Source organism: Lygodium microphyllum, chromosome 18, assembly GCF_053477565.2.
Source record: "Lygodium microphyllum isolate KBCC chromosome 18, Lygodium_microphyllum_v1.1.10, whole genome shotgun sequence".
Lineage (NCBI taxonomy): Eukaryota > Viridiplantae > Streptophyta > Polypodiopsida > Schizaeales > Lygodiaceae > Lygodium > Lygodium microphyllum.
In genome coordinates, this window is record NC_141152.1 from 70,261,138 (window position 1) to 70,333,226 (window position 72,089).

A 72,089-nucleotide genomic window follows, 5' to 3' on the forward strand; every position below is an offset into this window, starting at 1 on the left:
TCCCACACTTCTCAAAGGGAGTTCTTACACATAGATTGGTGTAACACCTCGTAAGCATAAACAAAAGGAGGCACCCCTCGACTAAATGCCATGGTCCCACTGCAGCTCTCCTACACCTCAAGGATTGGCCCCTCGATGCACCGCTAATACAAATAACACATGCGTCACAAACTCCACTCTTATTTTAAAATGTTCAAGGAGATTAGATATTTTCTCACTTAACAATTTCCCAAGGAACTTGAACGCCTAAACCTATAGCTTAGGTATCTCACAACTCAGTGTGGGTCATATGTATAAGAAAAAAATTGCAATGCATCCAGGAATTACACCATGTGATATGTGCAATGCAAATGTGAATGCCATAGTGCTCAAACAATTCATGATTCATAAATCAGCATTGCGAAGTACAACAAACATTTGTTTCCATGATTTTAGCCTAATGTCATGCCGCGTCGCTAAGGGTCAGCACCGAGCGTTCTCGTGCTACTCAATCCCTTTTAACTTAATTTATAAACATCTTATATGATATGCACAAACAAATAGATCAAAATTTCAAATATTCTCAACAACTAATCAGCATCAAAACCTCTCTTCCTCCCTACAGTTTAGGTTATGCATCGTTGATAGGTGTAAATAGTGAAATTTTTATGTGTTTTTCTTGTAAAAATGAGATTTTTTTTTAAACATGAAGACAAGACTGAACTGAGACTTATCCCTCATGCCCTAGCCATGCCATACATTCACGAACATAAAGTATATTTTTCCTTAATTTTTAGCACAAAAAGCTAAATTTTCCTATTTTTTCACTATTGTTCTTCATTTATTTAGATAAAAATTTTAATATTTTGGATTTATGATTTGAGACTGATCCCAATCATTGAGAATTGATTTTATATTTATTTCTAATTCATATGAACCCCAAAATCACAACAAAACTCTCAAAATGTATCATTTTCATGAAAACCACATAATTGTAGATTTTGTGTGTTTTGATATAAATTGTTAAGTAACTTTTTTTTCTAGTTTTCTTCAAGATTTTGGTGTGTTTTTTTCTTCCTCAATCTCTAAAAATTGTCGAACCTTCATGTTCCACTTCCATCAGCTTTAAATTCCCATATAGAATTTGCATTAATCAGCTCCTTTTTGGCACTTCACAGGTCCTTAAAAGCTGCTCTCAAGAGGTAATATATATGTAGATATACTCTATAATAGAATTGATTTGCTAAGTGAGAAAATATGCATATTGCAAAGGTGGCTCATACATTGGTGTTAGAAAGGAACTTACCACATTCCTATTGAGTTGAAGCAATTGCTACCGATGTATATATAAACAAAATACCCATTGCTATTGTACATGGTATAACACACGAAGAGAAGTTTACAAGTAGAAAGCCAAATCTATCCCATTTGAAAGAATTTAGACATATTTCTTATGTGGATATTTCTAAATAGCTACATAGTAAATTGGATCCAAAGTAGAAAAATATGTATTTTGGGATATTCTATTGAGGAGAAGGGATATAGATATTATAACCTTGTTGCATCTCAGCTAAGAGTTAGCATGGATGTTGTCTTTAATTATATGAGTACTTGGTATAGTAATATGCAAAATGCAGTTAAGGCTGATAAGCATGAGAGTGTAGTTGTGTAGAAAATAGATCAACAGTCATCACACACATTGATTGGACTACAAGATTCTCCTAGTCATGGTTCCATTGATAAATCTTCGAGTGATAGGTTGAGGTCACATGTTTCTCCACCAAGTATATCACAGATGTCAAAAAAAGGTAAAGAGAAAGTTAGAGACTCGCCTATTATGATAGATGTATCATTAGGTTTTTCTCATCTTGATGTTGATTTAGATGGCTTTGAGCAAAGCTTGGATGAGGAGTTTGGGATTTCTTCTATTAAAACACCTAGTGTATGGAAGGCACAAAAGGATGTTAAAGCACCCGGTATAGTGATCCACATCCATGCAGGTCAAGTAGTAGAGTAAGAAAGCCAATGTAGCAATTGATACATAATAACTATGTAGCTCATCATTATGCATACATGGCTAAGATTGTATAGCATGTGAAACCCACTTGTTTTGAGGATACATTGGTGGATAATGAGTATTGGGATCATGTTATAGATGAAGAAATGGTTGTACTTAAGAATAGCGACACATGATAGTTGGTGCATTTACTTGAAAGCAATAAAACTATTAACGGGATTACAAGGTCAAAGATAGATTTATTAAGCACTATATGGCACAATTGGTTACCAAAGGGTATACATAGATTCATGGTATTAGTTATGAGGAGACGTTTGCTCCAATGGCTAAAATGGCCACTGTAAGAGTTATCATAGCATAGCTACATCAAAAGGTTGGCTCATACATCAAATAGATATTAAGAATATCTTTTTGTAAGTGGAGTTGTAGGAGGAAGTTTATGTGGAGCAGCCACTTGGTTATGTGGATGAGAGTTATCCAGATTATATATGTAGGCTTCGTGTAAGGCCTTGTATGGACTAAAGCAAGCACCTAGGGCATAACATGACAATATTGCAAAATATATTATTAGCAATGGATCTCGTAGAGCATAGGTTGATCACACTCTATATCTACAAAAGTTATGCACATATTGTGGTCATTATTTCATATATATGGATAATTTTATCATTGTGAATGATAGTCAGATAGACATTGACCATGTGAAGGGTCTCCTCAAGATTGAATTTGAGATGAAGGATTTGGGAGAATTGCACTATTTTCTTAGCATAGAGATAATCAAGACTCTAGAGAATATATAATTACCATAGGGACAGTATGCGTTGGATATGTTAAAGAAGTATGATATGGCTAATTGCAAGACCATTTCTATACCTTTGGATGTTAATGCTAAGCTTAGTGTACATGAGGATGACTTGATTGGTGATGTTACTATATATCAAAAGATTATGGACAGCCTTATTTATCTGACGATCACTAGGCCAAACCTAAACTATACAATTGGTTTGGAGAGTCAGTTTATGTAGCTTCCATGGAAACAACATTTAGATGCAATGCAGCACACATTGAGCCATGTCAAGTCCACATTGGATTATGCCTTATTCTATGGTTCAAGCATACCATTGGACTTGCATGGTTACACAAATGTAGATTAGGTTGGTGAAATTTCAAATAGAAGGTCTACTAGCGGTTTTATGTTTTCCTTTGGCAATGTTGTTGTTACTTGGAGCAATAAGAAATAGTCAACAATCACCTTATCTAGTTTAGAGGCAAAATACAAAGGTGCTATAATTGTAGCATGTGAGGTATTTTGGCTATGGAAGCTACTTGGTGATTTAGGGATATACGTGGACAAGAAGATTATCATTTTACTGTGATAACCTTAATAGCATTCAATTGGCTAGGAACCCAATGTATCATGCACAAACCAAACATATATAGATCCATTACCATTTCATTCAAGGGTGGGTTTTTGTAGGTGATATTGACTTGGTTTATGTTGGTATAAAGATTCAAGTTGGTGACATTTTCACCAAGGCCTTCCGAGATGAGAAGCTTTAACACTTTAAGACTGCTTGGATTTCACAAGCTCCCATTGAGCTATAGGGGCAGTCTTGAGATATAAAGCTCTACATGAGTTGGCATTCACTATGTGCCTTGGTGATGTGGTAGGATATTTCTCGTTGGCATGTTAGGTGATTGATATGTAGATATGCTAGTGATTCTATAACTAGACTACACTCACATAATCCACCCTTAGTTATGGGACCTTCATTGTGCCACCTCTTCTTTCCTTAGTGGGTGTCCACACTCAAATGACTAATATGCATAGATTGTGGTATTTTTCATATTAGTTCTCTATTCTATTGTAGACTTAGTTTTTTCGTGAGGAAGAAGAAAAAAGAAGATCAAGAAGATTTCAACCTTATCTTTTTATGTCCTCAAGTCTTCATTGCTTTTGTATGTGTACTCTTGGTTTCTTCACCTCTCTCCCTTTGTTTGTTTTCAATCAGTTGTTGAAGCGTTTGGGGTTGAAAGTCTATCGGGGTGGTAAGAGATAGCAAGATGAAGGGAGATTCAAGCTGAGGAGTAGACAGAAGAGAAGGGGTTCAAAGAAATAGAAGATATAGAAAAATGCTCACAGAAAGAAATAGAAGATGTAGAAGAATACTCACAAAGGTGAAGCCTGTCAATTTATTTTTGCATTATGAGAAGATAAATCTCTTGTAGATAAAAACATGCATAAAATAATACCTTCCTCTATGCTGTTCAGATTGCCAATCTGATGCTTCCATTGGCTCCGAAGGGGGGTTAAAGTTTCAGCCCACCTGGCCAGAATACTCCCATGTCACTCATTCTTCTTCTCCATGTTCGAAATGCCTGAAAACTACGATCACACGTCATGCTATCATGCCACTACACGGACACAATATGAAAAACTTTGGAGTGCATCATCATCCAATCGATTTTCTTATTGATCAAGAGAGTCAATTGTCATCTGAGTCATTAGTGCTAGTGTGAGTGGCATGGATGGTCCAAAAATACTAGATTTTTGGACAATTTTAGCCTATTTTTGATAAGTTGGATTATTTATTGTAAATATCTTAAAAATCTAGGAAAGCTTCTAGATTAGGGTGGCATGCAAAAAGCAAGTTGCTTTTTCAGTCAATTTTGGGATTTTTCATGAAAAATGAAAGATGGGCAATATCACGCACGTTGCGATTGCAATGGACAGGCAAAAAACAACACTTTGAACTGAGAGAGGAAGAAGGAGTGATCTGAGAGATTCTGGACCAGGTGTTCAAGTGTCCTGCAGTTTTACCCCCCTTTGGAGCCAATGGAGCCATCAGATTTGGGTTCCAAGCAACAAAGAAGAAGCTATTGTTTTGATGCATATTTTTGGTCTACAAAGGAGCTCCAGGAGATCTAATGCTTGGAGATTGCTTTTGAGTAGTGACAGACAAGGGATTTCAGGTTCTATCAATACATATTGATTCAATTCATTATGCTTTGTCTTTATCACATTTACCTCTTGTCTATTCTTTTTATTCTCTTCCATCTCCTATCTCTACTTCCTTCTATCTCTGATCCCCAGTGGATACAATCTTTTGACTAAAACCCGTCTGACATTGGTAAACCCAATGTGAAAGGTCGTCAGAAGGAAAGACAAGATGGGAGAACCTTTGAGCACAATTTCTAATGATGATTTGTAGCAGTTGGTGCAAAATATGAATATGCTTATGCAAGTACAACAACAACAACAGGTGATGTAGGCTTCTGCTCAAATAGAAAGTGTTGTGATGAATGCTTTGCAAGCAGTTGAGTGTGAGATGAAGTTGTTTAATGGCAAGAATGTATCTGTATATGTACATACCTATGCTCAAAAGATGGAATTCTTTGGAGTGTCTCAACTTACATGGAGCCAATATTTTGTTCGGATCACTGTATATGAACTAAAAGAGCGAATTACTAAATTGTATATGCAGGATATTGACTAGGTAGCTTTCAAGGAGACACTTAGGGAAGAATTTTACATTGAAGATACCAATTTGATTACATGCAAGACTTTTCAGGAATGGGTTATACAACCCAATAAGGGTCTTGTGGCTACAAAATTGTTAAGAGAATTTGAAAGTTGATCTGAGCAGTTGGATCTCGCAGAACATCAAGCTCTTGCAAGTCAAAAAATTGAATTTTTTCTACAAGCAGTAGATCCTGAGCTTCAAGAGAAGCTTGATGATTTGCTAGAAGATCAGACTACAAAGACAGGTCTTAAAATAGAGTGGAGGTATGCCAAGGAAGCTGTTACTGCACTTGTGAAAAAGCATAGAAGAAGAGAAAGATTGCATGTCTCTAGCTTGCCCACTGTTACAAGAAAAACAGTTGATGTATCCAGTAAGCCACCCATTTATGTGCCTAACCCTATGGCTGTACCTGTTATTTTTTCCACTGTTAGGGAAGATGTATTAGATGAAGTGGTCAAAGGCATGCGGAATCTTCAATTGAAGGTTGCAAAACTTGATGAAAAAGGACAATAGGAAAGGGAACGGGCAGCAGTCCCTAAGCTAAGAAAAAGAAGTATATGGTGTGATAGTTTGCAGCATGAGAGAAAGGATTATGTTGCTTATCAGGAGGCCTTGGCACGACAACTCATCTTTTGAAAAAATGGCAAGATCCATGCACAAGAAACGGGATTGCCTCTTTCTTTGAATTTTGGAAAGGGAGGTATGCAAAAGTTGTTGGAAGACTTGGTTGTTCAAAATGCTTATGCGGCTATACATGCTTCTATTTTTTGTCTACAGTTGGATAAAGTGCATGTCCAAGTGATGGTTGGTCCAAAGGCTGCAATATGGACACATGTTTTGCATGCAGGTGAAAAGAAAAAAGTTACTAATAGTGAAATGTCTCATGCAGGGCAAGACATTCGTGGCATAACTGGATAGGAATCACCAATAGATGCATATTAAATGTATGCATATTTAGCGAAGGCACAAAACACAGATATACTTGTGAAAGAGAAATGAAAACGAGATGAAAATAATGTTGGGGGTAAAGGCGCCTCCGCCGTGCCGCCCCGTGTATTACTACACTGACAGTACCCGCCACTGCACACTGCAGGTGGCGGGCGCCCGTCACGTCACTTTATTCTTTATTCTTTTAGTGACAGTTTGAATAAAGGAAGGCCCGGTCACACATTGTGACTGTTGGAGTTCCCATTTCTTGTCTCTCTCTTTCTTGCTCTTGCTCTCCCGCCATAGCTCGCGTGCAAGCTTCGATCCTTCTCACCTTTCAACTGGTATCAGAGCTTGGCATTCTCTTGCTCGAGCTCGACTCGGTGCTTCCCGACCTTCGCATCGACTCGCTTCACGCATTGGGTCTCCATCCCGGCAGCCATAGCCGACCTCTTGAGCTCCCGACTCTCCCCGGCTTCCCGAGCTCCATCCTGGCCTTCTTGAGCTTCATCAAGGCCTTGCCCTTGAGGTATTGCTTCAGCATTTGCAGGCATTTGAGTGTATTCTCAGATTGAAACAGGGCAGGAACAAAGGGCAGCCACTCTTCTTGAGCTCCATAGCTCATATCTTCCCTCCCCTTTGCATTGGGCCTTCATGGCTTGGTATGTGCCTACCTTGGGCCATCATTGAGCCCCCCATTACCCCCTTTTCAGCCCATTTGGAGCAACAGCAAGTTCAGCACCAACAGGGCAGATTGCATCATTTTTTCCAGGCTGTGAGCACTCATCTACTTCAGCTCCACACTTGGCCATTGCTTCTTGCTCTCTACCTTGATCAAGAGGGCTATAGACTTCATGTTTGATGTCATTCAAGCTTTGGGTATTGGTCTTGATCTTTCGGGGCTGATTTCTTCAGATTTGGGACTGTCATAAACTGTCATAACAGGCTGAAAACAGGGCAGCACCATTGGCATTAGCATTTGTTGCTTATACTCCATTCCGGTTGTGCTATTTGATGCCCGTATGCGGTCTACATGATGCCTAGTGCCTTAGGAATGTATGCACATGATTATGCCATGATTTTTGGCTTGAAATATTGGCTGATTTGGGACTGTTATTTACTGTTATACAGTGCTGGAAACAGGGCAGCCACACTTGGCATTGGCATTTAATGCTTATACTCTACTCCGGTTACCTTGTTTGATGCCCGTATGCGGTCTACTTCCTACCCGGATGTATTGGGGATGTATGCATTTGGTTTGACCATGATTTTGGCTTGAATTTGGGGCTGAAATCTACTGTTTAGAACAGTAAATACATGCTGGAATAACAGTGGGCTGAACGTACTTTACATGCTTTGGCACTTACCTACCGATACCGGATGTATGCTTTGAGCTTTGGCATGATATCTCTGACATTTGGGGACGACTTGGAGCATATGTATGAGATTATGGGATGCTTTTGAGCTTCGCATTAGCTCCGTCTTCACTGGCATTTGGACCGACTCGGCATGCTCGTGGACCGCCTATGCCTCATGTCTCTGCTTGACAGTTAGGCTTTTGCATTACATGCTTTGGTTCGTGACATATGCTATTTGGTTCGTGTATGCCATACCGACATTTGGAGCTTGGATTTGGATGTATTTGAGCATTCCCGGCTTACTTGATCACTGATCTTGGTTGCTATTTGGATGTCATTGAGTTGACCGAGAGCTTATTTGGGCTTATGTATTGCTTCGTGGTTAATACGACCGGTGCTTCATGTATGTCATGCTCTCTCGGATGCGCTTGATGCATTGACAGGGTCACTTATCACTGGTGCTTTCTCTTGGGTTGTTTGAGCTTCTGAGCTCGCTTTGTACGCCTTTTGTGCCAGTGGGAGCATTTTACATGCTTTCTTGACCTTTGACAGTTGCATGCTATTGGAGCACTTACATGTATTTGAAGCAGTTTATGTCTTGAGCAGCTACATACACATTGAGACTTTGGGATCATACTCCGATCTTTATGGATATACATTGATGTACTCTTGGTTCACAGGATGCTTATGAGCTGAGTCTCATATTTGGATCTTTCTCTTTGAGCAGATACCTATTTGTGTCAGGTTTTGGCAGTTACAGGAACACTTTGCCTAGAGTGTCTGGGGGTGTGCCTTTCACTGGCAGATGTTATTTTGACATGCTTGGTGTTGAGCTCATGTTCTTTTCACTGTCATTGGCCTTGCTTATGTCCGTTTCATGCCGGCTTTGGACCTAGCATTGTTTGCTTGACATTGGATCCTATTTTGGGACAGTTTGCTCTCTAGACTGCATACCTGCAATTTATTACAGCAAGCAGTTATTGGTGGACTGAGGTGTACTTTTCATGCTGAAATATCCTGATTTGGTGTACCGCACCTAGTACTAAGTGGGCAGCAACTTTTGGCACACTTTGCTCACCCTTTGGACCCCGTTTTGGTCATTTTTGGGCAGTTTCTGTAGTAAAACAGCAAGCAGTTTTGGACTGTTTGGGCATTTCCAGCCTGCATAATGGCGTCATCTTCACATGATAGTGCCATCTTTAACATTACAAAGTTGGATGGTACCAACTACTCTTACTGGAAGAGTCAAATATGGCAGGTTTTGGTGCAGAAATCTCAGATTAAGCCACTTCGGTTGAGTGGGGAGCAGCCTGAAACTATGGACATTGACGACTGGCTTGAACTTGATGAGCTATGCAAGTCCACGGTTGTATTGTCTCTCACTGAACAGGTACATTATAATGTATTTGAGGAAGCACAGAGTGCATGGGATCTATGGAATAACATCAAGAATCTTTATGATAAGAAAAGTCCGGCGAGTCAGATGTACTGGTTGAAGCAGCTTATGGATCTGCGCATGAAGGATAATGCGACTATGTCTGCTCACTTGAGCCAGTTCCATGCTATACTGAAGAACCTGACTTCGCAGGATATCACCTTTGGAGAGGAAGTAACTCCTCTTTTCTTGCTTGGAACTCTGAATGAGTCATGGGATGTATTCCGCACTGCTCTTTGTGCCTCTAGTGCTATTCTAAAATTGGCAGATGTTGAGAGTGCTCTTCTTCAGGAAGAGGTGAATCGCAAAAACTTGGATGCCTCTCGTGGTAGTCATGCTTTGACAGTTAGAGGCAGGAATGACAGGTATGACCGTGGTAATGGCCGAGGCCGTGACTCGCAGAAGGGTCGGTCTAAATCTCGTGGTGGCAAGTCGCGTAGTAAGTCGCGTGGACGCAATGCAAATGTCACTTGTCATCATTGTGGGAAAAAGGGCCATATTAGACCACAGTGTCATGAGTTGCGCAATGAGAAGCGCAAGGATAAGGGGAAAGATAAAGTGCAGGAGAAGTCCTCTGATCGCAGCATAGTACCTGCGAAGTCCAACGTCAAGATTGAGGAAATTAATGTCACGCAGACTGAAGAGTCCGATGGTGGTGATGAGTTTATACTTGCAGCTAGTTCTTCTGATGCTTCACACTTGACTGAGACACCTAGTATGTATGCACAGTGCTGGTTATTGGATTCAGGTGCGTCCTTCCATGTGACGCCTTACCGTGAGTGGTTTCACTCTTACCGTACTGTATCTGGATCAGTCAAACTTGGAGATGACAGGTCTCTTGATATTGTGGGCTGTGGAGATATTCAGTTGCAGTTTTCCACTGGCAGTTCCTTTTTGCTCAGGGATGTACGTCATGTACCTGCGCTTACGCGTAGTCTTATGTCTGCAGGACAGTTGGATGATGCAGGATTTCATGTCTGTTTTGGGGATTCTACCTGGAAGATTACCAAAGGCAGACTTGTGCTTGCTAGAGGCGCCAAGGCTAGCAGCCTCTATCCTCTTGTTGTATCTGGGTCTTCTGTAGACCATGTTTTGGCAGTGGGCTCTATCCCACATGTATCACTTTGGCATGCCCGTTTGGGGCATATGTCTTTGAAAGGAATGAAAATGTTATCTGGTTTGCAGTATCTTCCGCCTTTGGATTATGCATGTTTTGACTCGTGTGATCATTGTCTTTATGGTAAGCAGAATAGGTCTACGCATAAGAAATCGGGTAGGCCACGCATGAGTGAGCCCTTGGCATTGGTGCATTCCGATGTTTGTGGGCCTATGCCTTGCATGTCTATGGGTGGCGCGAAGTACTTCGTTACCTTCATTGATGATTTTTCTAGGAAAGTGTGGGCTTATCCCATAAAGCAGAAGTCCGATGTCTTGGCAGTTTTTCAGAGATGGCTTGCTCTTGTTGAGAACCAGACTGGGTATAGGCTGAAATGCCTTAAGACAGATAATGGGGGAGAATATGTCTCGCATGCTTTTGAGCAGTTTTGTGATGACAGGGGTATTAAGCGTCAGTTGACCGCCCCTTACACCCCACCCCAGAATGGTTTGGCTGAGCGCATGAACAGGACTATTCAGGAGCGTGTGCGCTCTATGCTTGGCCATGCAGGCCTACCCCCGAGTTTTTGGGCTGAGGCAGTTAGTACGTCAGTGCATGTCATAAACCGATCGCCTTCCATGGATTGGATTTCCAGGTTGCAGAGGAAGTTTGGGCTGGTAAGCCACCCTCTTATGCGCATCTCCGTGTCTTTGGATGTGAGGCATTCTGCCATGTGCCCAAGGACAAGAGGAGTAAATTGGATCCAAAGAGCATTAAATGCATATTCCTTGGCTATGGTGAGTCAGGAGAGATGGGCTATCGCCTATAGGATCCGCAGGCGCGGAAAATAGTACGCAGCCATGATGTCGTCTTCCATGAAGACAAGATGCACAGGCAGCCTGAGAAGGTGGTTGAGATCCGCAGAGTGATCTTTCAGGAGGAGCCTAAAGCTCCAGCACAGCCAGTAGTACAGCCTGCAGCAGTTCCTCCACAGGGCCAGGATGTTGGACAGGTAGTTAGACAGGCAGCAGAGCCTGCGGTGAGACGGTCTGCTAGAGATAGACGTCCACCTGACAGATTTCAGCCCTCTATGCATTATGTTTTGGTTACAGATGCAGGAGAGCCTTTCACTTATGATGAGGCTATGCGCAGGGGTGACAGTCACTCCTGGGAGAGGGCTATGCAGTCTGAGATAGACTCCCTGCATAAGAATGAGACTTGGGATTTGGTTGCCTTGCCTAAGGGCAAGAAGGCTTTGCCATGCAAGTGGGTGTACAAGCTGAAAAGTACCCCTGGACACCCCAAGCCGGCATACAAGGCTAGATTGGTAGCAAAGGGTTTTAAGCAGGAACATGGTGTGGACTTTGATGAGGTCTTCTCTCCTGTGGTTAAGATGACCACCCTGCGCTTAGTCTTGGCTTTGGTTGCACAGCTTGACTTAGATCTATATCAGATGGATGTCAAGACGGCTTTTCTACATGGGGACTTGCATGATGAGATCTATATGGATCAGCCTAAGGGCTTTGCAGAACCTGGCAGGGAGCACCTAGTGTGCAAGTTGAAGAAGAGCTTGTATGGCTTGAAGCAGGCACCTAGGGAATGGTATCATAAGTTTGATGCCTTTATGCAGTCACAGGGCTACAGCAGGAGTGCTATGGATCCGTGTCTTTACACGAAGAAAGCCCGTGATGGCAGTTTGCTTATCTTGGTACTCTATGTTGATGATATGCTGATAGTAGGGAAAGCTCATGATGAGCTAGATGCTCTTAAATCTCAGCTAAAGAAGAGCTTTGAGATGAAGGATTTGGGACAGGCCTCACATATACTTGGGATGCGCATTAAGCGCGATAGGCATCAGGGACTTTTGTATCTCTCACAGCGGGAGTACATTCATAAAGTCCTTGAGCGCTTCCGCATGCAGGACGTAAAGCCTATTGGCTGTCCATTACCTTCTTATGTGAAGGTATCACAGGCCGATTGTCCGCAGACAGATGAGCAGAGGGCCGAGATGGCCAAGATCCCTTATGCATCAGCCGTGGGCAGTTTGATGTATGCCATGATAGCCACTTGTCCAGATATTGCACATGCAGTTGGTGTTGTGGCACGCTATATGGCTACACCTGGCAGCAGACATTGGGATGCCGTGAAGGGTATCATGAGGTACCTGAAGGGCACAGCAGATATGTGTATTTTCTATGGCAGCCAGGATACAGGGGTCGTGGGGTACACTGACTCCGATTATGCAGGACATGCAGATAGTAGGAAGTCCACTTCTGGCTATGTATTCACCTATGCTGGAGGGGCTATCTCTTGGATGTCCAGGGTTCAGAAGTGTACGGCTTTGTCTACCACTGAGGCCGAGTATGTTGCAGCCACTGAGGCTTGCAAGGAGGCCATATGGTTAGGCCGTCTAGTTGCTGACCTTGGGATTGATGCTACACCTACACTGCATTCGGATTCTATGAGTGCCATTCAGTTGGCTAAGAATCCGGTCTTCCATGCGAAGATGAAACACATTGAGGTGAGGTATCACTTCATACGTGGTGTCGTGGAGGACAGGTCTGTCGACCTTGTCAAGATCTCCACTGACGAGAATCCTGCAGATTTGCTCACGAAGAGCCTCACTACTGAGCGCTTTTCCTTCCTCAGGAGGTTGATGGGCGTTGGATGAGATGTCACCTTTCCTCACCTATGTACATTTGTACTGTCTTTTCTTTTTCTTTTCTCTCTCACTAGGGCAGATTCGCCTTTAAGTGGGAGGTTGTTGGGGGTAAAGGCGCCTCCGCCGTGCCGCCCCGTGTATTACTACACTGACAGTACCCGCCACTGCACACTGCAGGTGGCGGGCGCCCGTCACGTCACTTTATTCTTTATTCTTTTAGTGACAGTTTGAATAAAGGAAGGCCCGGTCACACATTGTGACTGTTGGAGTTCCCATTTCTTGTCTCTCTCTTTCTTGCTCTTGCTCTCCCGCCATAGCTCGCGTGTAAGCTTCGATCCTTCTCACCTTTCAAATAATGCAAGGACATCTATAAGAGTGACAAGAAGAAGTGTGGATCATCCTAAAGCTATGAATCAGCCACCTCCTGAGCATGCTATGGAAGAGGTCAGTCAGGAGCAAAACAAGATAGCAAAAAAGAGGATAAAAAGAAGGGCAAGCAGCTAGGATATAAGTTGCAGTCTAACATTGAGACAACCACAAATCTTAAGAAGGTTCTTGAAGAACATATCTTAAACAATCGAGTGGAATTCACATTGGGAGAGGTGCTTGGCATTGCCAATCGAGAATTCCATGATGAGATCATTGACATAATTAAGAGGAAGCGTCAATTTCCTAGTGATACCACTAGTGCATTGCTGCAATTTGAAAAGGAAACTAGTTTGTTGGGTATTCGGGCTGAATATGAGTATAAAGTAAGTACTAGATTATCTATATATGATGCTACTAGTCAGTGGACAACATGTGGAAAAGAGAAGAAAGTGGCTGAAAATGCATTGCCTTGTAGCAATATGCAGGGTGGAGTAAGGCAGATGCAATAATATTAGGAAGAGATTCTAGGATTTATTCCTCCAGGTCATTACACAAGAAATCATTAGGCCATGGCTACCAATGAAACGATAGTGAAAATAGGGGAACGTGAAACTCCTTGTGTTGCTTTACTTGACCATGGGTCTGAGATTAATGTCATTGAGCATGGATTATATGAAAATGGTGCATGGCCTGTGGACATTGATTATGGTTGGTGTATGAGGGCTACAAATAATTATTTGGGAGAGCCCTATGCTACATGTCCAAATGTAAAAGCGACGATTGGTGATGTACAAGAAGAGCAACACTTCTTTGTGCAAGATATTTTCTCATATGCAATGATTTTGCGGCAGCCCTATACTACAGGAGTGTGTATGGAAACAAAGGTGCTTGATGATGATTTTGCTTATGCAAGAGTTAGAAGCAAGGATGGGAGGAAAGCAATCCAATTTCTTATTGTTTGTGTTAATCATCCTAGAAACTGGGATACACTTTGAGAGTCTCCTTTGGCTCCAAATACAAGGGAATTCAAAGACTTGGATTTTCATTAAGCATTATTGTAATGCGGGGCTATAGTAGTGCTATTCAGAGGATGCACTCATCTCTTGATGGAATGAAGCATGTATTTACTATTGGTTATTCTCAGTTTACAGCAAACAGTTCATGTTGGTTTAAGCCTATGGAAGCTACATGCAAAGTTGAACGCATATCTATGAAATGGGCTACTAAGGAATTGAGAGCATTGGGACTGTTAGTTGAAAATGAAGGCATTTCACGCATCTTTTATGGGTTGAATATTAACAACACTATGGCTAAAATTTCAGCAACTATACATGTAGAAAATGATATTGAAAACAAAGTGTTATCAGTATGTTATTTGGACATGTGTAATGTTATAGCATTGTTTGCTCGGCACGAAGGATTACCATGGGCTAAAACGCTTATGGAGACAAAGTATAAGACATCCGACAAAATGGTGAAATCAATTGCTTTGCCACTTCCACCAGAAAGTGAGGGTTTGTATGAAGAGTGTCAAGGTAGCCAACAAGCTTATGAGATCAATATTAATGACACTATGGCTAAAATTTCACCAACTATACATGTAGAAAATGAGGTTGAAAATAGAGTGTTATCAGTATGTTCTTTGGACATGTATAATGTTATAGCATTGTTTGCTCGGCAGGACGGATCACCATAGGCTAAAACACTTGTGGAGAAAAAGTATAAGACATCCAATAAAATGGTGAAACCAATTGCTTTGCCACTTCCACCAGAAAGTGAGGGTTTGTATGAAAAGTGTCAAGGCAGCCAACAAGCTTATGGGATCCTAAAGATATAGGTCATCAGTTTAGATCGAAAACATTATAGGAATTGAAAGTTGGTGCAGAAGGGTTTCTTTTGCTTGTTGAAAGAGGCTATTTTATGCAGATGTTGGCTAGGCATGGAAAGGCATTTGCATTTCATCCAATTGAAATAGGTTGTGTGGATCCAAATGTTGTTTCTCCTATGGTAATATTTATTGTGCCACATGTAGGCCTATTCTAGTGCCTGAAGTTTAATTTCCAAAGCTAATGGATTTGCTAAATGAAAAGATTCGCATGAAGGTCTTGGATCCCTCTTCAGCCCCATACTCAAATCGTTGGTTTACTACACCCAAAAAGAATGGAACATTGAGATTTATTCAAGACATGCAACCGGTCAATAAAAGGACCATAAGAAATGTGGGTGCATGTCCTGTGGTTGATGAATTTGTAGAGGCTTTTGCATGCAAAGTGATCTATTCTTTGGGTGATCGTTAGTTGGGGTATGATCAATTTCAGCTTGCAGTTGAAAGCACGAATATCACAACCATGAAGACTCCCTTAGGGTTAGTACGAATGTGTACTCTTTCACAGGGTGCAACAAGCTCAGTGGCACACATGACAAATACTATAAATAGGGTACTCAAGGATTTTATACCACAATTGACAATGCCCTTCTTGGAAGATGATCCAATCAAAGGGTGTGCAGTGGATGAAAAATATGAAGAAATGGATGTAGACAATTTGTTGCAGACCATATTGTGGATTGTGAGAGGATTTTGACGCATCTAAAAGAGGTGCATTTAACTCTTTCTGGACAAAAGTCTGTCTTTGGAGTTGAAGAGGTTTGGATTGTTGAGCATATGTGTGGGCCCTATGGGCAAAGACCATCACCAGCAAAATAGATGGGATTGATAGAATGCAAGATGTATACACGAATGTATTAGAGGTGCATAGATTCTTGGGTGCATGTGTGTTCTATTTGATTTGGATCCCTCACTTTGCACATGTAGCTGATGCTCTATATTAGCCCTTGAGGAAAGGTGAAAGGTTTCACTGGGAAAGGAAGAATCAGAAAGCAATGAAGAAATTGAAGCAGCTCTTGAAATCTGCTCCCACATTGAGAAAGCCTGATTATGCACATGGAAAGCCTATAATTATTACTATTGATATAAGCTCAATCGGGATCGGATGGTGTTAACCTCAATTCGAGATGGCGAAAATATGAAGCAAAGAGCGAAAAAATGACAAAAAAAGAGCAGAGGCGGCCCCTAAAGTTTAAGCTAAGGCAAAAAGTGCAATTTTAAATGGAAGGTGCCTCTAAAAACGCTAAAAACTCTTGTAAAAGAGTGCAAGGCTCCCTTCTATGCTATTTGTAAAAGAATAGATGGGTATAGGCTTAAGGCATGAGACAAGAAGAGGAAAATTGAAAAAAGGACCTTGCCACAACGGTCGGTCATGTAAAAAGGGATGGGTGCCCATGGGATTTTAGGGTTTTGTATATAAAGTTCAAAAAGTGAATGGAAGCTCATTCTTTGGTGTGTGGCTAACAAGAGTCCTCTCTTTTTCTCTTCGGGTTGCTTGTGTGTGTGCTTTGGAGAGGGAGTGTGAGGGAGTGAGGGTGTGGGAGTGAGAGATCAATAGGGTGCTTGCTTGTGTGTGTGCTTTGGAGAGAGGGAATGTGAGGGAGTGAGTGTGTGGGAGTTTGAGATCAATAGGGTGAAGCTCTCCACCATCTCCTCTTCTCTTTTTCTTTTCTCGCGCATGCACAGCTATGATGGATGGAGGTCGATGGAAGAGGCTTGAGGATGCTTGAGCCTAGGATCATGGAGACACTGGTGTGTGTGCGGGCAGAGGCAACTCACTTCGGCATTTAGGTAAGCTCACTATACTCATAGGTTCGAAGGCGTGTCGGCTAGGTGAGGGATAGCCAGTAGAGGATACATTTTGGTTCCGTTGCCGAGACTAACGAATTCAAGCTTGAGCACTTGCGTGCCTCATATTGAGCATCGAAGTAAGAGATTCATCCCCGAAATAGAGCTTGAGATAGGTAGGAAATTTGGGTTTTTTAATCTTCGATACAAGTATTTGGTTATTTTGGTTTTTTGATGATTGGAAAAGTATGGGAAATCATTTCAGTTATTTTCTTTCGATTCGTGTTGCATGAAGCTTATGTTAGGATTAAGAAATCAGATTGGAAAAGCGTAGAATTTACTAAAGTAAAACAAGTCAAAACAAGGCACAAATTGTGGTGGTAAATGGGGAGAAATAGTGTTTAAAATGATTAATATTGGCAAGTGAGTGATTGGGGATACCAAGACCTTGCCCAAGAAAGGGTTTAAGAATTTCAAGAAGGGTAATAGGGTAGTGATCCTGCTGGGTGCCAAATGTAAGGGCAAGCAAGTGAACCCATTGAGGGACCTGCCACAGTCAAGGAGGTGAACCTGGCCTAGGAAGGGGAGACATCTCAACCTATCTTTATTACTGATGACTTGATGGAGAAAGAGGAGACAAGTCTCGTTGCTCTCTAGTGAGAGTATATAGATGTATTCGCTTGGTCCTTAGAAGAGCTTAAGGGGGTAGATCCGAGCGTAGTGACTCATAGCATACCCATGATGCTAGATGCAACGTCGGTCAACTAATGACCATATCCTATGAATCCAAAACATGCTCATGCAGTCAAGGAAGAGATTGACAAGCTGATGAGAGCGGGATTTATCTACAAAATTGAGCACTCTGACTAGGTGTCACCCATAGTCATTGTAATGAAGAAAAACAGAAAGATTAGAGTGTTTGTATGAGGAATTATTCGAATGCATAATTATGGATGATAACGCATAATTATCAATGGATTGAAGAATGTCAACACACATATGAGGAATTATTTGAATTTTAAATTATGTTGAATTATGGATTGAAGAATTCCAACGTGCATATGAGGAATTGAAAAGGACTCTGACCACAGCACCGATTCTACAAGCCCCAGATTGGACCATTACCTTCCATGTGTATATTGATGCTTTGAAATTCACTACGGGGGCAGTGTTGTGCCAACTTGGCGAACACAATATTGACTATCCAATGAGCTTTGCTAGCCGATAACTCACTGAGACCAATATAAACTACTCAACGACAGAAAGAGAAGGTTCGACCATGGTATTTGACGTAAAGAAATTTCAATATTATTTATTAGCCATGCCTTTCACTTTCCTTGTGGACCATCAAGCCTTGCTATATTTAGTAAATAAACCTTGTGCTACAAGATGCATAGCTTGATGGCTCCTTTTCCTTTTAGAAATTGACTTCTCTGTGGTTGTACGAAAAGGAAAGCAGCACTACATGGAGGCCGATCACATGTCATACATCCCCATTGGAGAGGCTGTGTTGAGATATGGAGCTCCACTCGTGATACGCCAGGGTGACCGTTGTGTATTTATGTCACCGACTTGTCAGTTGCAGATGCGGTTGGTACACCGCCCATGAATAATAGCTACATGATAGCCATCCTTATCTACTCTAGTTCGTGGCTCAGTTAGTATACCACCTTAGTTAGTTGAGTTTGGTTTGAGACCCATATATAGGGTTCTTCTATTTCTTTGTACTTGAGTTCTTTTGGCTTTCCCAACTAAGAAGAGGAAAACTGTTTTCAGCCTCCACCTCCGTGTGTATTCCCCCATTGTACAAGCAAGAAAGCTACAAGTGAGACTCCTTCCTTCTCTCCCACAATCTTGACATGGTATCAGAGCCTTGTTCGTGGTAAGGAGCTCAAGAAAGCAATCCAAGCTCACGGTGTTCTGGTAAGAGGAGCAGTGTTGCTTTCATTTTCTGTTTTGGGAGCAGATCTCTGCAGGTAACACAGTCGGAAAGTGCAGGAGTGTGTTGTCTCAGGTTGAGACGCCCTTCGTGGTGAAGCAAGAGGGCAGTATATGCTGTGGGTAAGGGCTTTAGCCCTTGGCGACCTTGTTTTTTTGATTTGAGGCCATTTCGGGGCCTGTTTTGGAGGCGGAAGTTTTCTACACGCACTCAGGAAAAGGCCCAGTTTTATGCTGTGCAGCCACTGTTTTACAGGTCGGTGAAAAGTTACCACAGATATTGCATTGTATGCTCGTGTGCAAAGACATTGGGAGTTACAGAATCATCCTTGGTTCATGTATATGCAAAATCGTCACTAGGAAGTGACTGTGTGGTCAAATACCACTTTCGCCAGTTTTGCAGATTTGCCCTTGTGAGGCTGAAGCTGTGTTATTTGCAGTGATAGAATTTTTTGCAGTGTTTTGTAATGGCGTCTGATTCTCTTTCACAGATTGTCACTGAAAAGCTTGACAAGAATAACTTCCAAGCATGGAAGTTTAGAATGACGAATTTCCTTATGGAAAAAGGATAATGGGAATTTGTTACAGGAAATGAAGAAGAATCAGTTCTTCCTGATGTTCCCAATCAACAGCAAATGCAGGCATTTAAAGCATGGCATGAGAGAGCCAGGAAAGTTATGTACTTGCTGTCTATCAGCATTTCAGACTCTATGATTTTGCCTATTCAAGATGCAAGTACGCCAAAGGAGGCATGGGATACTTTGTCAAAAATGTATAGCACAAATACACAAGCCAGGAAAATGCAGCTCAAGCAAGAGTTGCACAATGTGCAAAGAGAAAATATGAGCATCAACGACTACCACATGAAGGTGAAGAAGATTGCAGATGCACTTGCTTCCATTGGGTCACCAGTGGAAGATGATGATTTAGTTTCTATGACCTTGAATGGTCTAGGAAAGGATTATGCATAGTTTCGGACATCCATTTCAGTTCGTGAAAGATTTTCTGATTTTGAGGAGTTGATTGCTCTTCTAATTTCTGAGGAGTAGAGAAATGGTGGTGCATCTTCTTCAGGAGGAACTTCAAAAGAAGCTATCTTCTACTCAAATGATGGAAGAGGTAGAGGCAGAGGTAGAGGAGGCCGATATGGAGGCCATGGTAGAAATTAGAATATGCAGCAAACTCAAGAAAACCAGTCCTATTGAGGAGGACGTGGTAACTCTAGAGGCAGGGGGAGTCAAAGAGGTTGTGGTGGATGGCAAAGAGGCCAAAATGCAAACAATAATGTTGAATGCTACTACTGTGGTAAAATGGATCATATGGCTAAAGACTGCTATAAAAAGCAGAATGACATCATGAATGGGAAATTGCAACAAGGGAATTATGCATCTTCTAGTAGACAGGGTGATGACAGAAATGAGCATCTGTTTATGGTGCAGCACATGAACAATTTTGTGACAAGTGCAGAAGAAAGCAACGATGTATGGTATGTTGACTCAGGTGCATCAAACCACATGACAGGTCATGCAGAATGGATGGAGGATGCAAGAAAAATGGAAAAACCAGGATTTGTGGAGACTGGTGATGATACTGCACATCCTATTGTGCAGATTGGAAAAATTCCTTTATCTATGCAATATGGGAAAAAGAAATACCTGTCCGATGTATTTCATGTCCCGAATATCACCAAGAATCTGGTTTCTGTTGGTCAAATGGTTGAGCAGGGCTTGCAGGTCAGATTTAATTCTCATGGATGCTTTGTTGAAGATATGAAAAATAAAGGTTGCTTGATAGCAAAAGGAAAGAAGAAGGGCAGAATGTTTACATTGGATGCAGACATGTCTGAATTGAGTGCAGCAATGTTTGCACATGGGACCGGTGTAGTTGCAGATATTGATATCTTGCATAAACGCATTGGTCATGTTAATGTACAGCGACTTAAATCAATGCAGGCCCAAAATATTGTTGCAGGATTGCCCAAATTCAAGGTTGCAGAAATGCATAAGGTATGTGAAGCCTGTCAGTTTGGAAAACAGGCAAGGAAACCATTTCCTAGACATGTTCAAGAGAGTAAGAAGCCATTGGAATTAATCCACTCTGATGTGTGGACTACTAAAGCTGCATCTCTTGGAGGCTGTCATTATTTTGTCACTTTTATTGATGACTATAGCAGAAAAGTTTGGGTGTATTTTATGAAAAAGAAAAGTGAAGTTTTTGGGCATTTCAAAACTCTTAAATCTATGGTTGAAAAAGAAACAAGCCTGCAAATAAAATGCCTAAGGTCAGATGGAGGGGGAGAGTACCTCTCAAATGAGTTTGCAAGGTTCCTGCAGGAGCATGGCATAAAGCAGCAATATTCATGCAGTCATACCCCACAACAAAATGGAGTTGCAGAAATGAAAAACATGCATATTGGAGAGGTATCTCGTGCCATGCTCAACGAAAAAGACTTGCCAGATTTTTATTGGGCTGAAGGAGTTGCTACAGCAGTCTACATAATGAACAAGTCTCCCACTGCAGCAATACATGGGATGACTCCAGAGGAGAGGTATACTGGTAGGAAACCAGATATTTCTCATTTGAAAATTTTTGGTTGCATTGCCTATGTACATGTGCCAGATGAGTTGAGATCCAAGTTGGATCCAAAAGCTGAGAAGTGCATCTTTATTGGTTACTCTCTGCAGCAAAAAGGGTATAGATGCTAGAACCCTTCTACTCGTAAGTTTACAGTGAGCAGAGATGTTGTTTTTGATGAGATGAGTAGCTGGTATAAACCAGTAAATGTGATTGATGATGTGGATGCACAAAATGGTAATGCTGCACAGAATTCACAGCAGCAGTCACAAAATATTAGTGGACATGGAGCGTCCTCTAGCAGTGATTCACATTCTTTGCCATGGACAGGCAGATTGAGATCAGGAGAATCTTCTCAAAGTAATGCAGATAGTGGTATGCATGTATCACGAAAAGGAAAAGAGAAGGTTGATCAGCCCATGTTTGATGTGAATGCAGGTCACTCTTATGTGGATGGTGAATCCAGTGGCTCAGAACAGAGCATTGATGATGAGTTGGGTATTCCTTCTATTGTTACATCTGGAGTAAGGAAGACCAGGGATGTTTTGAGAGCACCTGGGAGTGAACCTACTTTGCGTAGGTCTACCGGAGCTAGGTATCCTGTGGATAGGCTGAAATACGATGGATTTATAGCTATTTACTATGCATATATGGTCAAAGTGATACAGGAACCAGAACCCACTTCTTTTCAGCAAGCCATGGGAAAAGAAAAATGGGAGAAAGCCATGGATGAAGAAATGGATGCCTTGGAAGTAAATGCTACATGGGAATTGGTACCTTTGCCTAAAGGTAAAAATGCAATTGGCTGTAAGTGGGTTTATAAGGTGAAGCACAATGCAGATGGTTCTGTGAACAGATACAAGGCAAGATTAGTAGTCAAGGGGTATGCACAAACATATGGCATTGACTATGAAGAAACATTCAGTCCGGTTGCAAGGATGGCAACCGTAAGAGCAGTCATTGCTATGGCTGCATCAAAGGGATGGTCTTTACATCAGATGGATGTAAAGAATGCCTTCTTGCATGGTGATTTGCAAGAAGAGGTCTATATGGAGCAGCCACGAGGTTATGTGCATGTTGTTCATCCAGAGTTTGTTTGCAGGTTGAAGAAAGCCTTGTATGGCTTGAAGCAAGCACCTAGAGCATGGCCTAACAAGATAGGACAGTATCTTGTCACTATTGGCTTTCAGATTTCCAAGGCAGATTTCTCACTTTATGTGAGAAAAACAGAGAAAGATATTATGCTACTTGTCATTTATGTTGATGATTTGATTATGACAGGTGACAGTGATGAAGATATCCTTCATGTGAAAATGCTATTGAAGTAGAAGTTTGAGATGAAGGATTTGGGAGAGCTGCGTTATTTCTTGGGCATTGAGGTGATTAGATCACCAAGTGGGATACAGCTCTTGTAGAGGCAGTATGGATTGGACATGGTGTCCAAATATGGGATGATAGGCTATAAGCCTATTTCAGTTCCTTTGGAGCAGAATGTGAAGCGAAGCACAGATGCAGGTGGGCCTCTAGAAGACCCTACTATGTACAGATGCATAGTAGGAAGTTTGATTTATATGACTATTACCAGGCCAGATTTGAGCTATGTTGTTGGATTGGTAAGTCAGCTTATGCAGGCTCCAAGGAAACCACATTTGGATGCAACTAGACGCATACTCAGGTATGTGAAGTCCACATTGCAGTATGGACTATTTTATGAGACTGGGGTTCAGATATAGTTGCATGGATACACTGATGCTGATTGGGCTGGTAGTATTTCTGATAGACGATCTACCAGTGGATATGTGTTCTCTTTTGGGAGTGCTGCAGTCACTTGGAGCAGCAAGAAACAGCCTACAGTTGCCTTGTCGAGCACAGAGGCTGAGTACAAGGGTGCAGCAATGGCTGCATGTGAGGTAGCTTGGTTGCATAAGCTACTTTATGATATGTATCAGTCTACAGATGGACCAGTTGTCATTTATTGTTACAACATGAGTAGTATACACTTGGCAAATAACCTAGTCTATCATGCTAGAACAAAGCACATTGAGGTGCATTATCACTATGTGCGAGAGAGGGTTTTTACTAGGTCTTATTGATCTAGTTTATGTCAGCACAGAGGATTAGGTAGCTGACATATTCACGAAGGCATTGGGCACAGAGAAGCTGCGCAAGTTCAGAGACCTGCTTGGTGTGCAGGAATTGGGATTGAGCTCGAGGGGGAGTGTTGAGATATCGAGCTCCACTCGTGATATGCCAGGGTGACCGTTGTGCATTTATGTCACCGACTTGTCAGTTGTAGATGCGGTTGGTACACCGCCCATGAATAATAGCTAGATGATAGCTAACCTTATCTACTCTAGTTCGTGGCTCAGTTAGTATGCCACCTTAGTTAGTTGTCTTTGGTTTGAGACCCATATATAGGGTTCTTCTATTTCTTTGTACTTGAGTTCTTTTGGCTTTCCCAACTAAGAAGAGGAAAACTGTTTTCAGCCTCCACCTCTGTGTGTATTCCCGCATTGTGCAAGCAAGAAAGCTACAAGTGAGACTCCTTCCTTCTCTCCCACTATCTTGACAGGCTGTTGGACAAGGCATCGCCGATGAGTTGCCAAACAGGCACTTGTTTAGCCTATCTAGTGAGAGAGATTTATTTCGAGCCAACTTGATGCCATATTTTGCAAACAACATAGTCCAAGTGCTTAAGCGTGGGCTACTTGAACGACTGATAGAGAAAGATCGACTTAGGCGACTTATCTTCAAAATCCAACCCTATCAGTTTTGATAGCAGGCTAGCTATATAGACTAGGGAAAGACAGATTGTTGTGTAGATGCGTATGTGAGCATGAGATGCATGATGCGCTCTCAAAAGTGTACAACAAAATTGTTGGAGGACACTTAAGCAGAGATACGACTGCCGGCAAGGTGCTGTAATCTCAACTGTGGTGGCCCATGCTTTTGCGCAATGTGGCATGATTCATTAAGCATCGTGATGAGTGTCGGTGGACAAAGGTCCTGATTCACAATGATCAAATGGAGCTAGCCCCAATAATTACATGACAATCCTTTGAAAAATGAAGAATTAACTTCATAGGACCCATTAGTCCTGTGGCACAATACTCATAAGCCAAGTACATCATTGTAGCCATTGACTATCTAACAAAATGGGCAGAAGAAAGAGCTACGAGAAAGAATGATGCTAGAACGACTGCCAAGTTCCTATGGGAGCAGGTAATCTCACGATTTGACTGCCCCATCAAACTGGTTAGCATCCATGGCACACACTTTATTAATGAAGCTAATGTGCATCTTCTATCCACCTTTCTAATTATCCATCGGAAATCCTCACCATACTATCCTCATGCAAACAGCTAGGTGGAATCCAGAAATAAAATTCTAGTAAACGTCTTGACCAAGGTAGTCTCTGCTTTGCACAGTGACTGGGATAACAAGTTGATGGCAGCCTTGTGGGCTTACCGCACAGCCTATAAAATGGCTGTAGGCCAGACACCTTTTAGGTAGACCTATGGCACTGAAGCAATGCTACCTAAAGAGTTCTTCATTCCTAGCATGAGGATCACACTTCACAAACGATGGGAAGGAAAGGAGGCATGGACGGAACGTCTAGTTGAACTCGAACGTCTCTCAGAATCTTGACTTCTAGCTATCCATGTGCTTATATGCAAGAAAGCACGACACAAAAGTTGGTTTGACAAGCATGTCAAGCATTGTGACTTTGAACAGGGAGACTTAGTACTCTTCTACTCCGTTAAGGGGCATAAACAAAAAATGAAGTTTTTAAGGTCTAGGGCCTTTCAAGGTTCGTGCCATCAACAGGGAGACTTAGTGCTCTTGTACTTCGTTAAGGGGCATAAACAGAAAATGAATTTTTTAAGGTCTAGGGCCTTTCAAGGTTCATGCCAACCAATGTGGAGTGTGGAAATGATTGGTTTTTGGGCTGATTTTTTGTTGTTTTTGTTGCTGAATGGTTGTTTTTTGTGGTTGATTGTTTGAGTTTGAAGATGTTTTGAAGTGTTTGGAGTGGTTTGAGTGTGTTTGAAAGGGTTTATGTTGGTTTTTGATGATATATGTTGTTTTGAAGAGTTTTGTAATTCTCTCTGTATGGTTCTGTAAGGCTTGATTTTTCTCTGTTTTGTTCTGTTTTGGTTCTATTTTGGTAGTTGAGATGGTTGAATGGATGTTTTGAGAGATGATTGAGGATGTGTGAAAATGTTTATGAGAGATTAAATTGGTTTTGTTTTGGTTTTTATAATTTTTATGGGTTTTGTTGATCTTCTGTGAAGTTCCGTAAGCTTCTGTAGCTCTGCAGTCCTGTTGCTCTGTTGTTCTGTGGTTCTGTTTTGTTTGTTTATGTTGAGTGTTATGATGGATGTATGGATGTTTTGGGAAGTGTTCTTGTCTTAGGAAAAGGATGAATGGAAGCTCTATTCAAGTCAAAAGAAGTGAAGAAGTAGCTGATGAAGATTTACAAAAGGTTGGGAGGTGTATCCACGACCTAATGAGGATTATTGTGAGTGATTATTGAGTGATTGTAGTGAGGATATGATGTATTATTGATGGAGAGAGAGAGAGAGAGAGTCAGAGATAGTCCATTTTATGTGAAACATTGTATCTTTCTATGAGGGAGAAGACTATGAAGACAATGAAGATGAATACTATGTGATTTTCTTTCCATCAAAAGTCGTGTTCTCTTTGTCTATTAATGAAGAATATGAAGAATATGAAGAACATGATCAAGTTTGTTAAAGATAAATCCGTGGGAGAAATCTATTATGATGCTACGTGAAGAATTGTTGTTTTCTTTGTTTTGATGATCAAAAGAATGAAATAAAAGCTTGTTGATGTTACAATATATTTTTTTCTTACAAGAGTATTCCCTTTTCCTTGGTGTTCCTCTTGGGGCTCCATGCTTTTGGTGCGCAGTCGGGGAAGCTTGCCATCAACAAGCACCAGAAGAGGCTGAAAATGAAGGAAATGGCATTGCCAAGAAGAGGAGAATTCAATGGATGTTTATAAAGTTCCATCTTCCACTGAAGAGTTGGAATTTCTCATAATCAAAGCCACTTTCCACAAGAAGTTCATCCCATAATGGCGGAAACACATCACCATCATGATGCATGCTCTATGTGGTGGACTATTTCCTCTTCCTGTTGAAGCAGCAGAAACTTGCATCTTAGTGGCAAACTGTTTGGGAACAAACTGAAGAGCAGAAACAGAGAGAATGACCATCCATGGAAGATTTGGCATTCATTGAGAAGTTTCCAGACATCATCAAGTGGGAGATTGTGAATAAGCTTCAGGAGTCTTGGTCTGTAGAGGTTCACGAAGACAAGAAGGAAAAGAGTTGGAATTTGTTCGTAGACGCTCAACAACAAGATACGTGGGATGCTTGGTGTTTTGACAATCTTTTGTTTGTCCAATTGGCAACCCACTGGAAGTTAGTAGACAGAGTGTTCTTTACAACATACACTATTGAAACTATCAGAAGCTAGCATTACTATGATGATGGCACCACAATGCTTAGACGTATGCATTTTGACACCTTCAGAACCGAATACCTTCCTCTATGCAGTGGCATGAAAGCAGAATTCAGAGACGTTGAAAAGGAAGAAGTAGAAGAAATGTTGGCAAGAGAGTCCTCCAGAGACTAAAGCCTTCTGCTATCCCTCTATGAAGCACTAATAACATAGTGAAGCCAACCTCCTGATGAATGATGCAATAAAGAGGCAAGCGTTAGAACGAGTCCAGAGGTACGTGAGAAGAGAGAAAGCAAAAATCAAAATCGAGAACGTGCTAGTAGGAGAAGCCGCCTTTGACGCCCTTGCGAAACTCTTTACATAAGTCCCAATGGCACATCAAGCCCTTCCTCCTCCTGCTGGAGGTCTACTTCCAAGCCAGATCCGTCCTGGAAATATTGATGACATGCCAGCGAATGTAGTCACGTTGCCAATTTTTAAGGGAGAGTACAATGAAGACCCAGATCTTCATGTAGCAGAGTTTATGGTAGCATGTGTGGCTAACAATGCCAGAACCCCTGAGCATTGGTTAGCAATATTCCCCGCCACTTTCAAGGGCATGGCGTTTCAGTGGTATGAGAGACAAGCAACATGAACTTTTGGCACATGGGTTGGCCTTCCTCACTAAATTTAGGCGTGAATGTTTTGAAGAGCGGATGCGAGAGAAGTTCATGAATCTAAGTCAGTCCTCTGGAGAAAGAGTAGAAGCTTATGTCTCGTCTTGAAGAGATGGACTAACCATCATTTGGATGAAGGTATCCAGAAATGAGTGTTTCTCAGGGGCTTACAACCAGAAGTTCGTAAGTTCCTGGAATTGAGAAGACCAGTCAATCTACAAGCCGCAGTGGAAGGTGCAAGATTGTATGACGAAGTTGAAGCAAGGCTATCAATGACTCCAAGAAGAGAAGTCTTACCTCCTCCTATGCTTGGAATGTTATACCCATCAAATGCGGTCCCAGGGACAGTTCCCTACCCCTATTCCCAGATGTAAACAGTGCCACAGTATAGTGCACCTAATCTAGTGTGGTCACCGCAGACAACAGTGCCTCAGATGATGGTTCAACCACAACAACACTAGCCTCAAACAGTTCCTCCAATGGCAACTCAACAATAGTGGAATCCTACCAACTGGAATCAACAATCCCAAGTCTTTAACAGGAGCTTTGAATCAGAACTAGAACAGAGGACCTTCTGGATCTACCCAACCAGTGTATGCGGTAATTACAAAAGCTTTCCAAAACCCTACAATGAGCACTGCAGGAGGTGAAAATCTAAAGAACTACTTATCCAACTCAGTTGCAAGTATCAAGAAAGAGCTCCCGGATGTGATTACAGAGCAGTTACAGACGCTAAAGGTGAGTATTGCCAATATATCCACTTCTGCAGGAGCAGGAAGAGATGTGATGCGGTCAAATACTTGGTGTGGTAAGTGTCATCAAGCAGGCCATTTAGCCACTGAATGTACACGAAAAACAACCATTCCTAGAGCCTTCTATTCCTACTGTTTGCGGAAGAACCATAAAAAGGATATTTGCTCTCTGAAGGAGATGCATAATAGGAGAAGGAAGGAAGAAGATGCAAGATTCAACTTGCTAGAATCCAAAATGACAACATAGGATATTGGACCAAAGCCTAGGGAGTTTGGTCCTAATTTCGGACCCAGAAGATTTCCATCCCAAAGTTATAGAGGAAGATAGTCTGGTGGTGGTCAAAGATCAGAAGTGGAGTGTTACAGATGCGGAGAAGAGGGACACATTTCACCAAATTGTCCAAATCCCAGAAGGTCAATGGATTACAAGCCCTTATGTAGTCGATGCAAAGGAGAAGGCCACACTGCAAAAGACTATCCAAGCCTAGCCCTAGTGAAAAACAGTGCTACTGATAGTCCGGCCAAGGCCCAAGAGCCTACCTTCAATTTAGTGGAATTGGAAGTTATTGCCATCACGCGTGCAAAGAAGAAGGAACCACCTGTCCAGAAAGAAAATAATCTTCCTGCCAGAACAGTGAAGTTCAATCTTCTAGCAGAAGAACAAAACAGAACAGAGCCTGACAGTGCCGTACAGAGCACTACAGTGCCACAAAGAGTCACAGAGACAGTTCCAGAGACAGGACCAGAGGTCCAAGAGATAGAAGAGGAGGAAGTGCCACAAGTGGCAGAAGAAGTCCCCATGATGCCCCTGTTGGAAGAAAAAAGGAAAATGAAAATGGGTATTGTCCAATTCCCTAAACGGTTAGAGAAGCCAATGGATCCTATTAAGGAATACGATCTAGTCAGAGATCTAGATACCTTTAAACCAAACCTCACATTCCGACAATTGTTGATGTTGTCTCCCAGTTGCCGAAAAAGGTTCAAAAGTATACTAACAAGAAGACGTGGATTAAGGATTGCTCCGCTCGGTTACCATAATTTTGTAACTCGGTTATTAGGAAGAGCCCCCAATCATTTTTTCTTGATACCTATTTAGGCGATAGACAAATCTAGATATCTTAAAAGGAAGAAAGGAAGATTTGAATAAAATGGTAAGTTCGGCGACCGAATTTTCCACCTCCATGGAAAAACGTTATTATCCCCAACTAGAAAAACTCTGTTTGTTGTTTCGTCTTGTTTAACAATATAGCCTATCCTAGTGAATTGTATGGTCCCACTGGTCTTGAGGCTTCTTAGGATCAAGTTTTTACCTTTCTCGTCAGGGACCACTTGCCCCCTTTTTGATTTCTACGTATTCATCATTTTCATAAAGCATGTACATAAAGGATTGAGTCCTTACGCATTTCAATGTTTCACGCGTCTCATGAGGGAAGCTGACCTATGCTGACAAACAGCAACACAGTCCAACAAAGCTCCAGAGCCTGTAAAAGAAGTGGATGTGGCTAACGCCTTCCTAGATCTGGGTACCCCAGAGACTGGTGTGTGGATAGAAGGCTACTTTATTGTAAATGCACTGATTGATGGTGGTTCATAAGTAAACATCATGACGGATGTGACAATGAAGGATCTAGGCCTACAAGGCATGCAACCAACCCAATGGCTCATTAGACTGGCGGATCAGAGTAGAATCAAGCCTTTGGGAATTCTCCCATATGTGAAGACTACAGTGGTTGGAAAAGATTATTAGCTAACCTATTTGATGGTGAAGCCAAACTCTTATGGTACATCCTACCCCCTGTTAACCATGGCTTTTTGAAGCCAGAGCAAGGACGGATAGGTTCAAAGGAACCTTGATCTTGGGTAGAGGACCCAATAAAGTGGTGCTGAAGTTATATGGTACTCAAAAAGGACATGGATCCACCTCCTTGGAATTATCTTCTGACTCCCCCAATGAGGCTACAGATGGAACATTAGCAGACAAAGATGCTGTCAAACAGATCCTTCCCAAGAAAACAGTGGCACAATCCCTGACAGTGAGTACTGTAAGCCAACTCCCAAAAGATGCAAAGCCATTATCAATGGGTGAATACTTCATGCATGAACCAGGAACGATTTCCAAAATCACTTCTGACAATGAGATAGAAGCATGGATGTACTGCTCTCCCTGTTACATGGCCATGGCCATAGCAGAGCCAGTGACAAAGGCAAAAGGCAAAGCAAAGGACCTGTTCTTCTCTTACAGAGCGCTTATAGAGGTAGAGCCAGAGTCTGAAGAGGATGATGATGAATCTGAAGAAGGAAACTTTGAAAGCGAGACAGAAGAAACCACTCCATGCACAGAAGGCATAGATGAGGAGGGAGTTCCAGAAGTTTCAGAAGCAAAAGACTCCATGCTGTGGGACAGAATGGCAATGGTACCCTTTGGATTGGTAAATGGATCTTTCCATAGGCAAAGCCTATATAAGAAGTGGATCAAGCAAAATAAGCCGTCTTTTATCAGTGGTTCTTGTCGCACCCATCCACACTTATCAAGAAAGGATGATGATGATGCTCCTTGTCAACAAGTACCAGGCCCAAGGCCACAACAGAATTCCGAGAGCCCCTATTTTGTAACATTCCTGGATGCATCTTCTAAAGAGGAGTCATCAAGCTCTAAGGTAATTAACATTCAAACCAAAACCAAGACAGCGCTGATCCCATTTCACCATTTCAAGGGGCAACCTAAGTCCTTACTGCAAGAAGACGTTGGGTCTAGTGGGACATTAGAAGAGGACACCACCCTCTTGAAGGAGTCGGATCTGTACCCAGAAGCAGTCCGTGGGACCTTCATCCGTGAAGTAGAAGGTGAAAGGGAGTTAACCTTTGTGGATGCAGATGACACTAAACACCATTTGAAGGTGGGTAGCAGTCTACCAGAAGAGGAGTTGTCAACCTTGTACAACTTGTAAAAAGAGAATTTGGACGTGTTTGCATGGTCTTACAAAGACCTAAAGGGGATTGATCCCACAATATGTCAGCATCATATTGATTTGGAGCCTGATGCCAAGCCAGTACGGCAACTGTCAAGATTGTGGGAGAGAAGGAAGGAGTCTCACTTGTAGCTTTCTTGCTTGCACAATGGGGGAATACACACAAGTGTGGAGGCTGAAAACAGTTTTTCTCTTCTTAGTTGTGTAAGCCAAAAAGAAGTCTCATACAAAGAAATAGAAGAACCCTATATATGGGTCTCAAACCAAAGACAACTAACTAAGGTGGCATACTAACTGAGCCACAAACTAGAGTAGATAAGGTTAGCTGTCATCTAGCTATTATTCATGGGCGGTGTACCAACCGCATCTACAGCTGACAAGTCGGTGACATAAATGCACAACGGTCACCCTGGCATATCACGAGTGGAGCTCGATATCTCAACACTCCCCCTCGAGCTCAATCCCAATTCCTGCACACCAAGTAGGACTCTGAACTTGCGCAGCTTCTCTGTGCCCAATGCCTTCGTGAATATGTCAGCTACCTGATCCTCTGTGCTGAAATAAACTAGATCAATAAGACCTAGTAAAACCCTCTCCCGCACATAGTGATAATGCACCTCAATGTGCTTTGTTCTAGCATGATAGACTAGGTTATTTGCCAAGTGTATACTACTCATGCTGTCATAATAATTGACAACTGGCCCATCTGTAGACTGATGCATATCATAAAGTAGCTTATGCAACCAAGCTACCTCACATGCAGCCATTGCTGCACCCCTGTACTCAGCCTCTGTGCTCGACAAGGCAACTGTAGGCTGTTTCTTGCTGCTCCAAGTGACTGTAGCACTCCCAAAAGAGAAACACATATCCACTGGTAGATCGTCTATAAAAAATACTACTAGCCCAATCAGCATCAGTGTATCCATGCAGTTGTATCTGAACCCCAGTCTCATAAAATAGTCCATACTGCAATGTGGACTTCACACACCTGAGTATGCGTCTAGCCGTATCCAAATGCGGTTTCCTTGGAGCCTGCATAAACTGATTTACCAATCCAACAACATAGCTCAAATCTGGCCTGGTAATAGTCATATAAATCAAACTTCCTACTATGCGTCTGTACATAGTAGGGTCTTCCAGAAGCTCACCTACATCTGTGCTCAGCTTCACATTCTGCACCAAAGGAACTGAAATAGGCTTACAGCCTGTCATCCCATATTTGGATAGCATGTCCAATCCATATTGCCTCTGCAAGAGCTGTATCCCACTAAGTGATCTAATTACCTCAATGCCCAAGAAATAACGTAGCTCTCCCAAATCCTTCATCTCAAACTTTTGCTTCAATAGCATTTTCACATGAAGGATATCTTCATCACTATCACCTGTCATAATCATATCATCAACATAAATGACAAGTAGCATAATACATTTCTCTGTTTTTCTCACATAAAGTGAGAAATCTGCCTTGGAAATCTGAAAGCCAATAGTGACAAGATACTGTCCTATCTTGTCAGACCATGCTCTAGGTGCTTGCTTCAAGCCATACAAGGCTTTCTTCAACCTGCAAACAAACTCTGGATGAACAACATGCACATAACCTGGTGGCTACTCCATATAGACCTCTTCTTGCAAATCACCATGCAAGAAGGCATTCTTTACATCCATCTGATGTAAAGACCATCCCTTTGATGCAGCCATAGCAATGACTGCTCTTACGGTTGCCATCCTTGCAACCGGACTGAATGTTTCTTCATAGTCAATGCCATATGTTTGTGCATACCCCTTGACTACTAATCTTGCCTTGTTTAGGTTCACAGAACCATCTGCATTGTGCTTCACCTTATAAACCCACTTACAACCAATTGCATTTTTACCTTTAGGCAAAGGTACCAATTCCCATGTAGCATTTGCTTCCAAGGTATCCATTTCTTCATCCATGGCTTTCTCCCATTTTTTTTTCCCATGGCTTGCTGAAAAGAAGTGGGTTCTGGTTCCTGTATCACTTTGACCATATATGCATAGTGAATGGCTGTAAATCCATCGTATTTCAGCCTATCCACAGGATACCTAGCTCTGGTAGACCTGCGCAAAGTAGGTTCACTCCCAGGTGCTCTCAAAACATCCCTGGTCTTCCTTACTCCAAGTGTAACAATAAAAGGAATACCTGACTCATCATCAATGCTCTCTTCTGAGCGATTGGATTCACCATCCACATACGAGTGACCTGCATTCACATCAAACATGGGCTGATCTACCTTCTCTTTTCCTTTTCGTAATACTTGCATACCACTATCTGCATTGCTTTGAGAAGATTCTCCTGATCTCAATCTGCCTATCCATGGCGAAGAATATGAACCACTGCTAGAGGACGCTCCAGGTCCATTGATATCTTGTGACTGCTGCTGTAAATTCTGTGCAGCATTACCATATTGTGCATCTACATTATCAATCACATTTACTGGTTTATACCAGCTACTCATCTCATAAAAAACAACATCTCTGCTCACTGTAAACTTAGGAGTAGAAGGGTTATAACATCTATACCCTTTCTGCTGCAAAGAGTAACCAATAAAGATACACTTCTCAGCTTTTGGATCTAATTTGGATCTCAACTCATCTGGCACATGAACATAGGCAATGTAGCCAAAAATTTTCAAATGAGAAATATCTGGTTTCCTACCAGTATACCTCTCCTCTGGAGTCACCCCATGTATTGCTGTAGTGGGAGTCATGCTCATTATGTAGACTGCTGTAGCAACTGCGTCAGCCCAATAAAAATCTGGCAGGTTTTTTTCATTGAGCATGGCACGAGATACCTCTCCAATATGCATGTTTTTCCTTTCTGCAATTCCATTTTGTTGTGGGATATGACTGCATGAATATTGCTGCTTTATGCCATGCTTCTGCAGGAACCTTGCAAACTCATTTGAGAGGTACTCTCCCTCTCCATCTGACCTTAGGCATTTTATTTGCAGGCCTGTTTCTTCTTCAACCATAGCTTTAAGAGTTTTGAAATGCCCAAAAACTTCACTTTTCTTTTTCATAAAATACACCCAAACTTTTTTGCTATAGTCATCAATAAAAGTGACAAAATAATGACAGCCTCCAAGAGATGCAGCTTTAGTAGTCCACACATCAGAGTGGATTAATTCCAATGGCTTTTTACTTTCTTGAACATGTCTAGGAAATGGTTTCCTTGCTTGTTTTCCAAACTGACAGGCTTCACATACCTTATGCATTTCTGCAACCTTGAATTTTGGCAATCCTGCAACAATATTTTGGGCCTGCATTGATTTAAGTCGCTGTACATTAACATGACCAATGCGTTTATGCCAGATATCAATATCTGCAACTACACCGGTCCCATGTGCAAACATTGGTGCACTCAATTCAGACATGTCTGCATCCAACGTAAACATTTTGCCCTTCTTCTTTCCTTTTGCTATCAAGCGACCTTTATTTTTCATATCCTCAACAAAGCATCCATGAGGATTAAATCTGACCTGCAAGCCCTGCTCAACCATTTGACCCCAACAGAAACCAGATTCTTGGTGATATTCGGGACATGAAATACATCGGACATGTATTTCTTTTTCCCATCCTGCATAGACAAATGAATTTTTCCAATCTACACAATAGGATGTGCAGTATCATCACCAGTCTCCACAAATCCTGGTTTTTCCATTTTTATTGCATCCTCCATCCATTCTGCATGACCTGTCATGTGGTTTGATGCACCTGAGTCACCATACCATACATCATTGCTTTCTTCTGCACTTGTCACAGAATTGTTCATGTGCTGCACCATAAAGAAATGCTCATTTCTATCATCACCCTGTCTACTAGAAGATGCATAAATCCCTTGTTGCAATTTTTCATTTGTGATGTCATTCTGCTTTTTATAGCAGTCTTTAGCCATATGACCCATTTTACCACAGTAGTAGCATTCAACATTACTGTTTGCATTTTGGCCTCTTTGCCATCCACCACGACCTCTTTGGCTCCCCCTGCCTCTAGAGTTACCACGTCCTCGTCCATAGGACTAGTTTTCTTGAGTTTGCTGCATATTCTGATTTCTACCACGGCCTCAAAATCGGCCTCCTCTACCTCTACCTCTACCTCTTCCAGCATTTGAGTAGAAGACAGTTTCTTTTAAAGTTCCTCCTGAAGAAGATGCACCACCAATTCTTTGCTCCTCAGAAATTAGAAGAGCAATCAACTCCTCAAAATTAGGAAATCTTTCACGAACTGAAATGGATGTCCGAAACTGTGCATAATCCTTTCCTAGACCATTCAAGGTCACAGAAACTAAATCATCATCTTCCACTGGCGACCCAATGGAAGCAAGTGCATCTGCAATCTTCTTCACCTTCATGTGGTAGTCATTGATGCTCATACTTTCTCTTTGCACATTATGCAACTCTTGCTTGAGCTGCATTTTCCTGGCTTGCGTATTTGTGCTATACATTTTTGACAAAGTATCCCATGCCTCCTTTGGCGTACTTGCATCCTGAATATGCACAATCATAGAGTTTGAAATACTGATAGACAGCCAATACATAACTTTCCTGGCTCTCTCATGCCATGCTTTGAATGCCTGCATTTGTTGTTGATTGGGAACATCAGGAAGAACTGGTTCTTTTTCATTTCCTGCAACAAATTCCCAATGTCCTTTTCCCATAAGGAAATTCGTCATTCTAAACTTCCATGCTTGGAAGTTGTTCTTGTCAAGCTTTTCAGTTACAATTTGTGAAAGAGAATTAGACGCCACGCCAGAATACTGCAAAAAATTCTATCATTACAGAGAACACAGCTTCAGCCTCACAAGGGAAAATCTGCAAAACTGACGAAAGTGGTATTTGACCACACAGTCACTTCCTAGTGACGATTTTGCATCAACAGGCAACAAGGATGATTATGTAACTCCCAATGTCTCTGCGCACATGCATACGATGTAATTTCTACAGTAACTTTTCACCGACTTGTAGAACAGTGGTTGCACATCATAAAACTGGGCCTTTTCCTGAGTGCCTGCAGAGAACTTCCGCCTCCAAAACAGGCCCCGAAATGGCCTCAAATAAAAAAAACAGGGTCGCCATTGATTCCGCATCCTCCATCCATTTTGCATGACCTGTCATGTGGTTTGATGCACCTGAGTCAACATACCACACATCTTTGCTTTCTTCTGCACTTGTCACAGAATTATACATGTGCTGCACCATAAATAAATGCTCATTTCTGTCATCACCCTATCTACTAGAAGATGCATAATTCCCTTGTTACAGTTTTCCATTCATGATGTCATTCTGCTTTCTATAGCAGTCTTTAGCCATATGACCCATTTTACCACAATAGTAGCATTCAACATTACTGTTTGCATTTTGGCCTCTTTGCCATCCACCACGATCTCTTTGGCTCCCCTGCCTCTAGAGTTACCACGTCCTCCTCCATAGGAATGGTTTTCTTGAGTTTGCTATATATTCTAATTTCTACCACGGCCTTCAAATCGGCCTCCTCTACCTCTGCCTCTACCTCTTCCAGCATTTGAGTAGAAGACAGCTTCTTTTGAAGTTCCTCATGAAGAAGATGCACCACCATTTCTCTGCTCCTCAGAAATTAGAAGAGCAATCAACTCCTCAAAATCAGAAAATCTTTCACGGACAGAAATGGATGTTCGGAACTGTGCATAGTCCTTTCCTAGACCATTCAAGGTCACGGAAACTAAATCATAATCTTCCACTGGCGACCCAATGGAAGCAAGTGCATCTGCGGTCTTTTTCACCTTCATGTGGTAGTCATTGATGCTCATACTTTCTCTTTGCACATTGTGCAACTCTTGCTTGAGCTGCATTTTTCTGGCTTGCGTATTTGTGCTATACATTTTTGACAAAGTATCCCATGCCTCCTTTGGCGTACTTGCATCTTGAATATGCACAATCATAGAGTCTGAAATGCTGATAGACAGCCAATACATAACTTTCCTGGCTCTCTCATGCCATGCTTCAAATGCCTGCATTTGCTGTTGATTGAGAACATTAGGAAGAACTGGTTCTTCTTCATTTCCAGCAACAAATTCCCAATATCCTTTTCCCATAAGGAAATTCGTCATTCTAAACTTCCATGCTTGGAAGTTGTTCTTGTCAAGCTTTTCAGTGACAATCTGTGAGAGAGAATCAGACGCCATTACAGAACACTGCAAAAAATTTTGTCACTGCACAGAACACAGCTTCAGTCTCACAAGGGCAAATCTGCAAAACTGACGAAAGTGGTATTTGACCACACAGTCACTTCCTAGTGACGATTTTGCATCAACAGGCAACAAGGATGATTCTGTAACTCCCAATGTCATTGCGCACAGGCATACGATGTAATTTCTACAGTAACTTTTCACCGACTTGTAGAACAGTGGTTGCATAGCATAAAACTGGGCCTTTTCTTGAGTGTGTGCAAAAAAGTTCCGCCTCCAAAATAGGCCCCGAAATGGCCTCAAATAAAAAAAACAGGGTCACCATGGGCTAAAGCCCTCTCCCGCGGCATATACTGCCCTCTTGCTTCACCGCAAAGGGCGTCTAAACCTGAGACAATGCACTCTTGCAATTTCCGGCTGTGCTACCTGTAGGGATCTGCTCCCAAAACAGAAAATGAAAGCAACACTGCTCCTCTTACAAGAACACCGCGAGCTTGGCTTGCTTTCTTGAGCTCCTTACCATGAACAAGGCTCTGATACCATGTCAAGATTGTGGGAGAGAAGGAAGGAGTCTCACTTGTAGCTTTCTTGCTTGCACAATGGGGGAATACACACAAGGGTGGAGGCTAAAAACAATTTTTCTCTTCTTAGTTGTGTAAGCCAAAAAGAAGTCTCATACAAAGAAATAGAAGAACCCTATATATGGGTCTCAAACCAAAGACAACTAACTAAGGTGGCATACTAACTGAGCCACGAACTAGAGTAGATAAGGTTAGATGTCATCTAGCTATTATTCATGGGCGGTGTACCAACTGCATCTACAACTGACAAGTCGGTGACATAAATGCACAACGGTCACCCTGGCATATCACGAGTGGAGCTCGATATCTCAACAGCAACGACAGAGGCGAATGAACATGAATTATTCCACATTGGTGAAAGCAGAGCTGCTGAAGCTTTTGAAACCCATCGTGGTTGTACCCAAGAAGAATGGCAAGCTTCGTATATGTGTGGATTTTCACAAGTTGAATTTATCCCTTTCAGAGACCAACTGTTAAACACAGTGGCAGGCCATGAGCTTTACTCCTTGCTAGATCGTTTCAGTGGATACAACCAAGTGCAAATAGCAGAAGAAGATCAGTCCAAAACAACCTTCACCACAGAATGGGGAACCTACGCTTATCGAGTGATGCAGTTGGGGCTCTGTAATGCCCCTGCTACCTTCCAGCGAGTCATGATGGCCGCATTCCAAAATCATCTGCACGACTTTATTGAGGTATATTTGGATGACTTCTGTGTCTATAGTTTGATCCGTGAACACTGGGGACATTTGGAATAATGCTTTGACGGATGCCGGGAGTATGGGATCTCCCTCAACCACGACAAATGCATCTGTGGGGTCTCTTCTGGAGTTCTATTGGGCCACATTGTCTCTACACAAGGGATATCAACAGACCCTGCAAAGATTGAGAAGTTTGCAGCTCTGACACCACCCACCAACCTCAAACAGTTGAGGGGATTCCTAGGCCATGTGGGTTACTACAGAAGGTTCATAGCCCATTTTGCAACAAAGGCAACCTCCTTGGACAAGCTTCTGAGGAAAGATGCAGAGTTTATTTGGACGGAAGAATGTGACAAAGCCTTTAACACTCTGAAGCGGTGTCTGATTGAGGCACCCATTCTGCAACCTCTTGATTGGATAGAGTTTCATGCACACACTAATGCATCAGTTGAAGGGCTAGGTGCTATCCTATGTCAAAAGGGCCTTTCCGAATTAGATCAGCGGATATATTATACAAGCTGAAAAGTCACTGATAGAGAGCGGAACTATACAGTGACAGAGCTTGAGTGCTTGGCAATGGTGTTTTCCCTAGAGAAGTTTCGCCACTACCTACTGTCTACCCACTTTAAATTTTATGCGGATCATGAGGCCCTGTCCTTCCTGATGAACAAAGTATATGTGAAAGGACGAATGATGAGATGGCTCCTTCTATTCTAGGAGTTCGAATTTGAGGTGATTACCAAACCTGGTTGTTCCCGTGTTCTGGCTAATCATCTGTCGTGTATCCCGCAGACTATAGACGAGAAGAAGGATGATCCAGATCTCCCTGATGCTTCCCTATTCCTGGTAGAAACTGTAACCCCCTGGTATGCGGACATTGCCAATCTGCTGGCAACCCAACAGTACCCTCCTGGCATTTCTAGTCGTTAAAGGAAGAATCTTATGTTAGAATCAGCCCCCTACACCCTGTTAGGTGGTGCACTGTACAAGAAAGGCAAAGATGAAGTGCTCAGAAGATGTGTTGCAGGAGATGAGATTGGGATTGTTTTGAAGGCTTGCCATGACGAGCCATGTGGCGGCCACTTCGCAGGAGAAGCTACTGCCAGGAAGGCTCTACTAGCAGGATACTAGTGGCCGACCCTCCACAAGGATGCATATGATTAGTGTAAAAGATGTGATGCTTGTCAACGAATGGGGAAACCCACCAAGACCAGTGCTATGCCACTGCAACCTATCCTTCCTTTGAAGCCATTCGAGAAGTGGGGCATTGACTTCGTCGGCCCAATCGATCCTCCCACCAGAAGAAAACAAAACAGATACATCCTAGTCTGTACGGATTATGTTACTAAGTGGTGTGAAGCCAAAGCTTTAAAGTGGGACGATAGTAACAACGTGGCCCTATTCATGTATAAGAATATTATCACTCGTTTTGGCAGTCCCCTAGAGCTGGTAAGTGACAGAGGCACTCATTTCATTAATAAAGTCATGGAAGAATTAACAGAGCTGTATAAGATCCGCCATCGCAAGTCCACTCCTTATTACCCCAGAGCCTACGGCCAAGTCGAAGTCACCAATCGCATCCTGTGCTCGATCCTGACAATGACAATTCCTGGAAAGCACAAGGTAAAAAGCATGGACATTTTCAGGTTTAACCACGTCAGGATATCATGCATGTCCTATTTGCGGTCCCTCTCTAGTTTCCTCTAGGCCGGCACATTTAAAGAAGGTTATCTACGACAATCATCATTGATTTCTTCCTATTGACCATCCCAAATATGTTTTCCCTACTAATGGAATGACTCCACAATCTCTAACCATTTGAGATTGGAAGGAGAAATGGATTCTGGGGTATGGTATAGAAGCTGTTTTCCCTGTTGAACTGGAATTGTCCTCTTTGCAAGTGGCTATAAAAGAGCATTTGGGGGACGATGAGTAACTGCAACGCCGTCTCCTTCACTTGGAATGTTTGGATGAAACTCGCAGGATGGCTCTACAGTGCATGGAAGCCACGCAAGCTCGACGCAAGGCCTACCATGACAGTTTCATCAAGCACAAGGAGTTCAAAGAAGGTGATTTGGTCCTAGCCTATGATTCACAATTTGGCAAGTTTCCTGGCAAGCTTCAACAGCGGTGGATGGGCCCATATAAGATACTTGCTGTCAACCCTAATGGCTCTATCCAAGTGCAGACCCTTGATGCCTCTGATGATCCCTTCCTGATCAATGGATATCGCCTAAAGAATTACTTCTCTCCTTGGGGATCTTGACAATCACGGTCACCTGATCCTTTCCCCTGTTGGCATGGCACTGTAACCCTTATGATGCTACTTCTAATAGCCATTCTTCAGCCACTCCTGATGAGGTGGATGCAACCCTCTGTCCCCTCAGCCCCACCTTCCAGCCCTGATCTCTTATCCTCTATTTTCCACCAGCAGCAGTGGCGAGGTTGGTTTTGACACATGGTATTTCTGTCAAGATTGTGGGAGAGAAGGAAGGAGTCTCACATGTAGCTTTCTTGCTTGCACAATGGGGGAATACACATATAGGTGGAGGCTGAAAACAGTTTTCCTCTTCTTAGTTGTGTAAGCAAAAAAGAACTCTAGTACAAAGAAATAGAAGAACCCTATATATGGGTCTCAAACCAAACTCAACTAACTAAGGTGGCATACTAACTGAGCCACAAACTAGAGTAGATAAGGATATATGTCATCTAGCTATTATTCATGGGCGGTGTACCAACTGCATCGAGCTAACAAGTCGGTGACATAAATGCACAACGGTCACCCTAGCTTATCACGAGTGGAGCTCGAATATCTCAACACTCCCCCTTGAGCTCAATCCCAATTCTTGCACACCAAGCAAGTCTCTAAACTTGCGTAGCTTCTCTGTGCCCAATGCCTTCATAAATATGTCAGCTACCTGATCCTCTGTGCTGAAATAAACTAGATCAATAAGACCTAATAAAACCATCTCTCCCACATAGTGATAATACACCTCAATGTGCTTTGTTCTAGCATGATAGACTGGGTTATTTGCCAAGTGTATACTACTCATGTTGTCACAATAAAAGACAATTGGCCCATGTGTAGGCTGATGCATATCATAAAGTAGCTTATGTAACCAAGCTATCTCACATGCAGCCATTGCTGCGCCCCTGTACTCAGCCTCTGTGCTCGACAAGGCAACTGTAGGCTATTTTTTGCTACTGCAAGTGGCTGCAGCACTCCCAAAAGAGAACACATATCCACGGGTAGATTGTCTATTAGAAATACTACTAGCCCAATCATCATCAGTGTATCCATGCAACTGTATATGAACCCCACTCTCATAAAGTAGTCCATACTGCAATGTGGACTTCACATACCTCAGTATGCGTCTAGCCACATCCAAATGCAGTTTCCTTGGAGCTTGTATAAACTGACTTACCAATCCAACAACATAGCTCAAATCTGGCTTGGTAATAGTCATATAAATCAAACTTCCTACTATGTGTCTGTACATAGTAGGGTCTTCCAGAAGCTCACCTGCATCTGCGCTCAACTTTACATTCTACTCCAAAAGAACTGAAATAGGTTTACAACCTGTCATTCCATATTTGGACAGCATGTCCAATCCATACTGCCTCTGCAAGAGCCGTATCCCACTTGGTGATCTAATCACCTCAATGCCCAAGAAATAACGCAACTCTCCCAAATCCTTCATCTCAAACTTCTGCTTCAATAGCATTTTCACATGAAAGATATCTTCATCACTGTCACCTGTCATAATCAAATCATCAACATAAATGACAAGTAGCATAATACATTTCTCTGTTTTTCTCACATAAAGTGAGAAATCTGCCTTGAAAATCTGAAAGCCAATAGTGACAAGATACTGTCATGTCTTCTCAAACCATGCTCTAGATACTTGCTTCAAGCCATACAAGGCTTTCTTCAACCTGCAAACAAAGTCAGGATGAACAACATGCACATAACCTTGTGGCTGCTCCATATATACCTCTTCTTGCAAATCACCATGCAAGAAGGCATTCTTTACATCCATCTGATGTAAAGACCATTCCTTTGATGTAGCCATAGCAATGACTGCTCTTATGGTTGCCATCCTTGCAACCGGACTGAATATTTCTTCATAATCAATGCCATATGTTTGTGCATACCCCTTGACTACTAATCTTGCCTTGTATCTGTTCATAGAACCATCTGCATTGTGCTTCACCTTATAAACCCACTTACAACCAATTGCATTCTTATCTTTAGGCAAAGGTAACAATTCCGATGTAGCATTTGCTTCCAAGGCATCCATTTCTTCATCCATGGCTTTCTCCCATTTTTCTTTTCCCATGGCTTGCTCAAAAGAAGTGGGTTCTGATTCTTGTATCACTTTGACCATATAGGCATAGTGAATGGCTGTAAATCCATCATATTTCAGCCTATCCACAGGATATCTAGCTCTGGTAGACCTGTGCAAAGTAGGTTCACTCCCAGGTGCTCTCAAAAAATCCATGGTCTTCCTTACTCCAGGTGTAACAATAAAAGGAATACCCAACTCATTATCAATGCTCTGTTCTGAGCCACTGGATTCACTATCCACATAAGAGTGACCTGCATTCACATCAAACATGGGCTGATCTAACTTCTCTTTTTCTTTTCGTGATACTTGCATACCACTATCTGCATTGCTTTGAGAAGATTCTCCTGATCTCAATCTGCCTGTCCATGGTGAAGAATGTGAACCACTACTAGAGGATGCTCCAGGTCCACTAATATCTTGTGACTGCTGCTGTGAATTCTATGCAGCATTACCATTTTGTGCATCTACATCATCAATCACATTTACTGGTTTATACCAGCTACTCATCTCATAAAAAACAACATCTCTGCTCACTTTAAACTTATGAGTAGAAGGGTTATAGCATCTATACCCTTTTTGCTGCAGAGAGTAACCAATAAAGATGCACTTCTCAGCTTTTGGATCCAACTTGGATCTGAACTCATTTGGCACATGAACATAGGCAATGCAATAAAAAATTTTCAAATGAGAAATATCTGGTTTCCTACCAGTATACCTCTCCTCTAGAGTCATGCCATGTATTGCTGTAGTGGGAGTCATGTTCATTATGTAGACTGCTGTAGGAACTGCCTCAGCCTAGTAAAAATTTGGCAGGTCTTTTTCATTGAGCATGGCACGAGATACCTCTCCAATATGCCTATTTTTTCTTTTTGCAAATCCATTTTGCTATGGGGTATGACTACATGAATATTGCTGCTTTATGTCATGCTCCTGCAAGAACCTTGTAAACTCATTTGAGAGGTACTCTCCCCCTCCATCTGACCTTAGGCATTTTATTTGTAGGCCTGTTTCTTTTTCAACAATAGCTTTAAGAGTTTTGAAATGCCTAAAAACTTCACTTTTCTTTTCCATAAAATACACCCAAACTTTTCTGCTATAGTCATCAATAAAAGTGACAAAATAATGACAGCCTCCAACAATAGATGCAGCTTTAGTAGTCTACACATCAGAGTGGATTAATTCCAATGGCTTCTGACTCTCTTAAACATGTCTAGGAAATGGTTTCCTTGCCTGTTTTCCAAATTGACAGGCTTCACATACCTTATGCATTTCTGCAACCTTGAATTTAGGCAATCCTGTAACAATATTTTGGGCTTGCATTGATTTAAGTCACTGTACATTAACATGACCAATGCGTTTATGCCAGATATCAATATCTGCAACTACACCGGTCCCATGTGCAAACATTGCTGCACTCAATTTAGGCATGCCTGCATCCAACGTAAACATTCTGCCCTTCTTCTTTCCTTTTGCTATCAAGTGACCTTTCTTTTTCATATCCTCAACAAAGCATCCATGAGAATTAAATCTGACCTGCAAGCCCTACTCAACCATTTGACCAACAAAAACTAGGTTCTTGGTGATATTCGAGACATGAAATACATTCGACAGGTATTTCTTTTTCCCATCCTGCATAGACAAAGGAAATTTTCCAATCTGCACAATAGGATGTGCAGTATCATCACCAGTCTCTACAAATCCTAGTTTTTCCATTTTCCTTGCATCCTGCATCCATTCTGCATGACTTGTCATGTGGTTTGATGCACCCGAGTCAACATACCACACATCGTTGCTTTCTTCTACACTTGTCACAGAATTGTTCATGTGTTGTACCATAAACAAATGCTCATTTCTGTCATCACCCTATCTACTAGAAGATGCATAATTTCCTTGTTGCAATTTTCCATTCATGATGTCATTCTGCTTTTTATAGCAGTCTTTAGTCATATGACCCATTTTACCACAGTAGTAGCATTCAATATTACTGTTTGCATTTTGGCCTCTTTGCCATCTACCACGACCTCTTTGGCTCCCCGTGCCTCTAGAGTTACCACGTCCTCCTCCATAGGAGTGGTTTTCTTCAATTTGCTGCATATTCTGATTTCTACCATGGCCTCCAAATTGGCCTCCTCTACCTCTGCCTCTACCTCTTCTAGCATTTGAGTAGAAGACAGTTTCTGTTGAAGTTCCTCCTTAAGAAGATGCACCACCATTTCTCTGCTCCTCACAAATTAGAAGAGCAATCAACTCCTCAAAATCAGGAAATCTTTCACGGACGGAAATGGATGTTCGGAACTCTGCATAATCCTTTCCTAGACCATTCAAGGTCACAGAAACTAAATCATCATCTTCCACTAGCGACCCAATGGAAGCAAGTGCATCTGCAATCTTCTTCACCTTCATGTGGTAGTCATTGATGCTCATCCTTTCTCTTTGCACATTGTGCAACTCTTGCTTGAGTTGCATTTTCCTGGCTTGCGTATTTGTGCTATACATTTTTGACAAAGTATCCCATGCCTCCTTTGGCGTACTTGCATCCTGAATATGCACAATCATAGCGTCTGAAATACTGATAGACAGCCAGTACACAACTTTTCTGGCTCTCTCATGCCATCCTTTAAATGCCTGCATTTGCTGTTGATTGGGAACATTAGGAAGAACTGGTTCTTCTTCATTTCCTGCAACGAATTGTCAATATCCTTTTTCCATAAGGAAATTTGTCATTCTAAACTTCCATGCTTGGAAGTTGTTCTTGTCAAGCTTTTCAGTGATAATCTGTGAAAGAGAATCAGATGCCATTACAGAACACTACAAAAAATTTTGTCACTGTAAAGAACATAGCTTTAGCCTCACAAGGGCAAATTTGCAAAACTGACGAAAGTGGTATTTGACTACACACCCACTTTCTAGTGACGATTTTGCATCAATAGGAAACAAGGATGATTCTGTAACTCCCAATGTCTCTGGGCACATGCATACGATGCAATTTCTACAGTAACTTTTCACCGACTTGTAGAATATGGTCACACAGCATAAAACAGGGCCTTTTCTTGAGTGCGTCTGGAAAACTTTCGCCTGCAAAATAGGCCCCGAAATGGCCTCGAATAAAGAAAACAGGGCAACAAAGGGCTAAAGCCCTTGCCCATAGCATATATTGCCCTCTTGCTACACCCCGAAGGGCGTCTCAATCTGAGGCAATGCACTCTTGCACTTTTTGGCTGTGCTACCTGTAGAGACTTGCTCCCAAACTCGAAAAATGAAAGGAACACTGGTCCTCTTACCAGAACACTGCGAAATTGGTTTGCTTTCTTGAGCTCCTTACCACGAACAAGGCTCTGATACCATGTCAAGATTGTGGGAGAGAAGGAAGGAGTCTCACTTGTAGCTTTCTTGCTTGCACAATGGGGGAATACACATACAGGTGGAGGCTGAAAACAATTTTCCTCTTCTTAGTTGTGTAAGCCAAAAAGAACTCTAGTACAAAGAAATATAAGAACCCTATATATGGGTCTCAAACCAAACTCAACTAACTAAGGTGGCATACTAACTGAGCCACGAACTAAAGTAGATAAGGATAGCTGTTATCTAGCTATTATTCATGGGCGGTGTACCAACCGCATCTACAACTAACAAGTCGGTGACATAAATACACAACGGTCACCCTGGCATATCACGAGTGGAGCTCGATATCTCAACAATTTCTACCATTCCCTTGCTTAATTCGAAAAAAAAAAGGAAATAAAATATACATATCGGTCAAGGGAGAAAATGACTTCAGTCCATGTCATGCCAACCTATTCTTTGAGAAACGGTGGAGACACCCTCGGGAATAGGAGAGAAAAAAAAAAGAAAAAAAAAGAAAAAAAAAGAGAAAAAAAAAGCAAAGAAAATAAGAAAAGAAAAAAAACTGTTATGGGAGAAAAGGAAGAAATTCCCTGTCATAGCAAGCCTCGTTCCAAGAAAAGGTGGTTAACACCCTTGGGCGGGAAGCTGGCTGTGGAAAAGGTGGCAATACCCAGCAGTCCAGAAAGTAGATTCATTAGTTGACATCCCCAGGATCTAGTTCTGCAGCTGCCTCCCTTGGTACGCTGTGTCCTGTGCCTTTCTGCAAAGCGTTTGACAGTCCGCTAGCAGACGCCATGTTCCTATCTAACACAATGTTCGATCTGATGGCTATCTCCCTGGGTACGCCTCTTCAAACTGACGACGCGATCTTTATCGACAAACAATCGAGTGATGGGAGCTTTCATCCTAACCGGATGGGGAAGTGAGTATGGTTGCCCTCTGTAACTATCAACAGAGAGTGAGACAGAGGGTGGGGTGAGTGACCAGTCTTTTCCCTTCAAATCAAATGAGAGGTGAGAAGTGTTGCACGCACAGGATGGGCCTCTCAATGCACAAAGCACGATCTATTTTTGTGCACTGCACCATAAGGCTCCATGGCCTTTCTTCTTGCACTGTATACCAGCACAGGACGGGATGCACAGTTGCACCATCAAATGCGCACAAGGCATACAACATTTGCACAAGTGACCGTGAGGATTACATTAATGGGTTTCAGGAAAGGGCTGCCCTCTGTATCTTTCAGCAGAGCGTGAGACAGAGGGTGGGCTGAGTGTGACTGGAGTTTCTTCAATCAATTACTGAGAGGTGAGGATTGAGGGACGTTACGATCTTTGGAGCAAGGTATGTTCTATTTTTCCTATGCACCCACGGGGTGGGTCTCTGTTTATGTCCTCTGACAAGAATCATCAAGTCGAAATACAAAAAGCAAAACGTGCTGAGAGGGCTAGATAGCGGTTAGAGGTTCTAAGGCATTATTATCCTCAAAGGAACAGACCGTTATGCATAAGTGGTAGTGGTTCTAATAAACTAAGTGTCATAAGTAGCCCTTTGAGTGTAAGTGGAAGTCTTAGTACTTCCTGCTTCTAGTCAATGAACCCACTTCAAGTGGGGTTGTAGTTTTACCTATACAAACTCTTGTTGTCAATCCCGTTGTAGCCATGGCACAACCCATCGCAATTCCAGCAGGAACACCAAATTTACCGGCATTAGGAGCACCTTTGCCCATCTTCCATGGGTTAGTAGAAGAAGATGGAGAACTCCTTAGTAAGGAGTCTCAAACTCCTTACTAAGAAGACCGTGATACCATACTCCTTAGCAGAAGAAGATGAAGGACACCTAATAGCATTCTTCAATATGATGTTAAAAGGAAGGGCAGCAGTATGGTATCACGGTCTAGAGGCCGGAACCATAACTAGCACTGACCCATTCTTCACGGCCTTCCATAGAGAGTTTGCTCCTAAGAGGGGTGGACAGTATTCATTGCTTATCTTGAATGTAACACGCTAAGAGCCTAATGAAAATGTCTAGGCCTATGCCAAGAAGCTAAAGCAAATTCTTCGCAAACTTAATACTTATATCTCCATTCCACCAGCTGCACAGTTGCAATATTTCCTACATGGATTATATTTCAATATCCAGGTGCAACTTATTAGTGTCGCTTTGGCTGACATTGACATTGCTATCACCCAAGCAGAAGGAGTAGAGTCGCACTTGCAAGTGGCTTATGCAGCAGGGATAAATTGGAATGGTAATAATTTGGCATTGACCAACGCGAGTCAAGGGGACCCCATGTCAAATGTGAACGGAAGAGAAAGTATTATGTCAAATTTTCCTATGTTGCCAGCTCCTCCCAGTATGACTATGCCTATGGATAGTTAAGTGGTCCCACTAAATGGTGGAGGCCCAATAATGAATCCTAATGCTGTCCCAATAGGTCAACGGCCAATTCCCAATCAAGTGGTTAGGCCGATGGGATGACAGACAGATGATCACGGCTATGAATCAAGTGCCTCTAATGTCCTTGGCGAAGTTAAGGACATAATAAAGCACTACACTGATATGATTTCTGAACAATACAGACAAATAGCTGTGGATGTCAATTTTCTTAAGAAGTAGCAGAATTTGATAGGGAGTTGACGCTCTGAAGAGGGTGCCCCCTCAAGATTCAGTTGTAAGTGGTGTGGTGACCAACATTTTCCTAGGAATTGTCTGAATATCAAATGCAATATTTGTGGAAAGTCTGGCCACTTAACTACTATTTGTTGAAGTAAGATTAGTTCTCTCCAACAAGGGAGTAAAATGCCAGGTCCACTTGACCATAGTGCATAAGGGAATAATCTCTAGCAAGATGAGGGACCAAGACAAATATTGCAAGGAGGAAAGGCTAATTTAGAGGAGTTGCCTCATGGCAGTGGAGTTAGTCTTATTGAGGTTGTATGTGTCAATGATGCTAAGACTTTTAATCTACGAGCCGTAATAAGAGGTCAAAAGATTAAAGAGGGTGATAAAGGAATTGTAAAACCTGTCAAAGGAAACCCTAAGCAAGATGCTAAGGGAAAGCAAGTTCTGAATCCTGATATGGAAGGTAGACCTCTAAGGCCTATTGATAGTAAAGTTGATCTAAAAAGAATAAAGGATTGCCAAGAAAGAAGGCAAAAGTTAAAAAAGAGGTACCAAAGCCGGTCCAAAGACCAAAGGAGAGAATGGTTTGGTGCGAGAAGAGAACTTTGGCTAACTACTATGACTTTGATCTAGCAAGTTCTCTTTGCAAAGTTAAACCATGCATGAGTCTCTTGCAATTGATTAAACTTTCTCTAGGAGTATGCAAGAAATTCAAGAAAATCATGTGTATTGGGTATATTGTAGAGCCTTTGGGCATAGTATGAGTGGGAGAAGATTGGTTCGATCATGCTGAAAGGCATTGCCCTAGGGTTCTAGCATACGTCGAGGGAATATTAGTGGAGCATGCTATTGTGAACACTGGATCCTTCGTCAATATCATGAGTTCAAACTTGATGGAGAGGCTAGGCCTAGAGATTCAAAAGGATGGCTCTACACTTCTTAGGATGGCTAATGATAGTCTAAGACAACCGGAAGGTTGCATCACTAAAGTCCACGTTACCGTTGCAAGAATGGAATGCTATTTGGACTTTAGGGTGATAAGGTTTGCAGGATGTCCTAGCTAGGTAGGCCATGGATTTTACGAACAGATTGTCAATTCGATATACTCGCTGGTCGAGTGATTCTAGGTAGAGGTGCCAATTGTGTAATAGTGGATGCTTACCTTGAGTCTCCTCAGAGTGAGAGAGCTCCTTTATCCTCTACTGAACTAGAAACAATAGATGATCCATCTGGCAGTGATACGCCATCAAGCGATGGATCTAAAGAAGGGTCCACTATAGAGGACATTTATTAGATAACATTGAATGAGCTGATATAGCCTCAAGTTCGAATAAGAGATATGGATGTTATTGAGTTCCATGCTTAGCTCAAAAGAGTGAGAGGCTTATGTGTCCCTGATTTAGGAGTTTCATTACATCTTTTCTTGGAGCTATGACGAACTTAGAGGCATTCCCCCCAATTTTCTGACTGTGCATACTATTCGTGTAAAGGAAGGTACTCGCCTTGTACATCAGAAAGTAAGGCGTATGCCTTTTGAATTAAGGGACGGGTTGTTTGAGGAGCTGCAAAAGTTGCAAAAAGTGGGTTTGATCTTTCCTGTTCAACGTATTGAATGGTGTTTGCTAGTGGTGATTAGAAAGAAGAAGAATAATCAAATCCGGCTTTGTGTAGACTTTAGAGAGTTGAATAAACAGATTGTTAAAGACTACTACCCATTGCCCTTTATTGACCAAATTTTGGATCAACTAGCGGGTAGGAAAATATATTCATTCATGGATTACTTTGCAGGGTATAAGCAAATGATGATTGCTGAGCAAGACAAGCTAAAAATGACATTTATTACTGTCTTCGATACCTTTGCGTACCATGTGATGGCATTTGATTTATGTAATGCACCTGATTCGTGGCAAAGAACAACCGACAAGACCTTTGGTGGCATCTCCTCAGAGGAGTTGAAAGTATTCATTGATGACTTGGGGGAAGCCACCACAAGAGAAAGACAATTGATTATTTTGCGGAAGTGTTTTGAGCATTGTAGACAATTTTGCATAGCTCTCAACCCACGGAAGTGCGTCTTTGGAGTTCCTTATGGGCTATTGTTAGGCCATGTGGTCAGTTTAGTGGGGATTGTGACTGACCCTAAAAAGATCAAGGTCATAGTCGCCATGATTCTGCCACATACTCCAAAGTGCATAGCTTTCTGTCATTAGTAGGGTATTATCGGAGGTTTATAAATGCCCTGGCAAAAACAATGTTGCCATTGATGAACCTTTTATCATTTAATAGTCATTTTGCATGGAGTGATGCAAAGTATCTTTTGATGATGTGAAGCAGGAGCTTGCCAAAGCACCTGTTTTAAAAGCACCTAAAAGGGACACAATATTTTATATATTTTCAGTAGCCACCATGTATAGTATCAGCTGTTGCTTATCCTGAATTTGGGAGGAAAAGTAGTACCATCTAATAGCCTTTGCTAGTTGGAAGTTGGGCATATCGAAAATCAAATATACCTATATGGAGAAGTTGTGCCATGCAATGGTATTTGCAACCAAAAAGTTCAGGCATTACATTCTTTATGAGAAGGTGGTTTTTTATACGAAGGCGGAAGGGCTTCTGATTGTTGCTGAACAAGTTATAGCTGTCGGATCGTTTAGCAAAGTGGTTAATCACTTTGCAGGAGTTTGATTACAAGATCAAAAGCAAGCCACCGAAGCTACAAAGCATTGTAGAATGTCTTGTGGATTTTGGAGAGCTAAAAGAGGTCTTGGTTGAAGGAAGTGATATGGAAACATTGTTTAAGATTGACATGGCATCTATTCCCTCCAAGTATGCTGCTATAACGCACTATTTATCTACAGGAAAGACTGGAGCTATTTTATCCAAATTTGAGAAGAGGAAAATTAAACAGTAGGCATTAAAATTTTCATTGATTGCAGGAACACTATATCGGCAAGGTGTTGATGATATCTATTGTCGATGTATGATGCTTGACAAGGTTCCATTTTGTGGAGGGCACTTTGCTGGGCAGTTGACGACACATAAGGCTTTAAGAGTTGGATATTGATGGCCGTCCATATTCCAGGATTCATTTGAGTATGTTAAGAGATGTGATACATGTCAAAGACATGACAATCGAGAGAATAGGAAGCGACCACTTATCCCTATTATGACTATCCTTCCATTTGAGAAGTGGGGCATCGACTTTGTGGGTCCTATTACCCTGTCGTCTACTACTCAGAAGAGATACATTATAGTAGCCACTGATTACTTTACAAAGTGGTTAGAATCACGAGTGACAAGGCAAGACAATGAAAAGAGATTGCCAGTTTCCTACTTGAGTAGATTATCTGTCATTTTGGTCCGCCAAAGGAAATAGTATCAGACCGTGGAACTCACTTTTTAAATAAAGTTATTAAAAGCTTGACTGAAGCATGGAAAATTAAGCACAATAATATGACTCCCTATAATCTGTAGGCAAATGGGCAAGTTGAAAATACCAATAAGCAGCTTGTGGGTATCCTATCCAAAATAGTCTCCGAAAAGAAACGAGACTAGGATACAAAATTATATGTGGTGGTTTGGGCGTATAACACAACGTTTAAACTCGCCACTCGCCACATCCCATTTAAATTAGTTTATGGGGAGGATTGTGTCTTGCCCTCAGAAATGGAGTTGCCGACCATAAGATTCACAATCAACCATTCTTTGGGTGAGGAAGATGCCCTATTCAAGCGTTTTAAGTCTATAGCCCACTTGGATGAGCTAAAATTGCACAGTTTGTTGCACCGGAAGTGGCTAAGCATCGGATGAAGTGGCTACATGATCTAAAAGCAAAGAATATACCTTTAAGAAAGGACAATTAGCTCTATACTACTATGTATGTAGGAACCTATTTCTAGGAAAGCTGGAACCTAGATGGGATGGCCCTTACAAGGTAGTTAGGATAGGTAAAAATAAGTCCATGGCTTTACTAGCTGATTTATAGGGAGTGGAATTCAAAAATAATGTTAATATTAATAAGATTAAACCTTATTATTTTTGAGTATGCTAACGTGCTAAATGCATTATAGGTCCATACTGGGGTTGATTTGAGACCTACAAGAGAGCTTAAATTGGTTGATGGGGCGGTTAACCCCTTATTTGGAATATCCATATCTAGAGCAAAGATATCATCAGGGGAAGCTTATCTGGTGGAGCAAAGGATACAAAGTGATTGAGCAAGAAGACGGTACCTTTGTGTGGGAGATTAAAGTTTTCTACCATCATTGTTTACAAATCTTGACAAGCATCCATGTTGAGTTTAATGAAGAAGGGGGGATGGAGCCACCGATTTATCCTCTAAATATGTTGAATTTTGATTATTATCAGTATTATGAATAGGGGAGTTCTTGATGGCTGGCTGTGTAAACCTCTTGTGTACGTACACATTATACTTTGATGGAGCATCCTGGGGGCCTCATAAAAAAGGGAGTGTTGGAGTAGTTATCCAAGATCCCCGACGTAGAGTTATAATGAAATTAGCTGCTTATCTTGGGGTAGGATTCACTAACAACATGGCAGAGTATAAAGCCTTGATTATGGGACTGAACATTGCCAAGAAAGGTGGCATTTGGCGGATATTAGTAAAAGGGGATTCCCAGTTGATCTTAAATCAACTCAATGATACATACACAGTTCAGAATCCCATCCTTTGCATGTATCATCGAATTGCTATAAGCCTACTTGTTGAGTTCAAGAGCGTCTCTCTTCAGCTGATCCCACGTTATTGGAATCAGTTTGTGGATTTATTAGCCAATTTTGCTTATGAGGAGGACCTCTTCTTCAGCTATGGTCCTAGTCCAGATGTTGTTATTGATAATGAGACATGACCTGGTCATTTGTGGGGAATGTTATCAGACCACGGTTATATGGCAGGCGATGGTTGATATGGGTAACACGAAGAGTAGTCGAGACCCATCTATCATTATTATCTTGGACTCATAGGTTGATTAGATGACATGTTATGCGTACGCCTCTTGCTATATATGTAGGAGGTATGGATCACAACTTGATGCATTTAGTTTAGGGTTGACAGCCCTATTTTTCCCCTTGGAGCGTATTTTTGTATATCTGCATTCTTCCAAGGAGGGATCTATATGAGCTGGTTTGCTTGATTTCTTTAGGCCAAGAGGGCCAGTTGATTTAAGATTTTAATGTTTGATTTATTTAGGCCAAGAGGGCTATTAAATGTTTGCTTTCTTTAGGCCAAGAGGGCTAGTTAGTTTGCAATGAAATGTGCTATTTCTTTAGGCCAAGAGGGCCCTATGTCTATTTGGTGCAGGTACGTTTAATGGTTTGCTATTTTAGTGATTGTATCTTATAGGTTGATGAAGTTGCTGGAGGGAGCCTTGGCTGGGAGGACCTTCTTGTGGCCATTCCATGTGGTTTCATCCCCTTTTCGAGTCTTTTTCCCTTAAGAACATAATGATACATGTGTATGTAAGGGTGCTTTCTTTTTTTTTTTGTTGGGGACCGGCAATCAAGGCATGAAGTCCCAGGTTTAGGTTCTGTATGTCTGGGGAAGGTCTGAGTGGTCATTGCCTCTTGTACCAGCATTGTCCGGCACTGAAAGACTTGTTTTAGATGGGAGTTTTAGGGACCCTGTTCTGCTAACCTGCTAGGCGTCTGTTCTAGGAGGTCATGTTAGTGTGGGGCAGTTAGAGAAGCCTACTAAAAATAACCAAAAGGGGAAAACCCTAAATATCTGAAAGAAAATCTATGAATATATAGAGGTGTGTAAAAAGGGGTTTTAACCCCTATAAAAATAGAGAAGAAAGAAAAATCTTTGAGCAGTTATTTGTCACCTTGCGTAGGCCTGGTAGGTTACTGGGGACGAGACAAGACCTGGGGCCGATGCCTTGTCTTCCTAGGGATGGCAACTAGTTGAAAAGAAAAGTAAATAAAGGAAGGTTGGAAAGAAAATAAAAGTGAGTGTTAGAAAAGGATTAAGTGTCGCCTCACGAGGGCTTGGTAGGTTATTGGGTACTGAGACAGTACCTGAGGTCGATGCCTTGTTCTCCTTGGGTCTTTACGCTTAGCTCCCTTCTTTTTACATTCCCAAGTATGGAAACCTACAAAAAAGTATGTCAAAAAATGACATTACTTTTTGATCATGCTATAGGAGTCCTCGCCTTGTAGGAGCTCCTCGTTGAGTTGTCCTTAGTTAGGTAGGTAGTTCAGACCACCACTTAGGATGACCTCTATAATAGTTTTTTTTGGCTTGGCTGTGTTGGAGCAGCTGGTTAGTGATTAGCTTTGGGCTTTCTATAAGATTATGCTAGGCCTACTCCTCATGGATTTCCTGCCTTGGTTTTGTCAAGCGGTAGGGTGAGAGCTGTGATGTGTTTTGTTGTGTATCTATTTTGTATCAGCTTGATGCTCTTTGTGGTTGTGTTTATGTGCATATTTGTTCTTGGGATTCGACGGGCTGAGTCGCCCTATCCCGTGGTTGCCAATGAGTAGTGATTTTTGACTTTAAGAAGTGCTTTAAAATAGCCAAAAAATCTAAATTTCAAGGGAAAAATAGACTTCATTGAAGGCAGCAATTGTAATCAATATGATTTTAAGCGGCAAGCCCCTAAAGTGCTTTAAAGACCCATTGAGCGACGGTAGGGAAAATTTCATAATTTTTCTGACTATCGGATGAGACTTCAAGAGATGCTCGATAGTGGGGGACTTTGAGATGGACGTGTCGGATTTTTCAGATTGTGATTCTGACGGCGGACAATCAAACGGGGGTGCTCGAGGTCCAAAGCCCAAAAGGGACTTAAGTAAAAAAGGACTTAAGGGGCTTAATGTATTAGGGGGGGTGTGACTCTTGGGGCCACCCCCCCAAAATTTTCCTATGAAGGGGGGAGGGGCGTTTTTTTCAGCACGGGCAAGAAAAATGAACTCCATGGTGACGTTTTTTTTGGAGAGAAGGGGGAGAGGCTATGGAGCCTCAATGTAACCCCATAAACCAATTGCATCACTGATCTTCTTGCTTCCCACACTCTCCATCACTAGTCTTCACATAAGAAATGGCTGCCTAGACATGAAGAACCAATTTCACTCTTTCTCTCTCCTCCAGATGCTGCTTCACATGGCAAGAATCAAGACGAGAATGCGATGTTGTCCGGAATGAATCAGATTTCTCCAAGATCAAGAGGAGGCTGAGGGGAGATGTTCAGCATTGAAGAGTTTTTGCTGGTCGGTCTGTTGGCAACTTGAAAAAATAATCAAAAACTCCGCAACATGCAAGTAAGCGGTAGGCATCATTTTTACAAAGGAAATTTGCTTCTTTTTTATGTTTGATGTTTGAAATGGAATTCATATGGAACAAAAATTTGTTTGGATATTGTTTGTATTATGATTAAGGGTTGTGCATAAAAGAAATGTAGATCCTTAATGATGAATAGTCGCAATAATTAAGTTATAACCCAAAAAACATATTTTTAGTGTAAAAATAAAGGTTTTATTGGTTTCTGGTGGGAAAAAGAGATGCATGTGGGATAAAATTATGAGACAAAACATCTTTTAGCTGCCATAATAGGCACTAATCATAAATTAGAAAATAATCTATTTTTATGCGCAAATAAATAGAGAAAAATAGCTAAAAATATGTAATATCCCCGTGTTTCCCCATAGGAACTCCCCCCTTAATTTAAAAAAAAACCTTAGTGCAATTTTTTTAAACTCCCCCTCTCTCTCTCCGCCGACAGCACGTCAGGGAGAGATAGAGAGAGGGAGTGATGTGATACTAATGGGGGGCATGCAGCCCCCCAGGTGGGAGGGGTGGCGACCATGCCACCCTCCTTCCCCCTCCTATAAAAGGAGCTTCCACCCCCTCCCTCGACTATAGACAGTGCCCCCCCTCCCTGCTTCGTCACCTTCCCCCTCCGTTGCAGTAGCAAAGACCCCCTCCAGCTCGCGGCGGCCAGTAGCGCCCCCCTTGGAGCTTTCGACTGTGCCCCCCCCCAACCCGGCTTCCGTTTGAGTAACCTCCCCCCCTCCTCGATTGCCAGTCAGCGAGTAACCTCCCCGCCTCCTCGATCGCCAGATCGGTTGCGGCCCCCTCGTGAGCAAAAAAGAGGAGAGGGAGAGAAGAAGTGAAGGGAGAGAGAGAGAGAGAAGAAGAAGAAGAAGAAGAAGAAGAAGAAGAAGAAGAAGAAGAAGAGGTAGAAGGAGAGAAGAGAGAAGAAGAAGAAGTAGAAGAAAAAGAGGTAGAAGGAGAGAAGAGAGAAGGAGAAGAGGGAAAGAAGAAGGAGAGGAAGAAGAGAGGGAGAGAAGAAGAGAAGGAGAGGGAGAGAGAGAAGGAGAAGAAAAGAAGAAGAAGGAGAGGGAGAGGAAGAGAAAAAGAAGTAGAAGAGGAAGAGGAGAGGGAGAGAAGGGAAGGAGAGAGAGAGAGAGAGAGAGAGAGAGAGAGAGAGAGAGAGAGAGAGAGAGAGAGAGTAGGAGAAGAAGAGAAATGAAGAAGAGGAAGAGGAGAGAGAGAGAAGAAGAGAAGGAGGGGGAGAGAGAGTAGGAGAAGAAGAAGAGAAGAAGAAGAAGAAGAGGAAGAGAGAGAGAAGGAGAAGGAGAGAAGAAAAGGGAGAGAGAGAGAAGGAGAAGAGAAGAAGAAGTAGAGAGAGAGAGAGAGAGAGAGAGAGAGAGAGAGAGAGAGAGAGAGAGTTGGTGAGAGGTGAAGGTTCGAGGAGCCACACTCAAGCCACCCCCTCATCAGCGAAAGACCCCTTCCCACGACTTTTCCCGAGCCGGTCATCTTGAAGGCTGTTAAGGTTCGGACTATCCAGACTCCGCATACAAATGGCTCCCAAAAAGAAAGTCAGGGGAAGCGTATGTGCCAAAGCTACCATGGGTACTGGTAATGCGGGAGAGGCGATTGGAGCAACCAATGCCACAAATGCCCCTACGATCACGAATCAAACCCAGGTTCTTTAGATATCCTAGGCTTTATAATTAATTCTGTATTATTTCTCATGGAAAAAATGAAGGGGTTAGCCACATGCATGGAACAAGAACGAGTCTTTGGATTTTTGTTTACTCTAAGCGCTAGGTTGCATGCATGAAATGATAGAGTATGGAGTTCGCATAAGTTTATATGCATGAAATGATAGCTTTTATACACATAGAATGATAAGGTTTTTGCATTATTTTACATAAAATAATAGCTTTTAAACCAGTTCAGTGCATGTATAGTCATTTAGAATTCATGCTTCGCGATCATGACTAAAAGAAACACATGAACTGATAGTTTCCGTTTGTAAGATGCAATTGCACTGATGGATAAAAACCTAGACTTTCATATATGCAAATCACATGTGATCCGGTGCATTAGGAATAAGTATTCGTTGCGAGAGTTAAAGGTTGTTTAGGATGTACAAACATACTAAACGCACCATGTGCCTGATGCGTAAGGATGATTAGAAAACTCTGCATAGTACCACACTAAGAGAAATGGAAGGAACACATGCATCTAGACTATATCCTAAAGGCCTAAATGAAGAATCCTGCATTGCCTAGTATGTTAACTATACTTGGTTAGAACTGGAAGAACATAAGACCCTTGGTTGGGTTGCAAATAAGGCGTGTCCATTGCCTTGGTTGACCATTGAATGCTTTGAGCTAGGGTTAAGATACCGTAAGGTAAAACCCAAGGGGAAGAGTAAGTCAAAATGAGTTAACTTACCAAGAACATTTACTTGCATGATCTTGTTTGAGAATATTGGGATCTCGCCAAGTCGCGAACGATCCAGGATTGGATGCTCGAAGCATCTGGGAAAAATGAATCACACCTTAGCAGTTGGTCGTACAAACGGCCTTCGAAATGGTTGTGATTGTACACTTAGGTACATTATTTGATCTCCTTTGCTCAAGGAACTAACTCAAGGAAAAAACTTAATGCTTCAGGTTAAAAGCTCGGAGGGAGAGGCAGGAACAATTACCTCCAACTATCTGCCTCGTCCTATCCAAGGGGGTTGTTAGCTGCACCGGGTATATGGACCTAACCCGTCGCGAGAGGTCTCTCTGTAGGTGCTGCTTGGAGCGGGAGGACGCTTGGGTGCCAGGGGAGGCTCTGGCTGTAAATCCCTTGCCTGCGAATCCCACACAAGAGTCCGACGTGACTCGAGATGGGATCTCGAGGCCTGTGTACTAGTCAAAGGGCGGAACTTGGAAGCAGCAATCCTGTAGATTGCTGGGATAGCCTTCGGGCATGATATTGGATGTACTCTGAAATTATGATAAATAAAGATAAGATTTTTGAGAAAAAGGAACTTGCTTGACATTGTTTTTTTGTGTCAGTGCCTAAGTTATGTGAAGGAACCCGTGAACAATTTGATTAATTAAGGAAGTTGCTTTTGCATATCAAACATAATGTGGTAGATAATTAGATAACTAAAGCAAATTGAGGAAAGTGTGGTGGATGTGACTTAGGTCTGTTGTCTTACGGAAGGGTGGTCCTGGTTAGCTAGGAACTTTTCTTAAATGACGAGATAACGAGACTATGAAGACCTGGTATCAGTAAATATAAAATCTCGATTTACGCTGTTTTAGGGGAAAGGAATGGGACTATGCCTTATGGCAGAGAGGTTGAGCTTCAATCCCTCTCGTTTCCCATTCTCCATGAACCAAGTGCAATATGAATCCGCTTCGACTCTGTTGGTTCTACACAAGTGGTTCATCAGGAGCTCAATGCTAGCTGCTTCCTAGAGACCTTGCTGATAGGAAAGGAACCCTGACCTCAGGTCGATCCTAAGTGGAAATGGTTGGGCACTTTTGCTCGGGGTAGACTCGGGAAGACCTAGATCGCAAACCTTGTGTCATTCCTTGCGAGTGCCAGGCGGAGCTTTCTAGACCCTCCTCCCGATGGGTTGCTAAGACGTGTCCCACAAGTGGACGAGCGGACACGTTACAGTTGTTATCAGAGTTAAACAACGAGATCTAAGATTACAAGGGAACTTAATGGAGGAAAGCAAAGGGAATAAGGGGATAGCTAGGGGAAGCTGAGTGGAATAGGGCAGTGTTTTTTGTTGAAAACATTTCTTTACTCACTTATGGATGTTGGGTCACAGAGTCACGAAGCATGGAGCAAGTTCTTGGTGTTTCAGGTCATGTTCATGACTGCAATGCATGCTTCGGAGTTTCATTAGAGGCTAGGCATGATGAATATTCTAGACTACATCTATAATTCTTCACCCCTATATGTGGAACGGAGATGGATGGGAGAATCATGAATATACTACATAGCAGCCCACCACTCACGTACCTTCAGACCAACTTGAAGAGAATCAAGTGGATGGAGGATTTAAGGATCGTGAAGCTGTTCATCTTTGTCGAAGCTCATGCAAACGCAACTTTGCATGTTAATGGTCGGCAAGTCAAGCAGAACAAGTATATCTATGAAGAAGTGACCCGAGTGATCCCTACTGATCAAAGTGTTAGGGTGCTATGAGAAGAATGGGTATTAAAGGAAGGGATACCCCAAGCTTCCTATGACTTATCGTTTCTTGAAAATCCATGACCCCACTCCATATTATTATTTCGTCCCTGTAGCCGATTGTAACACAATCCTATTTTCCCCGAACTAATGTATCGATCAGCTTGTCCTACTTATCCAAAATAAATGTACTCAAAGGGTTATGCCCTCCTGAATGAATAAGACTTTTTACTATTATCTATCTTGATCATAAAATGTTAGCTAAGGTGTTAAGTGATTAAATCACTTGGCTAAAAGCTATGCTAGTCATATTAACGTAACATGGGGAATGTTTGATAAGATGTTAACATAAATAATCTTATTGTCCAGACGCAACCCCAAGCACAGGTTCCAAGTCCGACTCCTATACTAAGTACAGCTGTGATTCAAGAGAAGAAGTTCCTTCTCAAACAAATTAAGCCACCGGAGTTTGATGGAAAGGGAAGGAGTGTTCAAGCTGATATCGAGATCTGGATCGAGTCCATGGAGGACTATTTTGAGGCAGCAGGAATTGCACCTGCTAACCAAGCCATGCTCACCAAACTTAAGCTTACAGGCAAAGCAAGACTTTGGTGGAAACAGTGGTGCAGAGACCAAGTGATCTCGGAGGGGACAGTCACTTGGGAGAAGCTTAAGGAAGCTGTGTGAGGGAGGTATCTGCCACCTGCCTACCGCACACAAAAGATGAATGAATTCTATGACTTGAAGCAGCTAGGATTATCCCTTGATGCATATTATTCAAAGTTCGTTTCACTCCTAAAGTATGCACCTCCAATGGATATGACACAATAGGTGTCAAAATTATGTGTTGGGTTAAATCCACCCATAAACACCCGATTGGAATCAATGCGCCCGACGGACCTACAAGATGCACTCATTCTAGCTTCTCCATTAATACATGAATTGCAGACCAAACCAAGGAACAACATGATTTGGCATTACAGAGATTAGAATAAGGGCATGTCTAGGGCTTAGACTAAGAGAGCGCAGGGTCAAAATCATGGGCAAAGAAAGAAAGCTAGGATCAATGCTGTCAACAACTTTGTTCCTACACAAATTAATGACCGCAACCCACGTTGCTTCCATTACAACGAGCCCGAACACTTCGAGAGGCAGTGTCCTAAGCTTAGTAGAGGACATCGCCAAGGGCAATTCCAAGGTCAAAATAGAGCCGCTCATGGCCAAGGAACCACCGTTATGGCCAGAGAAAGAACCTCTAGTGTTTCCAACAATGAGCTAAACGATGAAGAAGATCCATCCATGTATGCTGACATTGAGAGGGCAACTGTTCACGCTGCTCTTCACAATAAGGGTCCAAATCGCCAATGCTCGGTGATTCAAACTCCATCAGATTATGAAGGTAAAAGCTTCAAAACCTTGATTGACTGTGGCAGTAAACATTCCTTCATTTCACCGATTTGTGCAAAAAGATTAGGGATAGCCACAATAGATGCACCTACTTTACTTATGGAGTTAGCAAATAGTTGTGAGGTCTCTTATACTAGGCAAACTACTAAGGTGAAATTCCTACTGGGTGGGAAGCCAACTTCGGTGAGATTCAAGGTAATGAACCTAGGTGTCCATGAATGTTTACTCAGAATGGATTGGATAATACCCAATGATGCCCACATCCATTGTGGAAAGGGCCAAGTCTCCTTTCGAAATTTTGAAGGGAAACTAGTCACAACTCAAGGAGAGGCTGGTAAGCCAAAAATACAGATGGCAAAAGTAACACGGATAATAAAAGGTGTTAGAAAAGGCCTACCTGTCTATCTGATTAAATTGAATAAGCTAGATCAAAATCAGGAATCTGGGAAAAAACCTTCATGGTTAAAGGAATACGCAAACGTATTTCCTGAAGATCTGACAGAACTTCCTCCTCAAAGGGAAGTCGACCACGAAATCAAACTGGCGTGAGGAGCTGCACCAGTTGCAAAGAGACCGTATAAGATGTCCATTCCAGAAGCTATCGAACTGAAAGAGCAACTCAAGCAACTGCTAGACCAAGGCTACATCCATCCCAGCAATTCACCATGGGGAGCTCCAGTACTGTTCCAAAAGAAAAAAGATGGAACGCTTCATTGACTACAGAGGGTTGAATCAATCAACCATAAAAAATAAATACCCCATTCCAAAAATAGATGAATTACTTGACCATCTTCAAGGTGTGAAGATCTTATCTAACATAGATCTCAGATCTGGATATTATCAGATAAGGATCAAGGAAGAAGATATTCCAAATATTGCATTCAACACAAGGTATGGACACTTTGAATTCCTAGTGATGTCATTTGGGCTGATGAATGCTCCTGCTACCTTCAACAGGTTAATGCAAGATATCTTTAGGCCCTATCTTGATGACTTCGTTCTTGTCTTCTTTGATGATACCCTGGTCTACTCTAAACATGAAAAAGATCATGAGCCCCAGCTTCGCATTGTTCTTGAGACAATAAGAGCACACAAGCTTTATGCCAAGAAGAAGAAGTGCCCATTTTTCAAGTGACAGATTGAATATCTGGGATTCATTGTATCAGTGGAAGGAATTTCAGTAGATAGAGACATTCTGAAATGGCCAACACCAACTTGTGTCAAAGAAATACGTTGCTTTCTTGGGTTGACAGGATGGTACATGATTTTCATCAAAGATTATGTTTTGATTGCAACACCTCTGATTGATCTACTAAAGAAGCAAGTAGCAATTGTATGGTCACCTACCAAACAGACCAGCTTTGACAAACTAAAGCAAAGCTTAGTATCATCACCCATCCAGAAAATTCCTGATCTTAGCAAGGATTTTGAAGTGGTACTGATGCTAGTGCACTTGCTTTAGGATGTGTGCTTATGCAAGAAGATCATCTCGTAGCATATTCTTCAAGGAAATTGAAGAGCCATGAAAGGAATTATGCTACCCACGACTTGGAGACATTATGCTCTCAAACTTTGGAGACATTACTTGCTAGGTAACAAATTTTCCTTAGTGATGGACCACAAGAGTCTTAAATGGATCTTCACCCAGAACGAGCTCAATATGAGGCAACGTCGATGGATTGAAGTGCTGGAAGAATATGACTTTGAAATCAAATATAGGCATGGAAAAGAGAATGTAGTTGCCGATGCACTCAGTCACAAGGCATTTCTAAATTCTCTTATTTTGCAAGATCCATCAACCGCAAGATCTCTAGCCACAAAGGTATCAATGCCAAACAACCTGATTCTTGAGCTAGCAAAAGAAGGAGCATATCATGACCCAGTCTATCAGAAAATGCTAAGGGAGATCCCCATCAAGGATCAAGACCCGAAGCTAAAGATGAAGTATCAAGAATTCTCTGTCATCAGTAGTGGACTTGTCTACTTTAGGACAAGATTATGTATCCGTGCAAGACAAACTCTCAAGCAGAAGATACTATGGGAAGCCCATGACTCCCCTTTCTCAGGACATCCTGGCTATGCTAAGACCCTTAATGTAGTCAGAAAGAGCTATTATTGGGATAGGCTCAAGGGTGACGTTCTCAAATATATCACGGAATGTTTGTCTTGTCAATGCATTAAGGCGAAACATGTCAAAATGCCTGGGGAATTGCAACCACTTGACATCCCACAAATGAAATGGGAATTCATTATAGTATGGACTTCATTGTTGACCTACCCCAAGTTCAGGGAGGATAAAACTCTATTATGGTTATAGTAGATATGCTCACAAAGGTCCACATCTCATCCCTATCAAGACAAACTATAAAGCTTCAGACATCGCAAGATTATTCATTAAGGAAATATTCAAATTGCATGGGTTACCCAGAAGAATCATTAGTGATCGTGACTCTCTATTCACATCACACTTCTGGAGGGCTATCTTTGAGGCTATTGGGACTCAATACAGCTTACCATCCCCAAATTGATGGTCAAACAGAACGAGTCAATCAAGTCATTGAAGATATGTTTAGAGCATATTGTTGTCGTGAACCCAAAAAGTGGATTCAATATTTGCCATTGGTTGAGTTTGCCTACAATGCTTCTTACCAACAGAGTATTCAGATGACCCCTTTTCAAGCAGCATATGGGCATGATTGTCGTACCCCTTTAAGCTTCTCAAATCCAACTTTGAGGGTAGAAGCTTGAAGGCAGATGCTGGAAGACATGGATGATCAAATCAAATCAATAAGACAAGACATCCAAGCTGCCAAGGATAGACAGAAGGCTTACGCTGACTTGAAATGGCAAGACAGATCCTTTGTTGAAGGTGATATGGTCTTCATCTGCGTATGCCCTAAAAAGAGTTCACTGTCCTTGGGAGAATACAAGAAGCTAAGTCCGAGGTATTGTGGACTTTATAAGATCACTAAGTGCCTAGGACCTAATGCTTATAGACTACAGCTGCCCGCAACCCTAAAGATTCATAATGTATTCCACGCTAGCCTATTGAAAAAGTATCTACCTAATCCAAATCATGTACTTGATGATCAATAAATTGTAATGCCTAGCCAAGGAGTCCTTGACCTAGGTCCTGACAGAGTCCTAGATGTCAGGGAGAGGCATTTGAGGTCAAGGACCTTGAGAGAATACCTCATCCAGTGGAAAGATTATCTCGAAGAGGATGCCACCTGGATGGATGAAGATACTCTCAACCAACAATACCCCTAGGTCCTCTCGAGATGAGGACATGTCGATTTCTCTAAGGGGGAGAAGATGTAATATCCCCGTGCCTCCCCATAGGAACTCCCCTCCCCTTAATTAAAAAAAAAACATTAGTGCAAATTTTTTTAACTCCCCCCCTCTCTCCCTGCCGACAGCATCGGGGAGAGAGAGAGAGGGAGTGATGTGATAGTAATGGGGGGCATGCAGCCCCCCAGGTGGGAGGGGTGGCGGCCATGCCACCCTCCTCCCCCTCTTATAAAAGGATCTTCCACTCCCTCCCTCGGCTACAGACAGCGCCCCTCCTCCCTACTTCATCACCTTCCCCCTCTGTTGCAGCAACAAGGACCCCCTCCAGCTTGCGGTGGCCAGCAGCGCCCCCCTAGGGCTTCTGACAGAAACTCCCCCCCGTGCGGCAGCTGCATCCCCCCCGGGCTTTCGTCTGAGTAACCTCCTCCCCTCCTTGATTGCCAGTCGGCTGCGGCCCCCCCATGAGCAGAAAAGAGGAGAGGGAGAGAAGAAGTGAAGGGAGAGAGAGAGGGAAGAAGAAGAAGAAGAAGAAGAAGATGAAGAAGAAGAAGAAGAAGAAGAAGAAGAAGAAGAAGAAGAAGAAGAAGAAGAAGAGGCAGAAGGAGAGAAGAGAGAAGGAGAAGAGGGAAAGAAGAAGAAGAGGAAGAAGAGAGGGAGAGAAGAAGAGAAGGAGAGGGAGAGAGACAAGGAGAAGAAGAGAAGAAGAAGGAGAGGGAGAGGAAGAGAAAAAGAAGTAGAAGAGCAAGAGGAGAGGGAGAGAAGAAGGGAAGGAGAGAGAGAGAATAGGAGAAGAAGAGAAAAGAAGAAGAAGAGGAAGAGCAAAGGGAGATAAGAAGAGAAGGAGAGAGAGGGAGAGTAGGATAAGAAGAGAAAAGAAGAAGAAGAGGCAGGAGAGAGAGAGAGAAGAAGAGGAGGGGGAGAGAGAGTAGGAGAAGAAGAAGAAAAGAAGAAGAAGAAGAGGATGAGAGAGAGTAGGAGAAGGAGAGAAGAAAAGAAGAAGAAGAGGGAGAGAGAGAGAAGGAGAAGAGAAGAAGGGGAGAGAGAGAGAGAGAGAGAGAGAGAGAGAGAGAGAGAGAGAGAGAGAGAGAGAGAGAGAGAGAGAGAGAGAGAGAGAGAGAGAGAGAGAGAGAGAGAGAGAGAGAGAGAGAGAGAGAGAGAGAGAGAGAGTCAGTGAGAGGTGAAGGTTCGAGGAGCCACACTCAAGCCACCCCCTCATTGGCAAAGGACCCCTTCCCACGACTTTTCTTTCCTGAGCCGGTCATCTTGAAGGCCGTTAAGGTCCGGACTATCCAAACTCTGCGTACAAATGGCTCCCAAAAAGAAAGTTGGGGGAAGCGTAAGTGCCAAAGCCACCATGGGTACCGGTAGTACGGGAGAGGCGAGCGGAGCGACCAACGCCACAAATGCCCCTACGATCACGAATCAAACCCAGGTTCTTTAGATATCCTAAGCTTTATAATTAATTCTGTATTGTTTCTCGTGGAAAAAATGAAGGGGTTAGCTACATGCATGGAACAAGAATGAGTCTTAGGATTTTTGTTTACTCTAAGTGCTAGGTTGCATGCATGAAATGATAGAGTATGGAGTTCACATAAGTTTATATGCATGAAATGATAGCTTTTACACACATAGAATGAAAAGGTTTTAGCATTATTTTACATAAAATAATAGCTTTTAAACCAGTTCAGTGCATGAATAGTCATTTAGAATTCATGCTTCGCGATCATGACTAAAAGAAACACATGAACTGATAGTTTCCGTTCGTAAGATGCAATTGCACTGATGGATAAAAACCTAGACTTTCATATATGCAAGTCACATGTGATTCGGTGCATTAGGAATAAGTATTCGTTGTGAGAGTTAAAGGTTGTTTAGGATGTACAAATATACTAAACACACCATGTGCCTGATGGGTAAGGATGATTAGAAAACTCTGCATAGTACCACACTAAGAAAAATGGAAGGGACGCATGCATCTAGACTGTATCTTGAAGGCCTAGATGAAGAATCCTGCGTTGCCTAGTGTGTTAATTATACTTGGTTAGAACTGGAAGAACAGTAGACCCTTGGTTGGGTTGTAAATAAGGCATGTCCGTTGCCTTGGTTGACCATTGGATGCTTTGAGCTAGGGTTAAGATACCATTAGGTAAAACCCACAGTGAAGAGTAAGTCAAAATGAGTTAACTTACCAAGAACATTTGTTTGCATGATCTTGTTTGAGAATATTGGGATCTCGCCAAGTCGCGAACGATCCAGGATTGGATGCTCGAAGCATCTGGGAAAAAGGTCCAAAATCGGATGCTGGGAGCATCCGGGAAAAAGGAATCACACCTTAGTAGTTGGTCGTACAAATGGCCTCCGAAATGTTTGTGATTGTACACTTAGGTACATTATTTGATTTCCTTTGCTCAAGGAACCAACTCAAGGAAAAACACTTAATGCTTTAGTTTAAAAGCCTAGAGGGAGAGGTAGGAACAGTTACCTCCGACTGTCTGCCTCGCCCTATCCAAGGGGGTTGTTAGCCGCATCGGGTATATGGACCTAACCCATCGCGAGAGGTCTTTCCGTGGGTGCTGCTTGGAGCAGGAGGATGCTTGGGTGCCAGGGGAGGCTCTAGCTGTAAATCCCTTGCCTGCGAATCCCGCACAAGAGTCCGACGTGACTCGAGATGGGATCTCGAGGCCTGTGTACTAGTCAATGGGTGAAACTTGGAAGCAGCAATCCTGTAGATTGCTGGGATAGCCTTCGGGCATGATATTGGATGTACTCTACAATCATGATAAATAAAGATCAGATATTTGAGAAAAAGGAACTTGCTTGACATTGTTTTTTTGTGTCAGTGGTGGCTAAGTTATGTGAAGGAACCCGTGAACAATTTGATTAATTAAGGAAGCTGCTTTTGCATGTCAAACGTAATGTAGCAAATAATTATATAACTAAAGAAAATTGAGAAAAGTGTCGTGGACGTGACTTAGGTCCGTCCTACGGAAGGGTGGTCTCAGTTAGCTGGGAACTTTTCTCAAACGATGAGATAACAAGACTATGAAGACCTGGTATCAGTAAATATAGAATCTCGATTTGTGTTGTTTTAGGGGAAAGGAATGGGACTATGCCTTATGGCAGAGAGGTTGAGCTTCGATCCCTCTCGTTTCCCATTCTCCATGAACCAAGTGCAGCATGAATCCGCTTCGACTCTGTTGTTCCTATGCAAGTGGTTCATCAGGAGCTCGACGCTAGTTGCTTCCTAGAGACCTTGTTGATAGGAAAGGAACCCTGACCTCATGTCGATCCTAAGTGGGAATGGCCGGACACTTCCACCCAGGGCAGACTCAAGAAGACCTAGATTGCAAACCTTGTGTCATTCCTTGTGAGTGCCATGCGGAGCTTTCTAGACCCTCCTCCTGATGAGCTACTAAGATGTGTCCCACAAGCGGACGAGTAGACATGTTACAGAATGGGAAAAATAAGATTGAAGTTTGGCTTGTGGTTGTGGATGTATAAAAAAGTTGAGGATTGAAGTTTGGCTTCAGTTTGGCTTTGTTTGTGTGTTATAGTTCATGGTTTCTCCATTTTATGCGAAAAATACATACAAAATAAAACCCTACACCTATGCAACGCAGCATAACCTAAATGTTAGAGGGAAAGGGTGATGTTAAGAGATTAAGAGGGCTGAGAGGATTTTGAATTTTTGAAATATTTGATTGTGCATTGCATTTAGAATTGCGATATTTCAGTTTAGGAGGCTAGTAGCACAAGAAATCGGTTCTAGTCTCCATATATCGAAGCATACATTTAATGAAGATCATGAGGGCTATTTTTTCCACATCACAAAGTGCTAATTTGATGAATATTATTTGTGCACTAGGATCATATGCACTATGCATGACACATGACATGGTATCAGTCATGGATCGCATAGCAATTGTATTCCTAGGATATGACTTAAACGTGGAGTTATATAATTATATAATTCCTAGGATCCATTTCATCCAATATCTTCTTAAAGGTTTCCAACTTTAGGATAGGATGAGAAAATGTGAGTAGTGTGAGACAATTTTATCTATGTAATGCTTAAAAAGGGGTCACCTTGATGCTCTGATGATAATATATATTGTAGCAAATTTTATTAAGGATAGATATTGCATCCTTTATGTTCTATACAACAATATATCCTAAGTATGTCATTCAATGACTTGACTAACCCACTTTGTTTAGCCACATCAGTTTGGGGATGATAAGCTATACTGCAATAAAGTTGAGTCCCAATGTCTTCAAATAAGCTCTTCCAAAAGGAAGTAAATAAGGAATCATGATAACAAATGATCTTTTTTGATAATCCATGGAGTCTACATACCCTTTTACAATGAGCCTTATAATATCCAAAATCTTATAGTTTTTCTTGATAAGAAGAAGGTGAGTAATCTTTATTAGCATGTCCAAAATCACCATGATAGAGTTGTTCCATATTTGAATTGAGGGTAATACAAGTATAGAATGTATATTGATAAACTCACATTACATCTAAGGGATATCAAGTGGCTGGAGCTTAGCATCTTGACACACTTGGCTTTCACATGTTGGAAACTCAAGCATTTAGTGATTTACTTGAGTACATCCTCTCTTAGCTTTTGCAAATGATAACTCTTCCTTATGGTATTGAGGGTCTTTGCATAGCTAGGATGCTTGAGAACGGGGAGTCTTTGCATAGACAGGGTACTTGAGAATTGGGAGTCTTGGTCTTCACAAAGTATCTTCTTATTCAATTCTTAACTTGTTAGAATGTGCAACCTTTCTTGAAGTAGGTAAGTCCTTCCTCAACGGAGAAATCTTAATACTTAAGCTTAAGCTTAGAGTCTTGCTCCCTAACTTGGACTTCTTGTTATAAGTATTTATATTTTGGATCCTTGGATGCTTCTTCCTTTGCCATCCAGATGATAGGATTGCTTTGTGTTTATATTATGGCGGCTAGATATTCATCCCTTAAGGGATATTTTGAGATGAGGCCATGAGAAATGCTTCATAGTTTAACATGTTTATAATGAAATTTACTTTGCATGGCTTGTACTTGATCTTGAAGTCATACTTGTGCATGACTTCAATCCACCATCGTAGTCTTGTGTTTAGATTTGATTGGGTAAAGATCCACTTGAGACTATTGTGATCAATAATTAAGGCAAATTTCTTTCCAAACAAATAGTATCTCCATAAATTGAGAGCATGAATTACTCCGAATAGCTCAAAAACATGCATAATACCATTTTTCTTATGTGTCTTTAACGTTCTTGAAGAGTAGGCCATATGATAACCCTTGTGCATGAGTACATAGCCCAATGCTAGAGAGATAACATTAGTTGTAACTTCAAGCTCTTGATTTAGGTCAAGGAGCTTTAAGATAGGAGCTATAACCAATTTGTACTTGAGATTTTCAAAGTTAGATTTCTCAATTTGTGTTGGTAAATCAAACTCAAGAAGGCTAAATGTAAAGGGGGATAGCATCAGTTCACATGGTCAACATAGGACTAGATGTGTGCTTAAGAGTGAGTGACCTAATCTATGATGTAAGGCAGTATGCCCATGTGTGTGTAGGTTAGAATCTAGGAGAGAATCATGGAGAAATTAGAGGAGAAAATCATGGAGTCACCGATGATGTTTCTCTCTGGTCTATATATACTATGACTCTCTCTTTGAATAAATTTAATTCACTTTTGTGTGCCTTCCATTTCTTCCGTTGTCTCATTTTTTCAAGATGGTATTAGAGCCACTCTTTTTGTCATCACGCTCTTCCAGCATGATGTACATGCCCTCTACCCATGGTCTCAGCTTGTGGCAGTAGAAGGCCGAGGTTTGATGATTTATTGGATCTGATTGGATATTCGGCCTCTTGCAATGATACGACGTTTGGCATTAACCTCTGCATGGCCATGCCATTGATAGGGCTTCTGTGTCTCTTCTGTACTTCTTCCTCTTCTTCTTCCTGATGTGGCTCTTCTTGGTCAGCCATGGAAGCTCCACTAGAAGAATCTTCTGATTGGTGTGGTCGATCATCATCATGATAATCATCATCATCATCAGGAATGGCATGTAATTGAGCTTCTGCTACGACATGAATCAAGCGCTCTCGCAGGCAGAATGCACACACGCCCACCAAAGCGTCCTGGGGATGGCACCTACATCGAGAGATGACCTGATTAGAAGAGAGAGCATTCATGTCTCTCTCTCTCTCTCTCTCTCTCTGTGGTTTGATCTCACTAGACCCTGTTGCCTAGGAGCCTGTCACAGATCGTGCGAAGCTTGTGGTGGTTGATCTCTTTGGGCTCAAGCATGCACTCAACTTCCTCAAAGCTACCGCCTCAACTTCAGCTACACTCCCTCACTGCTGTGCTTCAGCAGTACTGATCATGAGTGCCTCCTCTTCTTTGAGTTTACACGAGAGAAGGTTGCTGCAGATTACAAGTGTAACCCAACCCACAACTGCTTCAGCAACCCAACCCACAGGTGCTTCAGTAAACAAAACCCCTTGAAGATCACAACTGTAGGTTCCAGAGTTGCAGATAAGGCTGACTCCCTCCACACTCTCTGCTAGTGTGGTTTAGCAAACATCATTGTATTTGAAAAGTATTTAATTACTATTTTTTTTGTCAAGATGCCTTTGAAAGATAATGACTTAAGCTTCAAGTTCTCTGGAACTTCATTTCATACATGGCAAACTAGGATCAAGTTGGTCCTCATGAAG